Source organism: Somniosus microcephalus, unplaced genomic scaffold, assembly GCF_052327205.1.
Source record: "Somniosus microcephalus isolate GS21.2 unplaced genomic scaffold, FLI_Smic_1.0 scaffold7, whole genome shotgun sequence".
Classification (NCBI taxonomy): Eukaryota; Metazoa; Chordata; class Chondrichthyes; order Squaliformes; family Somniosidae; genus Somniosus; species Somniosus microcephalus.
In genome coordinates, this window is record NW_028225194.1 from 1,078,056 (window position 1) to 1,149,982 (window position 71,927).

Genomic DNA, 71,927 nt, shown 5'->3' on the forward strand with positions numbered 1-71,927 from the left:
CGCACGTGTCTCACCAGGTCAGGCGATCGGCTGAAACCGAGTCCACACAAGGAACACAATTGCGGTTTGTCCGCGCTGTGATCACTGCTCTCTCCTTCCATGTACAAAGGCCGATGATATTCAGGTCCCGATGAATCGAGCGATCTGTCAGATCTTAACGTCAATTCTGCACCTGCCCTGGGAGTGTTTGATGGGACAGTGTAGAGGGAGCTTTACTCTGTATCTAACCCATGCTGTACCTGCCCTGGGAGTATTTGATGGGACAGTTTAGAGGGAGCTTTACTCTGTATCTAACCCGTGCTGTACCTGCCCTGGGAGTGTTTGATGGGACAGTGTAGAGGGAGCTTTACTCTGTATCTAACCCGTGCTGTATCTACCCTGGGAGTGTTTGATGGGACAGTGTAGAGGGAGATTTACTCTGTATCTAACCTGTGCTGTACCTGTCCTGAGATTGTTTGATGGGACAGTGTAGAGGGGGCTTTACTCTGTATCTAACCCGTGCTGTACCTGCCCTGGAAGTGTTTAATGGGACAGTGTAGAGGGAGCTTTACTCGGTGTCTAACCTGTGCTGTACCTGCCCTGGGAGTGTGTAATGGGACAGTGTAGAGGGAGCTTTACTCTATCTAACCCGTGCTGTACCTGCCCTGGGAGTGTTTAATGGGACAGTGTAGAGGGAGCTTTACTCTGTATCTAACACGTGCTGTACCTGCCCTGGGAGTGTTTAATCGGACAGTGTAGAGGGAGCTTTACTCTGTATCTAACCCGTGCTGTACCTGCCCTGGGAGAGTTTAATGGGACAGTGTAGAGGGAGCTTTACTCTGTATCTAACCCGTGCTGTACCTGCCCTCAGAGTGTTTGATGTTGACACCAGGTGCTGAGAATGTTAAAATGTTCCTTTCCCCATAAGGACATCCAGAACCTCGATGAGCACAAAAATTCACCCCACAAAAGTAGCAGAAGCCCCTCAGCTTCTCTCCTGGACACAGTTATTGAGGACAGGGAATGTCTGTAACAAGTCATCAATTGGCTCTCGACTTATCTTAGAAACAAGGACTCAATCGACTGTGTTTCTAACGAAACTGATTTATTGATACAGAATATAAAAATCCAGTCCAGTTATTGGGGTTTTAACATTAAGAAGCCCCAGTTGCCTAAATTAACATGGTTCACTCCTGGATGTGATTAAAGGCATCGGAAACAGTGGAATCGACCCACCGCAGTCACACTGTGGACACTCTGGTGTGTCAGCGGGTGGGATACACCAGGGAATCCCTTTCCACACACTGAGGTTGACTCTAATGATCGGGAGTCCCAGGGTTTCGGATACCAGATAATCAAGCTCACAAGAACACAAATTGTCTCTCCAGGCTTTATTAAGAGCGCTGCATAACACAGACCGGGTGATAATTCCCTCAATCTGGAGAATAGAAGTACAGTGGATTCACGTGCGACCTTCTCGAGTCTGTTCCAACTGACAACGGCTTAAGTGGCCTGTTCTTATACACAAGCTTGGTTACCGCTCAGGAAATGGGATTGTTTGGACCCGTCTGTTGACCGCCTCCTGAACTCCTGCTAATTCAGGGAATTTAGTCCATCTGTGACCAGACTATAACCACAAGCCTGTCTGGTTATCACACCTACACGGTCCGTGAGGTTATTATTAGATTCACACCCAGAGGTTGTGCCTTCACTTGTCTGGCACTTCATCCCATAACACGGGTACAGGGGCTCAGTAATGTTTCATTCATCAGAAAAAGACAAAGTACAACAACATTCTGGTCAGCTTAACAGGATCTCATCATAGTTATGGGGCCATAAATATAAAACTGTTACTATTTAATCCAGTAGTGAATTCAGGAGAAACTTCTTTACCCAGAGAGTGGTAGAATGGGGAACTCACTACCACAGGGAGTAGTTGAGGTGAACAGCACAGATGCATTTAAGGGGAAGCCATATGAGGGATAAGGGAATGGGAGGATGTGTTGATCAGGTTAATTGAAGTAGGGTGGGTGTGGGGCATAAACACTGGCATGGACCAGTTGGGCCGAATGGCCTTTTTCTGTGCTGTACATTCTATGTAACACCATGAACAGTCAATCGAAGAGAATCATCAGCACAACAGTCTTAAAGATTAAACAGCAGTACAAGATTTATAAAACATTCATCCATTCCATGTTCATGTCACCCCAGCTTTCTACAGGGCCCTGAGCTACAGAACAGTGTGAACTCGCTGGTGTCTCAGCAGATTCGAGGACAGAGTGAATCCCTTCCCACACACAGAGCAGGTGAATGACCTCTCCCCAGTGTGAACTCGCTGGTGTCCCTTCAGATTCCCGGAGCTTTTAAAGCTCTTCCCACAGTCAGAACATGTAAATGGTCTCTGATCGGAGTGAACTCGCTGGTGTCCCTTCAGATCTGCAGAGGTTTTAAAGCTCTTCCCACAGTCAGAACAGTTAAATGGTCTCTGATCGGAGTGAACTCGCTGGTGTCCCTTCAGATCCCCAGAGGTTTTAAAGCTCTTCCCACAGACAGAACAGTTAAATGGTCTCTCATCAGTGTGAACTTGCTGGTGTTTCACCAGGTGGGCTGACTGAGTGAATCCCTTCCCACACACGGAGCAGGTGAACGGTCTCTCATCAGTGTGAACTTGCTGGTGTTTCAACAGGTTGGATGACTGAGTGAATCCCTTCCCACACACTGAGCAGGTGAATGGCCTCTTCCCAGTGTGAACTCGCTGGTGTCCGTTCAGATTCCTGGAGCTTTTAAAGCTCTTCCCACAGACAGAACATGTAAATGGTCTCTGATCGGAGTGAACTCGCTGGTGTTGCTTCAGATCCCCAGAGGTTTTAAAGCTCTTCCCACAGTCCGAACATTTAAATGGTCTCTCATCAGTGTGAACTCGCTGGTGTAACTTCAGTTCCGCGGAGCTTTTAAAGCTCTTCCCACAGACAGGACATGTAAATGGTCTCTCATCAGTGTGAACTTGCTGGTGTGTCAGTAGGTTGGATGACTGAGTGAATCCCTTCCCACACACGGAGCAGGTTAATGGCTTCTTTCCTGCTCTCTCCAGCTGGTGTCCCTTCAGCTCCTGGGACCTTTTAAAGCTTTTCCCACAGTCGGAATGTTTCACTGGTTTCTCCCCAGTGTGAACTCGCTGGTGTGCCAGCAGATTCGAGGACCAAGTGAATGTCTTCCCACACACGGAGCAGGTGAACAGAATCTCTCCTGCTCTCTCCAGCTGGTGTCTCTTCAGATCCTGGGACCTTTTAAATCTCTTCCCACAGTCAGAACATTTAATCGGTCTCTCATCACTGTGAACAAGCTGGTGTCTCAGGAGGGTGGCAGAATGAGAGAATCGCTTCAAAAACACGGAGCAGGTCAAAGGTCTCACATCGGTGTGGACAAGCTGGTGTCTCAGCAGCACGGAGGGTGCAATTAATCCCTTCCCACACACGGAGTGGGTTAAAGGTCTCTCCCTCATGTGATCTTGCTGGTGTATCATCGGAGCCGATGACTGAGTGAATCCCTTCTGGAACACGGGGCCGGTGAACGGGCTCTCCTCAATGTGTAGCCACTGGTGTCGCTTCAGGTGCTTGTAGATCTTGAAGCTCTTCCCACACTCAGAACATTTCAAAGGTCTCTCATCAGTGTGAACTCTCTGGTTCACTGGTGTGCCAGCAGATTGGAGGACCGATTGCATCAGGTCCTGAGGAATCCTGTAACTCTGTCAGATCTTGAGTTGGTGTTCGGTCTGAGCTTCCTGTCCGTAAAGGCTCCACTTCTAAAACCCTGTGAAAGGAGTGTAGAAAGGGGTAAGAGGGAGAATGTGGTCTCAATTTTTTTTATATAATCATTCATAGAAACATAAAAGATAGGAGCAGGAGTCGGCCATTCTGCCCCTCGAGCCTGCTCCGCCATTCAATTGATCCCATTAGCCTTCACGGAATGTGGGCATCGCTGGCAACACCAGCATTTATTGCCCATCTCTAGTTGCCCTTGAGAAGGTGGTGGCGAGCCGCCGCCTTGAACCGCTGCAGTCCGTGTGGTGAAGGTGCTCCCACAGTGCGGTTACACTTCTTTGCAGTGGTTTGGTACAACTGAGGGGCTTGCTGGGCCACTTCAGAGGGCAGTGAAGAGACAACCACATTGCTGTGAGTCTGAAGTCACATCTAAGCCAGTCAGATTAGTGAACCAGATGGGTTTTTAACGACGGTTTCATGGTCACCATTACGAGCCTTTTAATTCCAGATTTATTTAATTAACTGAATTTAAGTTCTGCAGCTGCCGTGCTGGGATTACATAGAAACATAGAAGATAGGAGCTGGAGTAGGCCATTCGGCCCCTCGAGCCTGCTCCACCATTCAATGAGATCATGGCTGATCATCCAAATTCAGTACCCTGTCCCTGCTTTCTCCCCATATCCCTTGATCCCTTTAGCCTTAAAAAATATATCTAAGTCCTTGAATATATTTAATGAATTGTTAAATATATTCAAGAAGGAGTTAGATATAGTTCTCACTTGAACTCACTTCTCCAGATCACTAGTCCAGGCCTCTGAGATAACATAACCACTATGGTACGGTACCTGTACTCATGTCCCCCTTTTCCCAGCCCAGTGGCAGTGAAGCTGATTTTCAGGCCCCAGCTGCTGCACAGGTTGGTTGAAAGGATCAACAGTAATGGCAGCTGCAATCCCCACAAGCCCCCGCGCTCCAGAAAGCGCTCCGGCCGCCGCACTGAGTTGTGGCTGACCCCACGCATGCGCCCCATGGCCCCGCCCTCTCCTGCTCCACAGGCGCCCGGCCCGCACCGCGCATACTCAGCACACACCCTGGGCCCCTGTCAATCATCCTCCCCATGCCTGCGTGCTGGGCCCCTGAGCTCCAGGCTGCCGCGCGGGGCTTTCTTTGTAAAGTCGGTGTTGGTGAAGAGCCGCAATCAGTGAGGGAAAGTGAGTTTTCCCCCAGATCCGATTGAGATCAGAGGAGGGGAGAGAATAAAGGGGAATCCAAACCTGAGAGTCCGCGGATCCGGGCCCCGAGCGGAGCTTCTTCAATTTGGCGGAGGGCACTCGTAAGACAAAGGTCCTCTACCAACCTGCCCCCGCCGCGCAGTGCTGCCCCCCGATTATCAAAATCCACAACAAGGCCTTGGACAACGTGGACCACTTTCCATACCTCGGGAGCCTACTGTCAACAAGGGCAGACATAGACGACAAAGTCCAACACCGCCTTCAGTGTGCCAGTGCAGCCTTCGGTCGCCTGAGGAAGAGAGTGTTTGAAGACCAGGACCTCAAACCCGGCACCAAGCTCATGGTCTACAGAGCAGTAGTGATACCCGCCCTCCTGTATGCCTCAGAGACATGGAACATGTACAGCAGGCACCTCAAAGCAAAAAATAAACCCTTTTCAATTTAATTTAAAGTAAGACAATACTTTAGAAAATATGATTAAATATAAAATAAATATTCACAACCTCCGCCTTTTTACTTCAGACACACCCCTCCTCCAGCATTCATCTGTGTGAAAGGCTCAGAGGGTGCAGAATTCTTAAAGTGCATCCAGGAGAGCTTTTTGAGCCAGCATGTAGAAAGTCCTACAAGAGAGGGGGCGGTACTGGACCTAATCCTGGGGAATGTAGCTGGGCAAGTGGTAGAAGTGTCAGTAGGAGAGCATTTTGGTGACAGTGACCATAATTCGGTGAGATTTAAGGTAGTCATGGAAAAGGACAAAGATGGACCAGAAATAAAGGTTCTAAATGGGGGAAGGCCGATTTTAATATGATAAGGCAGGATCTGGCCAAAGTGGACTGGGATCAGCTACTTGTAGGAAAATCCACATCGGAGCAATGGGAATCTTTCAGAAAGAAAATAGAGAGAGTACAATGGCAAAATGTTCCCGTAAAGGTCAAGGGTGGGACCAACAAGCCCAGGGAACCCTGGATGTCAAGGGACATACAAGAATGGATTAGGAAAAAAAGGGAGGCTTTTGGCAGATACAAAGGACTAAAAACAGTGGAAGCCCTAGAGGAGTATAGAAAGTGCAGGGGGGTACTTAAAAAAGCAATTAGGAGAGCGAAGAGGGGGCATGAAAAATCACTGGCGGGCAAAATAAAGTATAAGTATATTAAGGGCAAGAGGATAACCAGGGAAAGAGTCGGGCCCATTAGGGACCAAAGTGGCAATCTGTGTGTAGAGCCAGAAGATGTGGGTGAGGTTTTAAATGAATATTTTGCATCTGTGTTCACTATGGAGAAGGATGATGTAGGCATAGAAATCAGGCAGGGGGATTGTGATATACTTAAACAAATTAGTATTGCGAGGGAGGAGGTACTAGTGGTTTTAGTGGCCTTAAAAGTGGATAAATCCCCAGGCCCAGACAAGATGTATCCCAGGCTGCTGTGTGAGGCAAGGGAGGAGATTGCAGAGGCTCTGACACAAATTTTCAGAACCTCTCTGGCCACAGGGGAGGTGCCGGAGGACTGGAGGAGAGCTAGCGTAGTACCATTATTCAACAAGGGTAGTAGGGATAAACCAGGAAATTACAGGCCAGTGAGCCTAACATCAGTGGTAGGGAAATTATTGGAAAAATTTCTGAGGGACAGAATTAGTCTCCACTTGGAGAGGCAAGGATTAATCAAGGATAGTCAGCATGGCTTTGTCAGGGGGAGATCATGTCTAACCAATTTGATTGAATTTTTCAAGGGGGTGACTAGGTGTGTGGATGAGGGTAGTGCAGTTGATGTGGTCTACATGGACTTCAGTAAGGCTTTTGACAAAGTCCCACATGGGAGATTGGTCAAGAAGGTAAGAACCCATGGGATCCAGGGCAATTTGGTACATTGGATCCAAAATTGGCTTAGTGGCAGGAGGCAGAGGGTGATGGTCAAAGGTTGTTTTTGTGACTGGAAGCCTGTGTCCAGTGGTGTACCGTAGTGATCAGTGCTGGGTCCTTTGCTGTTTGTAGTGTACATTAATGATTTAGATATGAATGTAGGAGGTATGATCAGTAAGTTCGCAGATGACATGAAAACTGGTGGAGTGAAGCCTCAGGCTACAGGACGATATAGACGGATTGGTCAGATGGGCAGAAAATTGGCAAATGGAATTTAACCCTGAAAAGTGTGAGGTGATGCATTTTGGGAAGACTAACAAGGCAAGGGAATACACAATGAATGGTAGGACCCCAGGAAGGACAGAGGATCAGAGGGACCTTGGTGTGCATGTACATAGATCCCTGAAGGCAGCAGGACAGGTAGATAAGGTGGTTAAAAAGACATATGGGATACTTGGTTTCAATAGCCGAGGCATAGAATATAAGAGCAGGGAGGTTATGATAGGGCTGTACAAAATGCTAGTTAGGCCACAGCTGGAATACTGTGTGCAGTTCTGGTAGCCACAATATAGGAAGGATGTGATTGCATTGGAGAGGGTGCAGAGGAGATTCACCAGGATGTTACCTGGGCTGGAGTACTTCAGCTATGAAGAGAGACTGGACAGGCTGGGGTTGTTTTCCTTGGAGCAGAGAAGGCTGAGGGGGGACCTGATTCAGGTGTACAAAATTATGAGGGGCATAGATAGGGTAGATAGAAAGGAACTTTTCCCCTTAGTAGAGGGGTCAATAACCAGGGGGCATAGATTCAAGGTAAGGGGCAGGAGGCTTAGAGGGGATTTGAGGAAAATCTTTTTCACCCAGAGGGTGGTTGGAATCTGGAACTCACTGCCTGAAAGGGTGGTAGAGGCAGGAACCCTCTCAACATTCAAGAAGCATTTAGATGAGCATTTGAAATGCCATAGCATACAAGGCTACGGACCAAGTGCTGGAAAATGGGATTAGAATAGACAGGGCTTGATGGCCGGCGCGGACACGATGGGCCGAAGGGCCTCTTTCTGTGCTGTATAACTCTATGACTCTAACTCTGAGCCGAAGTTCCTCGAGCCGCAGACACTTCTGGTCGCCACACTTTAGGAAGGATGTGAAGGCCCTTGAGAGGGTGCAGAGGAGATTTACCAGAATGGTTCCGGGGATGGGGGATCTTAGCTCCAAGGACAGGTTGGAGAAGCTGGATTTGTTTTCATTAGGGCAAAGGAGGTTGAGGGGTGATTTGACAGAGGTGTACAAGATTATGACGGGTTTGGATAGGCTTGGCGGGGAAAGGCTGTTCCCACTAGTTGATGGTACAAGGACCGGGGGACACAGATTTAAGGTTTTGGGCAAGAGATACAGGGGGGATGTGAGGGAAAACTTTTTTACGCAGCCACTGGTGAGGACCTGGAACTCGCTGCCGACGGAAGTGGTGGAAGTGGAGACACTCAATGTTTTCAAGGGGAGACTGGATAGGCACTTGGGGGAAATAAACTTGCAGGGCTACGGGGATAGAGCGGGGGAATGGGACTGACTGGATTGCTCTACAGAGAGCCGGCTCAGACTCGATGGGCCGAATGGCCTCCTTCTGTGCCTCTATGACTCTATGTGGTTGCTGTGGATCACACTGGGGTCCACCAGCTCCCACATGCTACAGCTGCAACACATCACCTGCCCGGCCATCTCTATTGTATTTTATTTAACTAATTAGGTTTTCAAGTTTTGAAATACCCAATTGTCTATTAATAGTTTTTAATCTAGGTAATAACCTTGTTTAATTTATTACATTTAGCTATATGCTTTAGGTCTTTACTGTAACTTAGCCCACAGTCCTAATTAAACCCTAGTTGTTTATATTTTTTCACATATCAAGCAGCCCCTCTTACCCCCACCTCATCGAATTCCCTCACTCACCCAATTCCCGAGTTAAGCACTCTGTAGAAGCCGTACTCCGTAGAACTGGACTCCGTGCTACTTACCTCCCAAACATTTCTCCTTCCACACTCAAAAGGCCGATGAATTTCAGGTCCTGATGAATGGAGTGACTCTCTGAGATCTTGATGTGAAGTTTGGTTTGAGTTTCCCCGTCTGTCAATCCTGCCCTTCTCACAGCCGGTGAAAGGAGTTTCCAAAAGCCATCACCGAGAGTCCAGGACAGAAATTGACAACATTCTCCCCCAGCAACAATTCTCCTGTCCTCACCCAATCACGTTCCCTTAGCAACAAGGTATTGAAACTTCTTTTATACATTCTCGCAAAATATTACACACAGGTGTCTTCAACCAATCTCGCTCCCCCAGCAACAACTCCCCGGTCCTCACAGGATACTAGTTTGGCAACATAAAATGATATGGAACCTTCCAGAACTTTGGGCACTTTTTAACGGTTAATTACAAAATGGGCAGTTTTGCAGCTACCAATTACTGTAACTCATCAATACTCACAATTCTGATTCATCGACTTTGCATCATAGAATAGTAGAATTACATTAATACATCCAAAGGGCTTCCAGCAAATAGTTTGCAGAAGGCTGCACCACTGAATAAATGTGAAATATTTAGTGTTTCCCACATTCAATAACTGTTATTTTTATTTTGCCTCATTTGAACACATTAATCTGACTGGCTGAAGGGCACTGATGTAATTTGATTGGAGGCCTTCTATCAATTATCTTGCCTACCCTCAATCTGGCAAGAAACTACTTAAAAATGTCGACTATTCCTCAATTCAATTAATGTCAAGCACAATGGTTTTAATGGGAGCAGACACAAACAGTTAATTCCTGCCCCTTGCCCACCACAACAGCACTTAGACACACTATGGGGAATCCTCATGGGACAAAGATGGAAGCTTTGTGAATTTAACACAAAATGAGGGCAGCTAATGTTGTAAAGCCGAAGGGGGAATTACAGGTTGTGTCCCGAGCTGAGCCGCCCCGTCTTAAGCTGAGTTTGTTTTGTCTTGTTTCTTATTTACAAGTTCACTTCTTACAAAACATTCTTTAATTCTTTATGTTGCTGCTTTAAGCTATATAATTTTCACCCTAACAGATATGTACTTGAAGTGCCGTAACCTACAAGGCTACGGACCAAGTGCTGGAAAGTGGGATTAGGGAGGATAGCTTTTTGTTGGCCGGCACGGACAAGATGGGCCGAATGGCCTCCTTCTGTGCTGTAAATTTCTATCATTCTATGATTCATTGATCATCCCATTCCCAAGCTGACTCTGTGTTAACACCTCAGACGAGCCGTCCCACGTAGGGTGACTCCCTCAACCTGTTCTCCCGGTTACAGAACCAGTTTGTCTCTCTCAGGAATGCCCAAGGCTCTGTTGTCTGGGCACCAACTCACTCGTGACCTCACATGTTGCAACAAGTCTGCTGCCTGAGCAGTTTGCAGTGTTATTAGGTCTGTGGGTCTCTTAGCAACCACCTCCCTTATCTAGGCAAAGGGCTCATCTCCTGACTTTGGGTGTTATCATTCCAAACTTCAGCATTCTCTGTCTTTTAGCTTCAATCTGTCTGTGTCCACCCAGTGACAACACTGAGCTCCTCCCTCCAACCACTGACACTCGCCCTCTTGCTGAGAAAGAAAGACTTGCATTTATATAGCACCTTTCACAACCTCAGGATGTCCCAGAGCGCTTTACAGCCAATGAAGTACTTCTGAAGTGTAGTCACTGTTGTAATGTAGGAAACGCGGCAGCCAATTGGTGCACAGCAAGCTCCCACAAACAGCAATGTGACAATGACCAGATAATCTATTTCAGTGATGTTGATTGAGGGATAAATATTGGCCCCAGGACACCGGGGAGAACTCTCCTGCTCTTCTTCAATGTAGTGCCACGGGATCTTTTACATCCACCTGAAAGAGCAGACGGGGGCCTCGATTTAACATCTCATCCGAAAGACGGCACCTCTGACAGCGCAGCACTCTCTCAGTACTGGAGTGTCAGCCTAGATTTTTATGCTCAAGTCTCTGGACTGGGACTTGAACCCACGACCTTCTGACTCAGAGGTGAGAGTGCTGCCCACTGAGCTAAAGTGCCTGGAGCTAAGCCAGCTGGGATACTTGACATAGGATTACATCGGATATACGGCACAGAAACAGGCCATTCGGCCCAACCAGTCCATGCCGGTGTTTATGCTCCACTCGAGCCGCCTCCCGTCTTTCCTCATCTAAATCTATCAGCATAACCCTCTATTCCCTTCTCCCTCATATGCTTGTCTAGCCTCCCCTTAAATGCATCGATACTATTCGCTTCAACCACTCCCTGTGGCAGCGAGTTCCACATTCTCACCACTCTCTGGGTAAAGAAGTTTCTTCTGAATTCCCTATTGGATTTCTTGGTGACTATCTTATATTGAGGCCTCTAGTTATGCTCTTCCCCACAAGTGGAAACATTCTCTCTGTATCCACTCTATCAACATTTTCCATAATTTTAAAGACCTCTATTAGGTCACCCCTCAGCCTTCTGTTTTCAAGAGAAAAGAGACCCAGCCTGTTCATCCTTTCCTGATATGTATACCCTCGCATTTCTGGTATCATCCTTGTAAATCTTCTCTGCACCCTCTCCAGTGCCTCTATATCCTTTTTATAATATGGCGACCAGAACTGTACGCAGTACTCCAAGTGTGGTCTAACCAAGGTTCGATACAGGTTTAGCATAACTTCACTACTTTTCAATTCTATCCCTCTAGAAATAAACCCTAGTGCTTGGTTTGCTTTTTTTATGGCCTTGCTAACCTGTGTCGCAACTTTTAGTGATTTGTGTATTTGTACTCCGAGATCCCTTTGTTCCTCTACCCCACCTAGACTCGCACCCTCCCAGTGATAAGTGACCTCCCCATTCTTCCGACCAAAATGTAATACCTCACATTTATCTGTTCAGCCTTGGTCACTCTGCAAAAACTCTGAAATGTTTCATAATGAAATCAGGGAGTCAAAAAGCTCAGGTGAGGCAGTTTAAAAAGACAGTCCCTGACCAGAGATTGCTGGATGCTGACACTCGGAGCTCACGAGGATAGAATGTCCCATTCCCCAGGCACGGACATCCAGCACCTCGATCACAGCAACAATTCACAAAATAACGGCAATATAACTTGGAACAGAGACGGTTAAGTGGAGCTATGGTCGAGGTGCTCAAAATTATGAGGGGTTTTGATCGAGCAAACAGGGAGAAGCTGTTGTCACTGGCAGGAGGGTCGGTAACGAGAGGACACAGATTTCAGATCATTGGCAAAAGTATCTAGAGAGGAAATGAGGAGACTTTTTTTACACAGCGAATTGTGATGATCTGGAATGCACTGCCTGAATGGGAGGTGGAAGCAGATTCAATAGTAACTTTCAAAAGGGAATTGGATATATACTAAAAGCAGAAATTTGCAGAGGTGTGGGGAAATAGCAGGGCAGTGGGACTAATTGCATCGCTCTTTCAGAGAGCTGGCACCAGCATGATGGGCCGAAAGGCATCCTACTGTGCTCTATGATTCTATAACATCAGCTTCTCTCTGCTCACTGGTACTGAGAGAACAGGGAATAATCTTTAAATCCAGCCCAGTTATTGGGGGCTCTTAACATTAACAAGCCCCAGTTGCCTGAATTAACATGGTTCAGTCCTGGATGTGATTAAAGGCATCGGAAACAGTGGAATCGACCCACCGCAGTCACAATGTGGACACGCTGGTGTGTCAGCGGGTGGGATACACCAGGGAATCCCTTTCCACACACTGAGGTTGACAAATGAGCGGGAGTCCCAGGGTTTCGGACACCAGATAATCAAGCTCACAAGAACACAAATTGTCTCTCCAGGCTTTATTAAGAGCGCTGCATAACACAGATCAGGTGATAATGCCCTCAATCTGGAGAATAGAAGTACAGTGGATTCACGCGCGATCTTAAGAACATAAGAAATAGGAGCAGGAGTAGGCCAATCGGCCCCTCGAGCCTGCTCCGCCATTCAATAAGATCATGGCTGATCTGATCCTAACCGCCAATCTACTATCACAGAACCATCTCCTGAATCTAACAGAATTAGGAGCAGGATCAGGCTACATGGCCCCTGGGCCCGCTCCGCTACCCACAGGGCCATGACCGATCCGAACCTAGACTCATGTCCAAATTCCTGCCCGCTCCCCATAACCCTTAATTCCCTTTACTTCTAGGAAACTGTCTATTTCTGTTTTAAATTTATGTAATGATGTAGCTTCTACAGCTTTTTGGGGCAGCATATTCCATGGACCTACCACCCTCTGAGTGAAGTAGTTCCTCCTCATCTCAGTTTTGAAAGAGCAGCCCCTTATTCTAAGACTATGCCCCCTAGTTCTAGTTTCACCCATCATCGGGAACATCCTCCCCGCATCCACCCGATCCAACCCCTTCACAATCTTATATGTTTCAATAAGATCGCCTCTCATCCTTCTGAACTCCAATGAGTAGAGTCCCAATCGACTCAACCTCTCCTCATATGTCCATCCCCTCATCCCCGGGATTAACCGAGTGAACCTTCTTTGTACTGACTTGCGAGCAAGTATGTCTTTTCTTAAGTATGGACACCAAAACTGTATGCAGTATTCCAGGTGCGGTCTCACCAATACCTTGTACAACTGAAGCAATACCTCCCTATTTTTATATTCTATCCCCCTAGCAATGAAAGCCAACATTCCATTGGCCTTCTTAATCACTTGCTGCACCTGCATACTAACCTTTTGAGTTTCGTGCACCAGGACCCCCAGATCCCTTTGTACTTCAGTACTTTCCAGTTTCTTGCCATTAAGATAATAACTTGCTCTACGATTTTTCCTGCCAAAGTGCATAACCTCACACTTTCCAGTATTGTATTCCATCTGCCAAATCTCTGCCCACTTACTTAGCCTGTCTATGTCCCCTTGCAGGTTTTTTATGTCCTCCTCACTCACTACTTTCCCTCCCATCTTAGTATCATCTGCAAACTTTGATATGTTACACTCAGTCCCCTCCTCCAATTCGTTAATATAGATTGTAAAGAGTTGGGGACCCAGCACTGAACCCTGTGGAACACCACTAGTTACTGATTGCCAGTCCGAGAATGAACCATTTATCCCAACTCTCTGCCTTCTGTTAGATAGCCAATCCTCTATCCATGCCAGAATATTACCCCCAATCCCGTGATTTTTTATCTTAAGCAATAATCTTTTGTGTGGCACCTTGTCAAATGCCTTTTGGAAGTCTAAATACACTACGTCCACTGGTTCCCCTTTATCCACCCTATATGTTACTTCCTCAAAGAACTCCAGCAAATTTGTCAAACATGACTTCCACTTCATAAAACCATGCTGACTTTGTCCTATTAAATTATGATTATCCAAATGTCCTGTTACTGTCTCCTTAATAATGGACTCCAATATTTTACCTACCACAGATGTTAGGCTATAGTTTCCAGTCTTCCGTCTACTGCCCTTTTTAAATAAGGGCGTTACATTAGCAGTTTTCCAGTCTGCCGGGACCTTTGCGGAGTCCAGGGAGTTTTGGAAAATTATTACCAATGCATCCACAATCCCTACCGCCACTTCCCTCAAGACCCTAGGATGTAAGCCATCAGGTCCAGGTGATTTATCCGCCTTGAGTCCCATTATTTTACCGAGTACCACTTCCTTAGTGATTTTGATCGTGTTTAGCTCCTCCCCCCCATAGCCCCCTGTTTGTCCAGTGTTGGGATATTCTTAGTGTCTTCTACTGTAAAGACTGATACAAAATATTCATTCAGTGTTTTTGCCATCTCCATATTTCCCACCATTAATTCCCCGGTCTCATCCTCTAAGGGGCCAACATTTACTTTAGCCACCCTTTTTCTTTTTATATAACTATAAAAACTCTTACTATCTGTTTTTATATTTTTTGCTAATTTACTTTCATAATCTATCTTCCCTTTCTTAATCAATGTTTGTTATTTTTTGCTGTCTTTTAAAGTTTTCTCAATCCTCGATCCTCCCACTAGATTTGGCTACCTTATATGCCCTTGTTTTTAGTCGAATGCTATCCTTAATTTCCTTACTTATCCATGGATGGCTGTCTTTTCTTTTACACCCTTTTCTTCTCAGTGGAATATATATTTTTTGGAAGTTGTAAAATAACTCCTTAAATGTACACCACTGATCATGTATCGTCTTACCCTTTAATCTATTTTCCCAATCCACTCTACTCAATTCCGCTCTCATACCTTCATAGTCTCCTTTATTCAAGCTTAGCACGCTTATTTGAGATCCAACCTTCTCACCCTCTAATTGAATATGGAATTCAACCATGTTATGGTCACTCATTCCAAGGGGATCCTTTACTAGGACATTTTCTAGGTCCTTTACTAGGACCTTCTCGAGTCTGTTCCAACTGACAATGGCTTAAGTGGCCTGTTCTTATACACAAGCTTGGTTACCGCTCAGGAAATGAGATTGTTTGGACCCGTCTGTTGACCGCCTCCTGAACTCCTGCTAATTCAGGGAATTTAGTCCATCTGTGACCAGACTATAACCACAAGACCGTCTGGTTATCACACCTATACGGTCCGTGAGGTTATTATTAGATTCAAACCCAGACGTTGTGCCTTCACTTGTCTGGCACTTCATCCCATAACACGGGTACAGGGGCTCAGTAATGTTTCATCCATCAGAAAAAGACAAAGTACAACAACATACTGGTCAGCTTAACAGAATCTCATCATATTTAAGGGGCCATCAATATAAAATAGTCTCTGACAGATCAAGTAGGGAATTCAGGAGAAATGTCTTTACCTAGAGAGTGGTGAGAATGGGGAACTCGCTACCACAGGGAGTAGTTGAGGTGAACAGCACAGATGGATTTATGGGGAAGCCCCACAAGGGAGAAAGGAATGGGAGGATGTGTTGATCGGGTTAATTGAAGTAGGGTGGGTGTGGGGCATAAACACTGGCATGGACCAGTTGGGCCGAATGGCCTGTTTCTGTGCTGTACATTCTATGTAACACCACGAACAGTCAAACAAAGGGAATCATCAGCACAACAGTCTTAAAGATTAAACAGCAGTCCAAGAATTTCTAAAACATTCATCCGTTCCATGTTCATGTCGCCCCAGCTACAGAACAGTGTGAACTCGTTGGTGTCTCAGCAGGTGGGATGACTGAGTGAATCCCTTCCCACACACAGAGCAGGTGAAAGGCCTTTCATTAGTGTGAACTCGCTGGTGTGTCAGCAGGTGGGACGAATGAGTGAATCCCTTCCCACACACAGAGCAGGTGAAAGGCCTCTCCCCAGTGTGAACTCGCTGGTGTGTCAGCAGGTGGGATGACTGAGTGAATCCCTTCCCACACACAGAGCAGGTGAAAGGCCTCTCCCCAGTGTGAACTCGCTGGTGTGTCAGCAGGTGGGATAACTGAGTGAATCCCTTCCCACACACAGAGCAGGTGAACGACCTCTCCCCAGTGTGAACTCGCTGGTGTGTCAGCAGGTGGGATGACTGAGTGAATCCCTTCCCACATACAGAGCAGGTGAAAGGCCTTTCATTAGTGTGACCTCGCTGGTGTCTCAGCAGGTGGGATGACTGAGTGAATCCCTTCCCACACACAGAGCAGGTGAACGGTCTCTCCCCAGTGTGAACTCGCTGGTGTGGCAGCAGGTGGGATGACTGAGTGAATCCCTTCCCACACACAGAGCAGGTGAAAGGCCGCTCCCCGGTGTGAACTTGTTGGTGTTCTAGCAGTGTTGAGGACCGAGTGAATCCCTGCCCACACACGGAGCAGGTGAACAGTCGCTCCCCAGTGTGAACTCGCTGGTGTGCCGTCAAATGTCCAGAGCGTTTAAAGCTCTTCCCACAGTCAGAACATTTAAATAGTCTCTCATCAGTGTGAGCTCGCTGGTGTTCTTTCAGATCCCCAGAGCTTTTAAAGCTCTTCCCACAGTCAGAACACTTAAATGGTCTCTCATCAGTGTGAACTTGCTGGTGTCTCAGCAGATTGAATGACCGAGTGAATCCCATCCCACACACGCAGCAGGTGAATGGCCTCTTTCCTGCTCTCTCCAGCTGGTGTCCCTTCAGCTTCTGGGAGATTTTAAAGCTTTTCCCACAGTCAGAATGTTTCTCCAGCCTCTCCCCAGTGTGAACTCGCTGGTGTGCCAGCAGATTCGAGGACCGAGTGAATTCCTTCCCACACACTGAGCAGGTGAACATAATCTCTCCTGCTCTCTCCAGCTGGTGCCTGTTCAGGTCCTGGGACCTTTTAAATCTCTTCCCACACTCAGAACATTTAAAAGGTCTCTCATTAGTGTGAACAAGCTGGTGTGCCAGCAGATTGGAGGAGCGACTGAATCAGGTCCTGATGAATCGAGCGACTCTGTCTGTTCTTGACGTGATGTTTGGTCTGAGCTTCCTGTCTGTAAATGCTCCACTTCTAAAACCCTGTAAAAGAAGTGTAGAAAGGGGTAAGAGGGAGAATGTTGCCTCATGTCCCCCTTTCCCAGCCCAGGGGCAGTGAAGCTGATTTTCAGGCCCCAGCTGCTGCACAGGTTACATACGAACATACGAATTAGGAGCAGGAGTAGGCCACTCGGCCCCTCGAGCCTGCTCCACCATTCAATAAGATCATGGCTGATCTGATTACTCCACATTCCCACCTACCCCCGATAACCTTTCACCCCCTTGCTTATCAAGAATCTATCTACCTCTGCCTTAAAAATATTCAAAGACTCTGCTTCCACCGCCCTCTGAGGAAGAGAGTTTCAAAGTCTCACGACCGTCTGTAAGAAAAGATTTCTCCTCATCTCTGTCTTAAATGGGCGACCCCTTATTTTTAAACAGTGACCCCTAGTTCTAGATTCTCCCACAAGAGGAAACATCCTCTCCACATCCACCCTGTCCAAACCCCTCAGGATCTTATATGTTTCAATCAAGTCACCTCTTACTCTTCTAAACTCCAGCGGATACAAGCCTAGCCTGTCCAACCTTTCCTCATAAGACAACCCGCCCATTCCAGGTATTAGTCTAGTAAACCTTCTCTGAACTGCTTCCAACGCATTTACATCCTTCCTTAAATAAGGAGACCAATACTGTACACAGTGCTCCAGATGTGGTCTCGCCAATGCCCTGTATAACTGAAGCATAACCTCCCTACTTTTGTATTCAGTTTCCCTCGCAATAAACAATAACATTCTATTAGCTTTCCTGATTACTTCTTGTACCTGAATACTAACCTTTTGCGATTCATGCATTAGGACACCCAGATCCCTCTGCATCTCAGAGCTCTACAATCTCTCACCATTTAGATAATAGGCTTCTTTTTTATACATCCTGCCAAAATGGACAACTTCACATTTTCCCACATTATACTCCATTTGCCAGATCTTTACCCACTCACTTAACTGATCTATATCCCTTTGTAGCCTCATTATGTCCTCTTCACAATTTACTTTCCTGCCTATCTTTGTGTCATCAGCAAATTTAGCAACCATGCCTTCGGTCCCTTCATCCAAGTTATTTATATAAATTGTAAAAAGTTGAGGTCCCAGCACTGATCCCTGTGGCACACCACTCGTTACATCTTGCCAACCAGAAAATGACCCATTTATGCCTACTCTCTGTTTCCTATTAGCTAGCTAATCTTCTAGCCATGCCAACATGTTACCCCATACAACATGAGCTTTTATTTTCCACAATAGTCTTTGATGTGGCACCTTATCAAATGCCTTCTGGAAATCTAAGTACAGTACATCCACCAGTTCCCCTTTATCTACAGCACATGTTACTTCCTCAAAGAACTCCAATAAATTGGTTAAACATGATTTCCCTTTCACAAAACCATGTTGACTCTGCCTGATTACCTTGAACTTTTCCAAGTGCCCTGCTATAACGTTTTTAATAATAGCTTCTAACATCTTCCCAATGACAGATGTTAAGCTAACTGGCCTGTAGTTTCCTGCTTTCTGTCTCCCTCCCTTTGAGTAAAGGAGTTACATTCGCTATTTTCCAACCTAATGGAACCTTCCCCAAATCTGGGGAATTTTGGAAAATTTAAACCAACGCATCAACGATCTCACTAGCCACTTCTTTTAAGACCCTAGGATGAAGTCCATCAGGACCCGGGGACTTGTCAGCCCACAGCTCCAACAATTTGCTCAGTACCACTTCCCTGGTGATTGTAATTTTCTTGAGTTCCTCCCTCCCTTCCATTTCCTGATTTACAGCTATTTCTGGGATGTTACTTGAATCCTCTATAGTGAAGACCGATGCAAAATACCTGTTCAATTCAACTGCCATCTCCTTATTTTCCATTATTAATTCCCCAGACTCACTTTCTATAGGACCAACGCTCACTTTGTTAACTCTTTTCTTTTTTAAATATCTATAGAAACTCTTACTATCTGTGTTTATATTTCTAGCTAGCTTTCTCTGGTACTCTCATTTTTCTCTCCTTATTAATCTTTTAGTCATTCTTTGCTGTTTTTTATATTCTGTCCAATCTTCTGACCTGCCAGCCATCTTTGGACAATTATATGCTTTTTCTTTAAGTTTGATACTATCTTTAACTTTTTTAGTTAACCACGGATGGTGGGTCCTCCCCTTGGAATTTTTCTTTCTCGTTGGAATGTATCTATTCTGTGTATTCTGAAATATCCCCTAAAATGTCTGCCACTGCAACGCTATTGACCTCTCCCTTAACCTAATTTGCCAGTTCACTTTAGCTAGCTCTGCTTTCATGCCCTCATAATTGCCCTTATTTAAGTTTAAAATACTAGTCTTGGACCCATTCTTCTCTCCCTCAAACTGAATGTAAAATTCAATCATATTATGATCGCTGCTACCTAGGGGTGCCTTCACTATGAGGTCATTCATTAATCCTATCTCACTGCACAATACCAGGTCTAGTATAGCCTGCTCTCTGGTTGGTTCCAGAACGTGCTGTTCTAAGAAACATTCTATGAACTCCTCATCTAGGTTACCTTTGCCCATCTGATTTTTCCCGTTTATATGTAGATTAAAATCCCCCATGATTATAGCCATACCTTTCTGACAAGCTCCCATTATTTCTTCCTTTATACTCCATCCTACCGTGTGATTACTGTTAGGGGGCCTGTACACCACTCCCACAAGTGACTTCTTGCCTTTATCATTTCTCATCTTAACACGCGGGTGCAGCAAGCAATTAGGAAAGCAAATGGTACGTTAGTCTTTATTACAAAAGGATTGTAGGGACTTAAGGCGGATAAATCCCCCGAACCTGATGGCCTACATCCTCGGGTCTTGAGAGAAGTGGCGGTAGGGATTGTGGATGCATTGGTGATTATTTTCCAGAACTCCCTGGACTCAGGAAAGGTCCCGGCAGATTGGAAAACTGCTGATGTAACACCCTTATTTAAGAAGGGAAGTAGACAAAAAGCTGGAAACTATAGACCAGTTCGCCTAACATCTGTGGTTGGCAAAATGTTGGAGTCCATTATTAAGGAAACAGTAACAGAGCATTTGGATAAACATAATTTAATAGGACAGAGTCAGCATGGTTTTATGAAGGGGAAGTCATGTTTGACAAATTTGCTCGAATTCTTTGAGGATGTAACATACAGGGTGGATAAAGGGGAACCAGTGGATGTGGTGTATTTGGACTTCCAAAAGGCATTTGACAAGGTTCCACACAAAAGATTACTGATCAAGATAAGAAATCACGGGATTGGGGTAATATACTGGCATGGGTGGAAGATTGGCTATCTAACAGAAAACAAAGAATTGGGATAAATGGTTCATTCTCAGGCTGGCAATCAGTAACTAGTGGTGTTCCGCAGGGGTCAGTGCTGGGACCCCAACTCTTTACAATCTATATTAACGATTTGGAGGAAGGGACCAAGTGCAACATATCCAAGTTTGCCGACAATACAAAGATGGGAGGGAAAGCAATGAGGATGAGATAAAAAACCTGCAAAAGGGCATAGACAGGCTAAGTGAGTGGGCAGAGATTTGGCAGATGCAATATAATGTTGGAAAGTGTGAGGTTATGCACTTTGGCAGAAAAAAATCAAAGAGCAAGTTATTATCTAAATGGAGAGAAACTGCAAAGTGCTACAGTACAAAGGGATCTGGGGGTCCTGGTGCATGAAACACAAAAAGTTAGTATGCAGGTGCAGCAGGTGATCAGGAAAGCCAATGGAATCTTGGCTTTTATTGCAAGGGGGATGGAGTATAAAAACAGGGAAGTCTTGCTGCAGTTATACAGGGTATTGGTGAGGCCACACCTGGAATACTGCGTGCAGTTTTGGTTTCCATATTTAAGAAAAGATATACTTGCTCTCGAGGTGGTTCAGAGAAGGTTCACTCGGTCGATTCCGGAGATGAGGGGGTTGACGTATGAGGAAAGTTTGAGTAGGTTGGGACTCTACTCATTGGAGTTCAGAAGAATGAGAGGCGATCTTATCGAAACATATAAGATTGTGAGGGGGCTTGATCGGGTGGATGCGGGGAGGATGTTTCCACTGATGGGTGAGAGTAGAACTAGGGGGCATAATCTTAGAATAAGGGGCTGCCCTTTCAAAACTGAGATGAGGAGAAACTTCTTCACTCAGAGGGTGGTAAATCTATGGAATTTGCCACCTCAGATAGCTGTGGAAGCTGCAACATTAAATAAATTTAAAATGGAGATAGACAGTTTCCTAACTGATAAGGGAATTAGGGGTTACGGGGAGAGGGCAGGAAACTGGACGTGAGTCTAAATTCGGATCAGCCATGATCCTATTGAATGGCGGAGCAGGCCCGAGGGGCCGTATGGCCTACTCCTGCTCCTACTTCTTATGTTCTTATGATTGGCGTATAAGAGTAAAGAAGTCTTACTGCAAATATACAGAGCCTTGGTGAGACCACACCTAATAATAATAATAATCATAATCAACTTTATTGTCATTGTTAATGCACAAGTGCAGTACAACGAAATGTAGGCTTGCGGCTCCCGAGAGTGTACATTTAGATTAAGACATTTAAACATTCAACATACATTTGGCTTGTAATACATTAACATAAACATAACCATAATAAAGTGCATTGGCAGATGTGCAGGCTTTAGAGTTTATTTGTGGAGTTCAGTAGGATGACAGCCCTGGGAAAGAAGCTGTTCCTAAATCTGGTGATACGGGTGCGAATGCATCTGTAGCGTCTCCGAGATGGCAGGAGGGCGAACAGACTGTGGCTGGGGTGGGTAGGGTCTTTGATGATGGTCTGTGACCTCCGTAGACAGCGTTTCTGGTATATGTGCTCTATGGTCGGTAGCCGGGTGCCGGTAATGCGTTGGGCAGTTTTGACTACCCGCTGCAGGGCTTTCCGGTCATAGTAGCTACAGCTGCCATACCATACTGTGATACAGTTCGTCAGGATGCTCTCAATTGTGCAGCGGTAAAAGTTAGAGAGGATCAGGGGTGACAGGTTACATCCCTTCAGCCTCCTTAGGAAATATAGGCGCTGCTGGGCCTTCTTCACCAGAGAGGAGGTATTGAGGGACCAGGAGAGGTCTTCCGTGATGTGGACTCTGAGGAACTTAAAGCTGTCCACCCTTTCCACCACAGCCCCATGGATGTGGATGGGGGTGTGACTTCCGCCTTTAGACTTCCTGAAGTCCACAATGATTTCTTTGGTTTTCTTGATGTTAAGGGCCAGGTTGTTATCGGCGCACCACTTCACGAGATGCTGGACCTCCTCCCTGTAGGCTGACTCATCGTTGTTGGTGATCTGGCCTACTACCATGGTATCATCCGCAAACTTGATGATGGTGTTGGAACCATGAACAGCCACACAGTCGTGGGTGAAGAGGGAGTAGAGGAGGGGGCTCAGCACACACCCTTGTGGGGTATTGTGTACAGTTTTGGTCTCCTTACCTAAGGACGGATATACTTGCCTCAGAGGGAGTGCAACGAAGGTTCACCAGACTGATTCCTGGGATGGGGGGATTGTCCTATGAGGAGAGATTGAGGAGACTGGGCCTATATTCCCAGGAATTTTGAAGAATGAGAGGTGATCTCATTGAAACATCCACAATTCTTACAGGGCTTGACAGGGTAGATGCTGGGAGACTGTTTCCCCTGGCTGGGGAGTCTAGAACCAGGGGTCACAGTCTCAGAATAAGGGGTCGGCCATTTAGGACTGAGATGAGGAGAAATTTCTTCACTCAGAGGGTGGTGAATCTTTGGAATTCTCTGCCCCAGAGGGCTGTGGAGGTTCAGTCATTGAGTATAATCAAGGCTGAGATCGATAGATTTTTGGACTCATGGGGAATCAAGGGATATGGGGATCGGGCGGGAAGGTGGAGATGAGGTAGAAGATCAGCCATGATCTTATTGAATGGCGGAGCAGGCTCGAAGGGCCGAATGGCCTGCTCCTGCTCCTATTTCTTATGTTCTTAAGAAAGCTATTTACTATAGCCTGCTGCCCCACGACAAATACACAGAGGATTTCAGTTACGTGGAGAGACTGGAGAAGCTGGGATTGTTCTCCTTGGAGCAGAGAAGGTGCAGCGGAGATTTAATAGAGGTGTTCAAAACAGGAAGGGTTTGGATAGAGTAAATAGGAGCATGGGAACAGGAGGAGGCCATTCAGCCCCTCCAGCCTGTTCCGCCATTCAATGAGATCATGGCCGATCTGTGTCTTAACTCCACCCACCTGCCTTGGCTCCATATCCCTTTGCTCCCTTGTCTAGCAAAAATCTATCGCTCTGGGATTTTAAATGATTAATTGAGCTGGCATCGACTGCTTCCTGTGGGAGAGGGTTCCACACTTCTACCACCCTTTGTGTGAAGAAGTGTTTCCCAACTTCTCTCCTGAATGGCCTGGCTCTGATTTTAAGGTGATGTCCCCTTGTCCTCGACTTCCCCACTGGCGGAAAAAGTTTCTCTCTATCTACTCTACCAATTCCTTTCAAAATCCTAAAATCCTCAATCACTCCTTAACCTTCTAGATTCCAGGGAACACAAGCCTAGTTTATGTAATCTCTCCTCATAATCTAACCCTTGGAGCCCGGGTAACATTCTGGTCAATCTGTGCTGCACTCCTTCCAAGGTCAGTATATCCTTTCTGAGGTGCGGTGCCCAGAACTGTACACAGTGCTCCAGGGAGTTCCAGGGAGTTACTGTGTGTAGGTCCCTGAAGGTGGCGGGACATATTGAGAGAGTGGTTAACAAAGCATATGGGATCTTGGGCTTCATAAATAGAGGTATTGAGTACAAAAGTAGAGAAGTTATGCTGAACCTTTATAAAGCGCTGGTTAGGCCACAACTGGAGTATTGGGTCCAGTTCTGGTCACCACACTTTAGGAAGGATGTGAAGGCCCTCGAGAGGGTGCAGAGGAGATTTACCAGAATGGTTCCGGGGATGGGGGATCTTAGCTACAAGGACAGGTTGGAGAAGCTGGATTTGTTTTCATTAGAGCAAAGGAGGTTGAGGGCTGATTTGATAGAGGTGTACAAGATTATGGCGGGTGTGGATAGGCTAGACGGGGAAAGGCTGTTCCCACGAGTTGATGGTACAAGGACTAGGGGACACAGATTTAAGGTTTTGGGCAAGAGATACAGGTTGGATGTGAGGAAAAACTTTTTTACGCAGCGAGTGGTGAGGACCTGGAACTCGCTGCCGACGGAAGTGGTGGAAGCGGAGACACACAATGTTTTCAAGGGGAGACTAGATAGGCACTTGAGGGAAATAAACTTGCAGGGCTACGGGGATAGAGCGGGGGAATGGGACTGACTGGATTGTATACAGAGAGCCGGCACGGACTCGATGGGCCGAATGGCCTCCTGTTGTGCCGTTATGACTCTCTGGGGTCTAACCAGGGCTTTGTATAGCTGTAGCTTATAAGGAGAAACTGTTTCCAGTGGCAGGAGGGTCGGTAACCAGAGGACACAGATATAAGGTCATTGACAAAAGAACCAGAGGCGAGGTGAGGAGAATTTTATTGACGCAGCGAGTTGTTGTGATCTGGAATGCGCTGCCTGAAAGGGCGGTGGAAGCAGAGTCAATAATAACGTTCACTGGGGAATTGGATAAATACTTGAAGGGGAAAAATTTTCAGGGCTATGGGGACAGAGCAGGGGAGTGGGACTAAATGGAGAGCTCTTTCAAAGAGCCGGCACAGGCACGATGGGCTGAATGGCCTCCTTCTGTGCTGTATGATTCTAGGAGCCACTCCTAGAGTGGAGTGGTGCCCGCAGGGATCGCTTGGCAGGAAATTGGGAGGAGGTGGTTCACACGCAGACAGCACCTGATTTCGAGACGCTGTCCTTTTAAAATTGGTTCTCCACAGGCAAGGAGTGACTCGGTCCCTTTAATGAAAATCACATTGAAAAGGAGAGTCCCTGGCCCTTTAAGAGCCCTCCGCCCACCAGTCCCACCTTTTTCGTAAAGTCTTTGAAATTAATAATAAAAGTTCATGCAGAAAAAATGTGAGTGTGTGTCTGACTGTATTTTAGTGAGTCTGTGTCTGTGTGTCTGTCTGACTGTATGTGTGTGTGTCTGTGTAGAATAGCATCATAGAATGATACAGCACAGAAGGAGGCCATTCAGCCCATCATGCCTGTGCCGGCTCTTAGAAAGAGCGATCCAATTAATCCCACTCCCCCTGCTCTTTCCCCAAAGCCCTGTAAATGTTTTACCTTCAAGTATTTACCTCAATCTCTTTTGAATTATAATATTGAATCTGCTTCCACCGCCCTTTCAGGCAGCGCATTCCAGATCACAACAACTTGGTGTAAAAATCTGTTTCCTCATGTCACCTCTGGTTCTTTTGCCAATCGCCTTAAATCTGGTTTCTGTCCCTTCAGCCATTGGAAACGGTTTCTCCTTATTTACACTCTCAAAATCCATCCTGATTTTGAACAACTCTATCAAATCTCCTCTTAATCTTCTTTGCTTAAGGAGAACAACCCCAGCTTCTCCCGTCTCTCCACGTAACTCAAGTCCCTCATCCTTGGTCCCATTCTCGTAAATTTCTTCTGCACCCTCTCTTAGGCCTTGACATCCTTCCTAAAGTGTGGTGCCCAGCGGAAGCCTAGCCAGTGCTTAGCATAACCTGCTTGCTTTTGTACTCTATTCCTCTATTAATAAAGTCAAGGATCCTGTATGCCTTTTTTAAACAGGCTTCTCAACTTGTCCTGCCACCTTCTAAGATTTGTGTACATACCCCCCGAGGCCTCTCTGTTCCTGCACCCTCTTTAAAACTGGACCATTTAGTTTATATTGCCTCTCCTCATTCTTCCTACCAAAATGAATCACTTCACGCTTCTCTACATTAAATTTAATCTGCCACGTTTCTGCCCATTTCACCAGTCTGGCTACATCCTCCTGAATTCTGTTACTATCCTCATTGTTTGCTACATTTCTGAGTTTCGTGTCGTCTGTAAATTTTGAAATTTTGCCCTGGATCCCCAAGTCCAGGTCATTGATATATATCAAAAAATGCAGTGGTCCGAATCAATGTTCACGTTAAGTTGCGCGGCCACGCAGCGGTCTGGAGGTCCCGCGCAGCCGGCTCACCGCCCTATAAATGGAATAAACGCGCATGCGCGGAAATTTGAATGGGCCGTGCAGCCCGTTAAAGGGGCCACGCACCTCAAAATAAAGAGGGAACATTGGTCCTAATACCGACCCCTGGGGAACATCACTGTTTACCTCCCTCCAGTCTGAAAAGCAACCGTTCACCACTACTCTCTGCTTTCTGTCAATTCAATTCAATTCGCTTTATTGGCATGTGGCATGACAAGGTACTTCTTATGTTGCCAAAGCATCGAAAAACATTCATGGTTGTACACAAAAATACAGATCTATCCATACAGTGTATAAACAGATATATCCCTGAGTGTATAAATATACATTCATATAATTTGTATATTCTCTTTTCTTATATTTAGTGGTTGTCCCTCTGTTTATGGCAAGCTGTAACATAGTGTGCCGCTAAGGTTACACAATTTCTCTCTTCCCCTAGTAGGTATGGGAGTTTTTGGTCGTCATTCAAATTTCTGAATTCCGGGCATATTTTTGTGAATTTTGGGTAGAAATTCTCCCTTATGTCCTGATATTTTCTACAAGCTGTGAGGAAGTGCATCTCTGTCTCCACCACTCCCTGACTGCAGTGAGAGCATATCCTGTCCTCTCTTGGTAGCCGGGTCTGCCTGTGTCTACCTTTTTCGATCGCCAGGCTATGTTCACTAAGTCTGTACATTGTCAAGGTTTTTCTCAGTTTGCTATCCTTTACCATGGTCAGGTAATCAGCCATGTTGTATTGTCTGTTTAGGGCCAAGTAGCAATTGAGTTTGCTTTGGGTTTTTGTTGTATCTGCCCAATATGACAGATATTTTTCCTTTTGCTTAGCGACGATTCCCTTGGCAGAGAATTGGGAGGGGGCAAGTGCAAACAGCACCTGATTTCTCGCCAAGCACTCACGGGAGCAGGGGATTTGCTCTCATTTAAATGTCAGTCTCTTAAATATACATTATTATAAAAAGGGAGATGCTGTCCCTTTAAAATCAGTCATCCACGGGGACGCGGTCCCTTTAATGAAAATCTCATAGAAAAAGAGAGTGCCTGTCCCTTTAAGAGAACCCCCACCACTCCCATATTTCTCTTAATAAAGTGCTTGAAATTAATAATTAAAACGCAGAAAATTAATATTAAAAAAATTAATTCAGGGAGAAAAAATATTTTTACTCACATTTGCTCCACAGCGTTTCTTGTTTCTGTTTCATCAATTTAAAAACTTACTGCTTTTTTTACGATCAGCCATGATCGCATTGAATGGAGGAGCAGGCTCGAAGGGCCGAATGGCCTACTCCTGCTCCTATCTTTTATGTTTAAAACAAGTATCTTCTGTAAAATAAAATTAGTTTGAGCTGTAAAAGGAACATAAACAATAAACTATCCCAGGATCACAGATTCTGACCAGGCCGCTTTACAAAATGGCGGCGGGCCAACCCCAGGTCCCGCATCACAGAAATCACAGAAACCACACAGTGCAGATAGAGGCCATTTCGGCCCATCGAGCCTGCACCAACACATATCCCACCCTATCCCCGTAACCCCACGTATTTAATCCCCCTAACACTAAGGGTCAATTTATCATAGCCAATCAACCTAACCCGCACATCTTTGGACTGTGGGAGGAAACCGGAGCACCCGGAGGAAACCCACGCAAACACAGGGAGAATGTGCAAACTCCACACAGTCGCCCGAGGCTGGATTCGAACCCGGGTCCCTGGCGCTGTGAGGCAACAGTGCTAACCACTATGCCACCGTGCATCCTCCTTCGCCGCGATTGGTTGGAGGACCAAAGCCACGCGGTCAGTCATCCAGGCTCCGCCTCCCCTCGCTCATTGGTGGAGAGCTCAGGGTCAGTCAGTGCACGCCGGCGACGTCGTGACGTTGCAGGGTGGGCGGTTGGAGCAGGCGGGAAATTAAATTAATTTAAATTAAATCTCCCGTCAGGCTCCTCTGTCCCAATCAGCCGGCGCAAGTCCCGCCCCTCGGGCTCCCCGATTGGTTGGAGGACCCGCCGCCGGCTCGCTCCTCCAGCCCCGCTCCGCTCGCTCCCTATTGGTCGGAAGCTCCCGTCAATCAGGCCCTGGGCCCGGGTCCTATCTTCTATGTACTTTCAGTCATGACTTTGATAAACTGGTTTTACCGGAAATTAGAAGAGGAGGGGAGAGATTTGAAGACACTCGGTCCCTTTGTGACTCTAAAGTTGCAGCTGGCCCCGCGCATGCGCCCCATGGCCCCGCCCTCTCCTGCTCCACAGGCGCCCGGCCAGCACCGCGCATGCTCAGCACACACCCTGGGCCCCTGTCAATCATCCTCCCCCTCTGAACAGGCACCGCCCCCTCCCCCTGCTCCGCATGCGCCGCCGGGCCCCGCTCCCAAATGTTGAGCCGCTACCGCGCCTGCGCAGGGCCTCGCATTCTGCGGAAGGCCCGGGCAACCACGAGAGTCCGGATCACCGGCGGAAAGTGAGTTTTATCAGGGTTTTTTATATATAGCGGAGAGAAGCGCGGGCGGGGAGATAAATAAAAGAAAATACAAACCGCAACGTCCCAGCGCCCGCCGGCACCGAGCGGAGTGGATTCAGCGGCCGCAGCCCCTTGTCTTCTGCAGGGAGCCGGACTGAGCCACGTCATCAACTTCACGGCGGTGACTGACGGGAGCTCCGACCATTAGGGAGAGAGCGGGCGGAGCTTGGAGGACTGAGGTGGCGGCGGGTCCTCCAATCAATCGGGGTGTCCGAGGGGCGGGACTTCCGCCGCCCGCTTCTCCCGCTGCTGATACAAGTGGAATGCAGCAGAGGGCGCTCTTCTGAGTTTGGGGCTTAGACCTGTTAGTGGAGCAGTGCAGAGGGAACTTTACTCTGCATTGGGCTTTACTCCCTCAGCACTGCACTGGAGGGGCAGCACAGAGTTTTAGACTCCAGTCTCTGGAGTGGGACTTCAACCCACAACCTTCTGACTCAGAGGAGAGAGTGCTGCCGCCTGAGGCACGGCTGACACTCTGTATCTAACCCGTGCTGTACCTGCCCTGGGAGTGTTTGATGGGACAGTGTAGAGGGAGCTGTACTCTGTATCTAACTCATGCTGTGCCTGCCCTGGGAGTGTTTGATGGGACAGTGTAGAGGGAGCTTTACTCTGTATCTAACCCGTGCTGTACCTGCCCTGGGAGTGTTTGATGGGACAGTGTAGAGGGAGCTTTAGTCTGTATCTAACCCGTGCTGTTCCTGCCCTGGGAGTATTTGATGGGACAGTGTAGAGGGAGCTTTACTCTGTATCTAACCCATGCTGTACCTGCCCTGGGAGTGTTTGATGGGACAGTGTAGAGGGAGCTTTACTCTGTATCTAACCCATGCTGTACCTGCCCTGGGAGTGTTTGGTGGGACAGTGTAGAGCGAGCTTTACTCTGTATCTAACCCATGCTGTACCTGCCCTGGGAGTGTTTGATGGGACAGTGTAGAGGGAGCTTTACTCTGTATCTAACCCCTGCTGTACCTGCCCTGGGAGTGTTTGATGGGACAGTGTAGAGGGAGCTTTAGTCTGTATCTAACCTGTGCTGTTCCTGCCCTGGGAGTATTTGATGGGACAGTGTAGAGGGAGCTTTACTCTGTATCTAACCCATGCTGTACCTGCCCTGGGAGTGTTTGATGGGACAGTGTAGAGGGAGCTTTACTCTGTATCTAACCCGTGCTGTACCTGCCCTGGGAGTGTTTGATGGGACAGTGTAGAGCGAGCTTTACTCTGTATCTAACCCATGCTGTACCTGCCCTGGGAGTGTTTGTTGGGACAGTGTAGAGCGAGCTTTACTCTGTATCTAACCCATGCTGTACCTGCCCTGGGAGTGTTTGTTGGGACAGTGTAGAGCGAGCTTTACTCTGTATCTAACCCATGCTGTACCTGCCCTGGGAGTGTTTGGTGGGACAGTGTAGAGGGAGCTTTACTCTGTATCTAACCCGTGCTGTACCTGCCCTGGGAGTGTTTGATGGGACAGTGTAGAGGGAGCATTACTCTGTATCTAACCCGTGCTGTACCTGCCCTGGGAGTGTTTGATGAGACAGTGTAGAGGGAGCTTTACTCTGTATCTAACCCGTGCTGTACCTGCCCTGGGAGTCTTTGATGGGACAGTGTAGAGGGAGCTTTACTCTGTATCTAACCCGTGCTGTACCTGCCCTGGGAGTGTTTGATGGGACAGTGTAGAGGGAGCTTTACTCTGTATCTAACCCGTGCTGTACCTGCCCTGGGAGTGTTTGATGGGACAGTGTAGAGGGAGTTTTACTCTGTATCTAACCCGTGCTGTACCTGCCCTGGGAGTGTTTGATGGGACAGTGTAGAGGGAGTTTTACTCTGTATCTAACCCGTGCTGTACCAGCCCTGGGAGTGTTTGATGGGAGTGTAGAGGGAGATTTACTCTGTATCTAATCCGTGCTGTACCTACCCTGGGAGTGTTTGATGGGACAGTGTAGAGGGAGCTTTACTCTGTATCTAACCCGTGCTGTACCTGCCCTGGGAGTGTTTGATGGGACAGTGTAGAGGGAGCTTTACTCTGTATCTAACCCGTGCTGTACCTGCCCTGGGAGTGTTTGATGGGACAGTGTAGAGGGAGCTTTACTCTGTATCTAACCCGTGCTGTACCTGCCCTGGGAGTGTTTGATGGGACGGTGTAGGGGGAGCTTTACTCTGTATCTAACCCGTGCTGTACCTGCCCTGGGAGTGTTAGATGGGACAGTGTGGAGGGAGCTTTACTCTGTATCTAACCCGTGCTGTACCTGCCCTGGGAGTGTTTGGTGGGACAATGCAGAGGGAGCTTTACTCTGTATCTAACCCGTGCTGTACCTGCCCTGGGAGTGTTTGATGGGACAGTGTAGAGGCAGCTTTACTCTGTATCTAACCTGTGCTGTACCTGCCCTGGGAGTGTTTGATGGGACAGTGCAGAGGGAGCTTTACTCTGTATCTAACCCATGCTGTACCTGCCCTGCGAGTGTTTGATGGGACAGTGTAGAGGGAGCTTTACTCTGTATCTAACCTGTGCTGTACCTGCCCTGGGAGTGTTTGATGGGACAGTGTAGAGGGAGCTTTACTCTGTATCTAACCCGTGCTGCACCTGCCCTGGGAGTGTTAGGTGGGACAGTGTAGAGGGAGCTTTACTCTGTATCTAACCCGTGCTGTACCTGCCCTGGGAGTGTTTGATGGGACAGTGTAGAGGGAGCTTTACTCTGTATCTAACCTGTGCTGTACCTGCCCTGGGAGTGTTTGATGGGACAGTGTAGAGGGAGCTTTACTCTGTATCTAACCCATGCTGTACCTGCCCTGCGAGTGTTTGATGGGACAGTGTAGAGGGAGCTTTACTCTGTATCTAACCTGTGCTGTACCTGCCCTGGGAGTGTTTGATGGGATAGTGTAGAGGGAGCTTTACTCTGTATCTAACCCGTGCTGTACCTGCCCTGGGAGTGTTTGATGGGACAGTGTAGAGGGAGCTTTACTCTGTATCTAACCCGTGCTGTACCTGCCCTGGGAGTGTTTGATGGGACAGTGTAGAGGGAACTTTACTCTGTATCTAACCCATGCTGTACCTGCCCTGGGAGTGTTTGATGGGACAGTGTAGAGGGTGCTTTACTCTGTATCTAACCCATGCTGTACCTGCCCTGGGAGTGTTTGATGGGACAGTGTAGAGGGAGCTTTACTCTGTATCTAACCCGTGCTGTACCTGCCCTGGGAGTGTTTGATGGGACAGTGTAGAGGGAGCTTTACTCTGTATCTAACCCGTGCTGTACCTGCCCTGGGAGTGTTTGATGGGACAGTGTAGAGGGAGCTTTACTCTGTATCTAACCCGTGCTGTACCTGCCCTGGGAGTGTTTGATGGGACAGTGTAGAGGGAGCTTTACTCTGTATCTAACCTGTGCTGTACCTGCCCTGGGAGTGTTTGATGGGACAGTGTCGAGGGAGCTTTACTCTGTATCTAACCCGTGCTGTTCCTGCCCTGGGAGTGTTTGATGGGACAGTGTAGAGGGAGCTTTACTCTGTATCTAACCCGTGCTGTACCTGCCTTGGGAGTGTTTGATGGGACAGTGTAGAGGGAGCTTTACTCTGTATCTAACCCGTGCTGTACCTGCCCAGGGAGTGTTTGATGGGACAGTGTAGAGGGAGCTTCACTCTGTATCTAACCCGTGCTGTACCTGCCCTGGGAGTGTTTGATGGGACAGTGTAGAGGGAGCTTTACTCTGTATCTAACCCGTGCTGTACCTGCCCTGGGAGTGTTTGATGAGACAGTGTAGAGGGAGCTTTACTCTGTATCTAACCCGTGCTGTACCTGCCCTGGGAGTCTTTGATGGGACAGTGTAGAGGGAGCTTTACTCTGTATCTAACCCGTGCTGTACCTGCCCTGGGAGTGTTTGATGGGACAGTGTAGAGGGAGCTTTACTCTGTATCTAACCCGTGCTGTACCTGCCCTGGGAGTGTTTGATGGGACAGTGTAGAGGGAGTTTTACTCTGTATCTAACCCGTGCTGTACCTGCCCTGGGAGTGTTTGATGGGACAGTGTAGAGGGAGTTTTACTCTGTATCTAACCCGTGCTGTACCTGCCCTGGGAGTGTTTGATGGGAGTGTAGAGGGAGATTTACTCTGTATCTAATCCGTGCTGTACCTACCCTGGGAGTGTTTGATGGGACAGTGTAGAGGGAGCTTTACTCTGTATCTAACCCGTGCTGTACCTGCCCTGGGAGTGTTAGATGGGACAGTGTGGAGGGAGCTTTACTCTGTATCTAACCCGTGCTGTATCTGCCCTGGGAGTGTTTGATGGGACAGTGTAGAGGGAGCTTTACTCTGTATCTAACCCGTGCTGTACCTGCCCTGGGAGTGTTTGATGGGACAGTGTAGAGGGAGCTTTACTCTGTATCTAACCCCGTGCTGTACCTGCCCTGGGAGTGTTTGATGGGACAGTGTAGAGGGAACTTTACTCTGTATCTAACCCATGCTGTACCTGCCCTGGGAGTGTTTGATGGGACAGTGTAGAGGGTGCTTTACTCTGTATCTAACCCATGCTGTACCTGCCCTGGGAGTGTTTGATGGGACAGTGTAGAGGGAGCTTTACTCTGTATCTAACCCGTGCTGTACCTGCCCTGGGAGTGTTTGATGGGACAGTGTAGAGGGAGCTTTACTCTGTATCTAACCCGTGCTGTACCTGCCCTGGGAGTGTTTGATGGGACAGTGTAGAGGGAGCTTTACTCTGTATCTAACCCGTGCTGTACCTGCCCTGGGAGTGTTTGATGGGACAGTGTAGAGGGAGCTTTACTCTGTATCTAACCTGTGCTGTACCTGCCCTGGGAGTGTTTGATGGGACAGTGTCGAGGGAGCTTTACTCTGTATCTAACCCGTGCTGTTCCTGCCCTGGGAGTGTTTGATGGGACAGTGTAGAGGGAGCTTTACTCTGTATCTAACCCATGCTGTACCTGCCCTGCGAGTGTTTGATGGGACAGTGTAGAGGGAGCTTTACTCTGTATCTAACCTGTGCTGTACCTGCCCTGGGAGTGTTTGATGGGATAGTGTAGAGGGAGCTTTACTCTGTATCTAACCCGTGCTGTACCTGCCCTGGGAGTGTTTGATGGGACAGTGTAGAGGGAGCTTTACTCTGTATCTAACCCGTGCTGTACCTGCCCTGGGAGTGTTTGATGGGACAGTGTAGAGGGAACTTTACTCTGTATCTAACCCATGCTGTACCTGCCCTGGGAGTGTTTGATGGGACAGTGTAGAGGGTGCTTTACTCTGTATCTAACCCATGCTGTACCTGCCCTGGGAGTGTTTGATGGGACAGTGTAGAGGGAGCTTTACTCTGTATCTAACCCGTGCTGTACCTGCCCTGGGAGTGTTTGATGGGACAGTGTAGAGGGAGCTTTACTCTGTATCTAACCCGTGCTGTACCTGCCCTGGGAGTGTTTGATGGGACAGTGTAGAGGGAGCTTTACTCTGTATCTAACCCGTGCTGTACCTGCCCTGGGAGTGTTTGATGGGACAGTGTAGAGGGAGCTTTACTCTGTATCTAACCTGTGCTGTACCTGCCCTGGGAGTGTTTGATGGGACAGTGTCGAGGGAGCTTTACTCTGTATCTAACCCGTGCTGTTCCTGCCCTGGGAGTGTTTGATGGGACAGTGTAGAGGGAGCTTTACTCTGTATCTAACCCGTGCTGTACCTGCCTTGGGAGTGTTTGATGGGACAGTGTAGAGGGAGCTTTACTCTGTATCTAACCCGTGCTGTACCTGCCCAGGGAGTGTTTGATGGGACAGTGTAGAGGGAGCTTCACTCTGTATCTAACCCGTGCTGTACCTGCCCTGGGAGTGTTTGATGGGACAGTGTAGAGGGAGCTTTACTCTGTATCTAACCCGTGCTGTACCTGCCCTGGGAGTGTTTGATGAGACAGTGTAGAGGGAGCTTTACTCTGTATCTAACCCGTGCTGTACCTGCCCTGGGAGTCTTTGATGGGACAGTGTAGAGGGAGCTTTACTCTGTATCTAACCCGTGCTGTACCTGCCCTGGGAGTGTTTGATGGGACAGTGTAGAGGGAGCTTTACTCTGTATCTAACCCGTGCTGTACCTGCCCTGGGAGTGTTTGATGGGACAGTGTAGAGGGAGTTTTACTCTGTATCTAACCCGTGCTGTACCTGCCCTGGGAGTGTTTGATGGGACAGTGTAGAGGGAGTTTTACTCTGTATCTAACCCGTGCTGTACCTGCCCTGGGAGTGTTTGATGGGAGTGTAGAGGGAGATTTACTCTGTATCTAATCCGTGCTGTACCTACCCTGGGAGTGTTTGATGGGACAGTGTAGAGGGAGCTTTACTCTGTATCTAACCCGTGCTGTACCTGCCCTGGGAGTGTTAGATGGGACAGTGTGGAGGGAGCTTTACTCTGTATCTAACCCGTGCTGTATCTGCCCTGGGAGTGTTTGATGGGACAGTGTAGAGGGAGCTTTACTCTGTATCTAACCCGTGCTGTACCTGCCCTGGGAGTGTTTGATGGGACAGTGTAGAGGGAGCTTTACTCTGTATCTAACCCCGTGCTGTACCTGCCCTGGGAGTGTTTGATGGGACAGTGTAGAGGGAACTTTACTCTGTATCTAACCCATGCTGTACCTGCCCTGGGAGTGTTTGATGGGACAGTGTAGAGGGTGCTTTACTCTGTATCTAACCCATGCTGTACCTGCCCTGGGAGTGTTTGATGGGACAGTGTAGAGGGAGCTTTACTCTGTATCTAACCCGTGCTGTACCTGCCCTGGGAGTGTTTGATGGGACAGTGTAGAGGGAGCTTTACTCTGTATCTAACCCGTGCTGTACCTGCCCTGGGAGTGTTTGATGGGACAGTGTAGAGGGAGCTTTACTCTGTATCTAACCCGTGCTGTACCTGCCCTGGGAGTGTTTGATGGGACAGTGTAGAGGGAGCTTTACTCTGTATCTAACCTGTGCTGTACCTGCCCTGGGAGTGTTTGATGGGACAGTGTCGAGGGAGCTTTACTCTGTATCTAACCCGTGCTGTTCCTGCCCTGGGAGTGTTTGATGGGACAGTGTAGAGGGAGCTTTACTCTGTATCTAACCCGTGCTGTACCTGCCCTGGGAGTGTTTGATGGGACAGTGTAGAGGGAGCTTTACTCTGTATCTAACCCCGTGCTGTACCTGCCCTGGGAGTGTTTGATGGGACAGTGTAGAGGGAGCTTTACTCTGTATCTAACCCGTGCTGTACCTGCCCTGGGAGTGTTTGATGGGACAGTGTAGAGGGAGTTTTACTCTGTATCTAACCCGTGCTGTACCTGCCCTGGGAGTGTTTGATGGGACAGTGTAGAGGGAGTTTTACTCTGTATCTAACCCGTGCTGTACCTGCCCTGGGAGTGTTTGATGGGAGTGTAGAGGGAGATTTACTCTGTATCTAATCCGTGCTGTACCTACCCTGGGAGTGTTTGATGGGACAGTGTAGAGGGAGCTTTACTCTGTATCTAACCCGTGCTGTACCTGCCCTGGGAGTGTTAGATGGGACAGTGTGGAGGGAGCTTTACTCTGTATCTAACCCGTGCTGTACCTGCCCTGGGAGTGTTTGATGGGACAGTGTAGAGGGAGCTTTACTCTGTATCTAACCCATGCTGTACCTGCCCTGTGAGTGTTTGATGGGACAGTGTAGAGGGAGCTTTACTCTGTATCTAACCCGTGCTGTACCTGCCCTGGGAGTGTTTGATGGGACAGTGTCGAGGGAGCTTTACTCTGTATCTAACCCGTGCTGTTCCTGCCCTGGGAGTGTTTGATGGGACAGTGTAGAGGGAGCTTTACTCTGTATCTAACCCGTGCTGTACCTGCCTTGGGAGTGTTTGATGGGACAGTGTAGAGGGAGCTTTACTCTGTATCTAACCCGTGCTGTACCTGCCCAGGGAGTGTTTGATGGGACAGTGTAGAGGGAGCTTCACTCTGTATCTAACCCGTGCTGTACCTGCCCTGGGAGTGTTTGATGGGACAGTGTAGAGGGAGCTTTACTTTGTATCTAACCCGTGCTGTACCTGCCCTGGGAGTGTTTGATGAGACAGTGTAGAGGGAGCTTTACTCTGTATCTAACCCGTGCTGTACCTGCCCTGGGAGTCTTTGATGGGACAGTGTAGAGGGAGCTTTACTCTGTATCTAACCCGTGCTGTACCTGCCCTGGGAGTGTTTGATGGGACAGTGTAGAGGGAGCTTTACTCTGTATCTAACCCGTGCTGTACCTGCCCTGGGAGTGTTTGATGGGACAGTGTAGAGGGAGTTTTACTCTGTATCTAACCCGTGCTGTACCTGCCCTGGGAGTGTTTGATGGGACAGTGTAGAGGGAGTTTTACTCTGTATCTAACCCGTGCTGTACCTGCCCTGGGAGTGTTTGATGGGAGTGTAGAGGGAGATTTACTCTGTATCTAATCCGTGCTGTACCTACCCTGGGAGTGTTTGATGGGACAGTGTAGAGGGAGCTTTACTCTGTATCTAACCCGTGCTGTACCTGCCCTGGGAGTGTTAGATGGGACAGTGTGGAGGGAGCTTTACTCTGTATCTAACCCGTGCTGTATCTGCCCTGGGAGTGTTTGATGGGACAGTGTAGAGGGAGCTTTACTCTGTATCTAACCCGTGCTGTACCTGCCCTGGGAGTGTTTGATGGGACAGTGTAGAGGGAGCTTTACTCTGTATCTAACCCCGTGCTGTACCTGCCCTGGGAGTGTTTGATGGGACACTGTAGAGGGAGCTTTACTCTGTATCTAACCCGTGCTGTACCTGCCCTGGGAGTGTTTAATGGGACAGTGTAGAGGGAGCTTTACTCTGTATCTAACCCGTGCTGTACCTGCCCTGGGAGTGTTTAATGGGACAGTGTAGAGGGAGCTTTACTCTGTATCTAACCCGTGCTGTACCTGCCCTGGGAGTGTTTAATGGGACAGTGTAGAGGGAGCTTTACTCTGTATCTAACCCGTGCTGTACCTGCCCTGGGAGTGTTTGATGGGACAGTGTAGAGGGAGCTTTACTCTGTATCTAACCCATGCTGTACCTGCCCTGTGAGTGTTTGATGGGACAGTGTAGAGGGAGCTTTACTCTGTATCTAACCCGTGCTGTACCTGCCCTGGGAGTGTTTGATGGGACAGTGTAGAGGGAGCTTTACTCTGTATCTAACCCGTGCTGTACCTGCCCTGGGAGTGTTTGATGGGACAGTGTAGAGGGAGATTTACTCTGTATCTAACCCGTGCTGTACCTGCCCTGGGAGTGTTTGATGGGACGGTGTAGGGGGAGCTTTACTCTGTATCTAACCCGTGCTGTACCTGCCCTGGGAGTGTTAGATGGGACAGTGTGGAGGGAGCTTTACTCTGTATCTAACCCGTGCTGTACCTGCCCTGGGAGTGTTTGGTGGGACAGTGTAGAGGGAGCTTTACTCTGTATCTAACCCGTGCTGTACCTGCCCTGGGAGTGTTTGATGGGACAGTGTAGAGGGAGCTTTACTCTGTATCTAACCTGTGCTGTACCTGCCCTGGGAGTGTTTGATGGGACAGTGTAGAGGGAGCTTTACTCTGTATCTAACCCATGCTGTACCTGCCCTGCGAGTGTTTGATGGGACAGTGTAGAGGGAGCTTTACTCTGTATCTAACCTGTGCTGTACCTGCCCTGGGAGTGTTTGATGGGATAGTGTAGAGGGAGCTTTACTCTGTATCTAACCCGTGCTGTACCTGCCCTGGGAGTGTTTGATGGGACAGTGTAGAGGGAGCTTTACTCTGTATCTAACCCGTGCTGTACCTGCCCTGGGAGTGTTTGATGGGACAGTGTAGAGGGAACTTTACTCTGTATCTAACCCATGCTGTACCTGCCCTGGGAGTGTTTGATGGGACAGTGTAGAGGGAGCTTTACTCTGTATCTAACCCATGCTGTACCTGCCCTGGGAGTGTTTGATGGGACAGTGTAGAGGGAGCTTTACTCTGTATCTAACCCGTGCTGTACCTGCCCTGGGAGTGTTTGATGGGACAGTGTAGAGGGAGCTTTACTCTGTATCTAACCCCGTGCTGTACCTGCCCTGGGAGTGTTTGATGGGACAGTGTAGAGGGAGCTTTACTCTGTATCTAACCTGTGCTGTTCCTGCCCTGGGAGTGTTTGATGGGACAGTGTAGAGGGAGCTTTACTCTGTATCTAACCGGTGCTGTACCTGCCTTGGGAGTGTTTGATGGGACAGTGTAGAGGGAGCTTTACTCTGTATCTAACCGGTGCTGTACCTGCCTTGGGAGTGTTTGATGGGACAGTGTTGAGGGAGCTTTACTCTGTATCTAACCCGTGCTGTACCTGCCCTGGGAGTGTTTGATGGGACAGTGTAGAGGGAGCTTCACTCTGTATCTAACCCGTGCTGTACCTGCCCTGGGAGTGTTTGATGGGACAGTGTAGAGGGAGCTTTACTCTATATCTAACCCGTGCTGTACCTGCCCTGGGAGTGTTTGATGGGACAGTGTAGAGGGAGCTTTACTCTGTATCTAACCCCGTGCTGTACCTGCCCTGGGAGTGTTTGATGGGACAGTGTAGAGGGAGCTTTACTCTGTATCTAACCCGTGCTGTACCTGCCCTGGGAGTGTTTGATGGGACAGTGTAGATGGAGCTATACTCTGTATCTAACCCATGCTGTACCTGCCCTGGGAGTGTTTGATGGGACAGTGTAGAGGGAGCTTTACTCTGTATCTAACCCATGCTGTACCTGCCCTGCGAGTGTTTGATGGGACAGTGTAGAGGGAGCTTTACTCTGTATCTAACCTGTGCTGTACCTGCCCTGGGAGTGTTTGATGGGACAGTGTAGAGGGAGCTTTACTCTGTATCTAACCCCTGCTGTACCTGCCCTGGGAGTGTTTGATGGGACAGTGTAGAGGGAGCTTTAGTCTGTATCTAACCCGTGCTGTTCCTGCCCTGGGAGTATTTGATGGGACAGTGTAGAGGGAGCGTTACTCTGTATCTAACCCATGCTGTACCTGCCCTGGGAGTGTTTGATGGGACAGTGTAGAGGGAGCTTTACTCTGTATCTAACCCGTGCTGTACCTGCCCTGGGAGTGTTTGATGGGACAGTGTAGAGCGAGCTTTACTCTGTATCTAACCCATGCTGTACCTGCCCTGGGAGTGTTTGTTGGGACAGTGTAGAGCGAGCTTTACTCTGTATCTAACCCATGCTGTACCTGCCCTGGGAGTGTTTGTTGGGACAGTGTAGAGCGAGCTTTACTCTGTATCTAACCCATGCTGTACCTGCCCTGGGAGTGTTTGGTGGGACAGTGTAGAGGGAGCTTTACTCTGTATCTAACCCGTGCTGTACCTGCCCTGGGAGTGTTTGATGGGACAGTGTAGAGGGAGCATTACTCTGTATCTAACCCGTGCTGTACCTGCCCTGGGAGTGTTTGGTGGGACAGTGTAGAGGGAGCTTTACTCTGTATCTAACCCGTGCTGTACCTGCCCTGGGAGTGTTTGATGGGACAGTGTAGAGGGAGCTTTACTCTGTATCTAACCTGTGCTGTACCTGCCCTGGGAGTGTTTGATGGGACAGTGTAGAGGGAGCTTTACTCTGTATCTAACCCATGCTGTACCTGCCCTGCGAGTGTTTGATGGGACAGTGTAGAGGGAGCTTTACTCTGTATCTAACCTGTGCTGTACCTGCCCTGGGAGTGTTTGATGGGATAGTGTAGAGGGAGCTTTACTCTGTATCTAACCCGTGCTGTACCTGCCCTGGGAGTGTTTGATGGGACAGTGTAGAGGGAGCTTTACTCTGTATCTAACCCGTGCTGTACCTGCCCTGGGAGTGTTTGATGGGACAGTGTAGAGGGAACTTTACTCTGTATCTAACCCATGCTGTACCTGCCCTGGGAGTGTTTGATGGGACAGTGTAGAGGGAGCTTTACTCTGTATCTAACCCATGCTGTACCTGCCCTGGGAGTGTTTGATGGGACAGTGTAGAGGGAGCTTTACTCTGTATCTAACCCGTGCTGTACCTGCCCTGGGAGTGTTTGATGGGACAGTGTAGAGGGAGCTTTACTCTGTATCTAACCCGTGCTGTACCTGCCCTGGGAGTGTTTGATGGGACAGTGTAGAGGGAGCTTTACTCTGTATCTAACCCGTGCTGTACCTGCCCTGGGAGTGTTTGATGGGACAGTGTAGAGGGAGCTTTACTCTGTATCTAACCTGTGCTGTACCTGCCCTGGGAGTGTTTGATGGGACAGTGTAGAGGGAGCTTTACTCTGTATCTAACCCGTGCTGTACCTGCCCTGGGAGTGTTTGATGGGACAGTGTAGAGGGAGCTTTACTCTGTATCTAACCCCGTGCTGTACCTGCCCTGGGAGTGTTTGATGGGACAGTGTAGAGGGAGCTTTACTCTGTATCTAACCTGTGCTGTTCCTGCCCTGGGAGTGTTTGATGGGACAGTGTAGAGGGAGCTTTACTCTGTATCTAACCGGTGCTGTACCTGCCTTGGGAGTGTTTGATGGGACAGTGTTGAGGGAGCTTTACTCTGTATCTAACCCGTGCTGTACCTGCCCTGGGAGTGTTTGATGGGACAGTGTAGAGGGAGCTTCACTCTGTATCTAACCCGTGCTGTACCTGCCCTGGGAGTGTTTGATGGGACAGTGTAGAGGGAGCTTTACTCTATATCTAACCCGTGCTGTACCTGCCCTGGGAGTGTTTGATGGGACAGTGTAGAGGGAGCTTTACTCTGTATCTAACCCCGTGCTGTACCTGCCCTGGGAGTGTTTGATGGGACAGTGTAGAGGGAGCTTTACTCTGTATCTAACCCGTGCTGTACCTGCCCTGGGAGTGTTTGATGGGACAGTGTAGATGGAGCTATACTCTGTATCTAACCCATGCTGTACCTGCCCTGGGAGTGTTTGATGGGACAGTGTAGAGGGAGCTTTACTCTGTATCTAACCCATGCTGTACCTGCCCTGCGAGTGTTTGATGGGACAGTGTAGAGGGAGCTTTAGTCTGTATCTAACCCGTGCTGTTCCTGCCCTGGGAGTATTTGATGGGACAGTGTAGAGGGAGCTTTACTCTGTATCTAACCCATGCTGTACCTGCCCTGGGAGTGTTTGATGGGACAGTGTAGAGGGAGCTTTACTCTGTATCTAACCCGTGCTGTACCTGCCCTGGGAGTGTTTGATGGGACAGTGTAGAGCGAGCTTTACTCTGTATCTAACCCATGCTGTACCTGCCCTGGGAGTGTTTGGTGGGACAGTGTAGAGGGAGCTTTACTCTGTATCTAACCCGTGCTGTACCTGCCCTGGGAGTGTTTGATGGGACAGTGTAGAGGGAGCATTACTCTGTATCTAACCCGTGCTGTACCTGCCCTGGGAGTGTTTGATGAGACAGTGTAGAGGGAGCTTTACTCTGTATCTAACCCGTGCTGTACCTGCCCTGGGAGTCTTTGATGGGACAGTGTAGAGGGAGCTTTACTCTGTATCTAACCCGTGCTGTACCTGCCCTGGGAGTGTTTGATGGGACAGTGTAGAGGGAGCTTTACTCTGTATCTAACCCGTGCTGTACCTGCCCTGGGAGTGTTTGATGGGACAGTGTAGAGGGAGATTTACTCTGTATCTAACCCGTGCTGTACCTGCCCTGGGAGTGTTTGATGGGACAGTGTAGAGGGAGCTTTACTCTGTATCTAACCCGTGCTGTACCTGCCCTGGGAGTGTTTGATGGGACAGTGTAGATGGAGCTATACTCTGTATCTAACCCATGCTGTACCTGCCCTGGGAGTGTTTGATGGGACAGTGTAGAGGGAGCTTTACTCTGTATCTAACCCATGCTGTACCTGCCCTGCGAGTGTTTGATGGGACAGTGTAGAGGGAGCTTTACTCTGTATCTAACCTGTGCTGTACCTGCCCTGGGAGTGTTTGATGGGACAGTGTAGAGGGAGCTTTACTCTGTATCTAACCCGTGCTGTACCTGCCCTGGGAGTGTTTGGTGGGACAGTGTAGACGGAGCTTTACTCTGTATCTAACCCGTGCTGTACCTGCCCTGGGAGTGTTTGATGGGACAGTGTAGAGGGAGCTTTACTCTGTATCTAACCTGTGCTGTACCTGCCCTGGGAGTGTTTGATGGGACAGTGTAGAGGGAGCTTTACTCTGTATCTAACCCGTGCTGTACCTGCCCTGGGAGTGTTTGATGGGACAGTGTAGAGGGAGCTTTACTCTGTATCTAACCCGTGCTGTACCTGCCCTGGGAGTGTTTGATGGGACAGTGTAGAGGGAACTTTACTCTGTATCTAACCCATGCTGTACCTGCCCTGGGAGTGTTTGATGGGACAGTGTAGAGGGAGCTTTACTCTGTATCTAACCCCGTACTGTACCTGCCCTGGGAGTGTTTGATGGGACAGTGTAGAGGGAGCTTTACTCTGTATCTAACCTGTGCTGTTCCTGCCCTGGGAGTGTTTGATGGGACAGTATAGAGGGAGATTTACTCTGTATCTAACCCGTGCTGTACCTGCCTTGGGAGTGTTTGATGGGACAGTGTAGAGGGAGCTTTACTCTGTATCTAACCCGTGCTGTACCTGCCCTGGGAGTGTTTGATGGGACAGTGTAGAGGGAGCTTTACTCTGTATCTAACCCATGCTGTACCTGCCCTGGGAGTGTTTGATGGGACAGTGTAGAGGGAGCTTTACTCTGTATCTAACCCGTGTTGTACCTGCCCTGGGAGTGTTTGATGGGACACTGTACAGGGAGCTTTACTCTGTATCTAACCAGTGCTGTACCTGCCCTGGGAGTGTTTGCTGGGACAGTGTAGAGGGAGCTTTACTCTGTATCAAACCAGTGCTGTACCTGCCCTGGGAGTGTTTGATGGGACAGTGTAGAGGGAGCTTTACTCTGTATCTAACCAGTGCTGTACCTGCCCTGGGAGTGTTTGATGGGACAGTGTAGAGGGAGCTTTACTCTGTATCTAACCCGTGCTGTACCTGCCCTGGGAGTGTTTGATGGGACAGTGTAGAGGGAGCTTTACTCTGTATCTAACCCGTGCTGTATCTGCCCTGGGAGTGTTTGATGGGACAGTGTAGAGGGAGCTTTACTCTGTATCTAACCCGTGCTGTACCTGCCCTGGGAGTGTTTGATGGGACAGTGTAGAGGGAGCTTTACTCTGTATCTAACCCGTGCTGTACCTGCCCTGGGAGTGTTTAATGGGACAGTGTAGAGGGAGCTTTACTCTGTATCTAACCCGTGCTGTACCTGCCCTGGGAGTGTTTAATGGGACAGTGTAGAGGGAGCTTTACTCTGTATCTAACCCGTGCTGTACCTGCCCTGGGAGTGTTTAATGGGACAGTGTAGAGGGAGCTTTACTCTGTATCTAACCCGTGCTGTACCTGCCCTGGGAGTGTTTGATGGGACAGTGTAGAGGGAGCTTTACTCTGTATCTAACTCATGCTGTACCTGCCCTGGGAGTGTTTGATGGGACAGTGTCGAGGGAGCTTTACTCTGTATCTAACCAGTGCTGTACCTGCCCTGGGAGTGTTTGATGGGACAGTGTAGAGGGAGCTTTACTCTGTATCTAACCCATGCTGTACCTGCCCTGGGAGTGTTTGATGGGACAGTGTAGAGGGAGCTTTACTCTGTATCTAACCAGTGCTGTACCTGCCCTGGGAGTGTTTGATGGGACAGTGTAGTGGGAGCTTTACTCTGTATCTAACCCGTGCTGTACCTGCCCTGGGTGTGTTTGATGGGACAGTGTAGAGGGAGCTTTACTCTGTATCTAACCCGTGCTGTACCTGCCCTGGGAGTGTTTGATGGGACAGTGTAGAGGGAGCTTTACTCTGTATCTAACCCGTGCTGTACCTGCCCTGGGAGTGTTTGATGGGACGGTGTAGAGGGAGCTTTACTCTGTATCTAACCCGTGCTGTACCTGCCCTGGGAGTGTTTGATGGGACAGTGTAGAGGGAGCTTTACTTTGTATCTAACCCGTGCTGTACCTGTCCCGGGAGTGTTTGATGGGACAGTGTCGAGGGAGCTTTACTCTGTATCTAACCCGTGCTGTACCTGCCCTGGGAGTGTTTGATGGGACAGTGTAGAGGGAGCATTACTCTGTATCTCACCCGTGCTGTACAGGGGGCAATGGTGGGGGACTGAGGAAAGGTCCCGGCAGATTGGAAAACTGCTAATGTAACACCCTTATTTAAGAAGGGAAGTAGACAAAAAGCTGGAAACTATAGACCAGTTAGCCTAACATCTGTGGTTGGCAAAATGTTGGAGTCCATTATTAAGCAAACAGTAACAGAGCATTTGGATAAACATAATTTAATAGGACAGAGTCAGCATGGTTTTATGAAGGGGAAGTCATGTTTGAGAAATTTGCTCGAATTCTTTGAGGATGTAACATACAGGGTGGATAAAGGGGAACCAGTGGATGTAGTGTATTTGGACTTCCAAAAGGCATTTGACAAGGTTCCACACAAAAGATTACTGATCAAGATAAGAAATCACGGGATTGGGGGTCATATACTGGCATGGGTGGAAGATTGGCTATCTAACAGAAAACAAAGAGTTGGGATAAATGGTTCGTTCTCGGGCTGGCAATCAGTAACTAGTGGTGTTCCGCAGGGGTCAGTGCTGGGACCCCAACTCTTTACAATCTATATTAACGATTTGGAGGAGGGGACCGAGTGCAACATATCCAAGTTTGCCGACGATACAAAGATGGGAGGGAAAGCAGTGAGTGAGGAGGACATAAAAAACCTGCAAAAGGACATAGACAGGCTAAGTGAGTGGGCAGAGATTTGGCAGATGGAATATAATGTTGGAAAGTCTGAGGTTATGCACTTTGGCAGAAAAAAATCAAAGAGCAAGTTATTATCTAAATGGAGAGAAACTGCAAAGTTTTACAGTACAAAGGGATCTGGGGGTCCTGGTGCATGAAACACAGAAGGTTAGTATGCAGGTGCAGCAGGTGATCAGGAAGGCCAATGGAATCTTGGCTTTTATTTCAAGGGGGATGGAGTATAAAATCAGGGAAGTCTTGCTGCAGTTATACAGGGTATTGGTGAGGCCACACCTGGAATACTGTGTACAGTTTTGGTTTCCATATTTAAGAAAAGATATACTTGCTCTCGAGGCGGTTCAGAGAAGGTTCACTCGGTTGATTCTGGAGATGAGGGGGTTGACGTATGAGGAAAGGTTGAGTAGGTTGGGCCTCTACTCATTGGAGTTCAGAAGAATGAGAGGCGATCTTATCGAAACATATAAGGTTGTGAGGGGGCTTGATCGGGTGGATGCGGTGAGGATGTTTCCACTGATGGGTGAGACTAGAACTAGGGGGCATAATCTAAGAATAAGGGGCTGCCCTTTCCAAACTGAGATGAGGAGAAACTTCTTCACTCAGAGGGTAGTAAATCTATGGAATTTGCTACCCCAGAGAGCTGCGGAAGCTGCAACATTAAATAAATTTAAAATGGAGATAGACAGTTTCCTAGCAGATAAGGGAATTAGGGGTTACGGGGAGCGGGCAGGGAAGTGGACGTGAGTCTAGATTCGGATCAGCCATCATCCTATTGAATGGTGGAGCAGGCCCAAGGGGCCGTATGGCCTACTCCTGCTCCTACTTCTTATGTTCTTATGTACCTGCCCTCAGGAGCAAATTTGGCTAGGGTAAATAAAATCAGAGAGTTAAATGCGTGGCTCAAAGACTGGTGTGTGAGAAATGGGTTTTGCTTCTTGGGACACTGGCACCAGTACTGGGACAGGAGAGAGCTGTTCCATTGGGATGGACTTCACTTCGCCAGTGCTGGGACTAGAATCCTGGCGAATCGAATAACTAGGGCTGTAGAGAGGGCTTTAAACTAATTAGTGGGGGGGAGGTTTCAAGAGAGCGAAAAATAAAAATGTCAGCGGAGAAGGCAATAGAGCAAGGTAGTGGGGGAATTAAAAACCAGGGCGTATCAGGAAGGGACAGAATATATAAAGATAAAGGTAAAGTAGTAAAGAGGGTAAAAGCAGGAATAAATTGCCACAAAACATATTTAAAAGTTCTTTATCTGAATGCACGCAGCATTCGTAACAAAATAGACGAGTTGATGGTACAAATAACTACGCATGGGTATGATCTGGTGGCCATTGCGGAGACATGGCTGAAGGGTGACATGACTGGGAACTAAACATCCAGGGGTATTTGACTATTAGGAAGGACAGACAGGAAGGAAAAGGAGGTGGGGTGGCTGTGTTAATAAAGGATGGAATCACTGCAATAGTGAGAAATGATATTGGGTCAAAGGATCAGGATAGTGAAACGGTTTGGGTGGAAATAAGGAATAATAAGGGGAAAAAGTCACGAGTGGGCGTAGTCTATCGGCCTCCTAACAGTTGCAACTCTATTGGTCGGAGTATAAATCAGGAAATAGTTGGGGCTTGTAATAAGGGAACAACTATAATCATGGGAGATTTTAACTTTCATATTGACTGGACAAATCAAATTGGGCAGGGCAGCCTTGAGGAAGAGTTCATAGAGTGCATTAGGGACGGGTTCCTTGAGCAGTATGTTACTGAACCAACCAGGGGGCAGGCAATCTTAGATCTGGTCCTGTGTAATGAGACAGGATTAATAAAAAAATGTCCTAGTAAAGGATTGTAAGAAGTCACACAACACCAGGTTATAGTCCAACAGTTTTATTTGAAATCTCAAGCTTTCGGAGCGCTGCTCCTTCGTCAGGTGAAGTGGAGAGATGCATAAAGAGACAGCTTATATAGTCAGAGAATAATGCCAGATGATTACAGGTAATCTTTCTAACTGCCAGTTATTTCTGGTGGGCTGGGGCTCGATTGTGACGTCATCAGAGGAAGAGGCCCAATCGGGTGGATGGAGGCCGGCCCGGCCTGTGACTGACGGGAGCTCTGACCAATAGGACGAGGGCTGAGGTGGGAGGACTGAACTGGGCGGCCTGGTCCTCCAACCAATGGCGGCGCGGCAAGGGGGCGGGGCCTCCTCTCCAGCTCAGGTGCGCTGGGGCCGATTGTGACGCGCTGTCCCCAGGTGAGAGCAGCTCAGTCAGCACAGAGCTGGGGCTGGAATCTGGGAGAGGGGCCGCAGGCAGCGGGCCTGGCAAAGGGGCACAAGCTTCACAATACAAGCTGCTTTCAAATGCACAATTGTTTCCTGCACACAGCCTTGGTCACTCTGCAAAAAAAACTGTTTAACAATTCATCATAACTCCCCTGCTTTAGGAGAGGCGTAGAGTGCAAAAGCAAGGAAGTTATGATGAAACTGTGTAAAAGACTGGAGTCAGCTGTGACTCCGTGAATAGCAGAGTCAGAAGGTTGTGGGTTCAAATCCCGCTCCAGGGACATGAGCATATAAAGCAAGGCTGACACTCCAGTGCGGTGCTGAGGGAGCGCCACACTGTCGGAGGGGCAGTACTGAGGGAGCTCCGCACTGTTGGAGGGGCAGTACTGAGGGAGCGCCGCACTGTCGGAGGGGCAGTACTGAGGGAACGCTGCTCCATTGGAGGGACAGTACTGAGGAAGTGCCGCACTGTCGGAGGGGCAGTGCTGCGGGAGAGCCACATTGTCGGAGGGGCAGTAATGAAGGAGCGCTGCAGTGTCGGAGTTGCCATCCTACAGATGAGATGTTAAACCGAGGCCCCTGTCTGCTCCTTCAGGTGGATGTAAAACATCCCGTGGTGCTATTTTGAAGAAGTTATCCTCGGTGTTTTCAGCCCAATATTTATCCCTCAATCAACATGACGAAAAAACAGATTATCTGGTCATTATCACATTGCTGTTTGTGGGAGCTTGCTGTGCGCAAATTGGCTGCCACGTTTCCCACATTACAACAGTGACTGCATTTCAAAAGTACTTCATTGGCTGTAAAGCGCTTTGGGACGTCTGGTGGTCGTGAAAGGCAGTTAAGAAGGCAAATGGTATGCTGGCCTTCATTACAAGAGGATTTGAGTACAGGAGTAAAGAAGTCTTACTCCAATTATATCTGCTTCTTTCTTCTTAGGCAGTCCCTCGGAACCGAGGATGACTTGCTTCCACATTAAGAATGAGTTCTCGGGTGTAAGGGTAAACCGGGAGAGCTTCTTCTCCCCGAAACGGATCCTCTGATATAAAGGGTCGACTGGATCCATGTTTATCTGTAATTTAAACAGAGGTCTGGTCGTCTTCCGAGCTCTTTCCCCTAGAGGAGAGGGTAGAATGGGGGTCTTTGGTGTTAAATGGTTTCACCTGGGTCCATTGCTTCCATCACATACCCATCGGTCCCTGTAGACAAACACACGTATCACTTGTCATTAATACAGTACATGGCCCCATCCAACGGGCCCCATTCCCTTTCTTCCAATAACTTGCGTCATTACTTGTTGACCTATTCTGGGCAACTCGTCTGGTTTAAGTCCAGCATTCTGCCTTTCTAGATCTTTAATCTGTTGTTGGTTCCTTACTTCTTTATTTAGTGCTTGTACCTCCTGATTTAGTTGTACTAAGTATTGCCTTAATCTATCTTGTACTAGTTCTCCCACCCCTCCAGCCAAATCCTCTGGTAGTCTCATAGCTCGTCCTGTCATTAATTCATAGGGGCTCAGTCCGGTCGTTCGTCCTGGGGTGGCTCGCAGCCTCATTAGTATGCTGGGTAATAATTCCGACCATCCCTTCCCTGTTTCTTGGATGGCTTTTGTCAGCGTGTTTTTCAGTGTCCTATTCATTCTTTCTACCATCCCCGAGCTCTGGGGGTGATATGGTATGTGATATTTTTGTGTCACATGTAGCAGCTTACAGATTTATTTCATTATTTTGCTGGTGAAATGAGTGCCGTTGTCTGAGTCAATTTGCAGAGGCACTCCCCAACGGGGTATAACCTCGGTAGCCAATATTAGTGCAACTTTTTTTGCAGAGCAGTCTCGGGTGGCAAAGGCTTCCACCGACCTGGTAAATTGGTCAATTATTACCAGGCAATATTTCTTCCCCCGGTCCTGCACTAAGGGGCCGGTAAAGTCAATTTGTAAGTTTTCCTTGGGGCCTGGGTTGGTTTGCTACTCTAACTCGACATCTCTGTCCTACATTATCCTTACGCATATTATACAGCGGTGGCAATATTTCGCTACTTCCCGACCTATCTTTGGCCACCACCAGTACTGTGTCAGTAGGTGCAACATGTTACTTCTGCCAGTATGTGTTACACCATGGTATAGCGCCATCAGTTGTTGTCTACAACATTCCGGTGCCACCACCTGGTTACGTGGGCCCCATTTCCAAATTCCATCTTGTAATTGCACGTCAGCTTGTCTCCATTTCTCCTTTTGCTCTTTACCAGTATTTTCTTGTAGCTCCATTATATTCACTTCCTGTACCCCACTGATGATCATGACCATATTCATTTCGTTTTTTAACGCGTCCCCTGGTTGCATTTCTTCTGCAGCTAGTTTTGCGGCTAGATCTGCATACCTATTCCCCACAGGGGCCTGGTCCTGGGGTTCATAGAAACATAGAAGATAGGAGCAGGAGTAGGCCATTCGGCCCCTCGAGCCTGCTCCGCCATTCAATGAGATCATGGCTGATCATCCAATTTCAGTACCCGGTCCCTGCTTTCTCCCCATATCCCTTGATCCCTTTAGCCTTAAGAAATATATCCAACTCCTTCTTGAATATATTTAATGAATTGGCCTCCACTGCCTTCTGTGGTAGAGAATTCCACAGGTTCACCACTCTCTGGGTGAAGAAATTCCTCCTCATCTCTGTCCTAAATGGCTTACTCCTTTTCCTTAGACTGTGACCCCTGGTTCTGGACTCCCCGACCATCGAGAACATCCTTCCTGCATCTAGTCTGTCCAGTCCTGTTAGAATTTTAGAAGTTTCAATGAGACCCCCTCTCATTCTTCTAAACTCCAGCGAATATAAGCCCAATCGACCCAATCTCTCCTCATACGTCATTCCTGCTGTCCCAGGTATCAGTCTGGTGAATATTCGCTGCACTCCCTCCATGGCAAGAACATCCTTCCTCAGATAAGGTGACCAAAACTGCACACAATACTCAAGATGTGGTCTCACCAAGGCCCTGTACAACTGCAGCAAGACATCCTTGTTCTTGTACTCGAACCCTCTCGTTACGAAGGCCAACATACCATTTGCCTTCTTAACCGCCTGCTGCACCTGCATGCTTACCTTCAGCGACTGGTGCACAAGGACACCCAGGTCTCTTTGCACTTCCCCTTCTCCCAATCTATTGCCATTCAGATAATAATCTGCCTTCCTGTTTTTGACACCAAAGTGGATAACCTCGCATTTATCCACGTTATATTGCATCTGCCATGCTTTTGCCCAATCACCTAACCTCTCCAAATCATCCTGGAGTTTCTCGGCATCCTCCTCACAGCACACACGCCCACCCAGCTTTGTGTCATCTGCAAATTTGGAGATACTGCATCTCGTTCCCTCGTCCAGATCATTAATATATATTGTGAATAGCTGGGGTCCAAGGACCGATCCCTGCGGTACCCCACTAGTCACTGCCTGCCACTCGGAAAAAGACCCGTTTATTCCAACTCTTTGCTTCCTGTCTGCCAACCAGTTCTCTATCCAAGTCAATACCTTGCCCCCAATCCCGTGTGCTTTAACTTTACACGCTAATCTCTTATGCGGGACCTTATCAAAAGCCTTTTGAAAGTCCAAATACACCACATCCACTGGTTCTCCATTATCTATTTTACCAGTTACATCCTCAAAAAATTCCAGTAGATTAGTCAAGCACGATTTACCTTTTGTAAATCCATGTTGACTTTGTCCGATTGTAAATCCATGTTGACTTTGTCCGATCCGGTCACTGCTTTCCAAGTGCTCTGCTATTACATCCTTTATAATGGACTCTAGCATTTTCCCCACTACCGATGTCAGGCTTACCGGTCTGTAATTCCCCGTTTTCTCTCTACCACCTTTTTTGAACAGTGGGGTAACATTAGCAACCCGCCAATCCATGGGTACTGTTCCAGAGTCTATCGAATTTTGGAAGATGACCAGCAATGCATCTACTATTTCTAGGGCCACTTCCTTAAGTGCCCTAGGATGTAGATTATCAGGCCCTGGGGATTTATCGGCCTTCAATCCCATCAATTTCCCGAACACCATTTCCCTACAAATACTGATTTCTATCAGTTCCTCCCTTTCATTTAGACCCTATGTTCCCCGACATCTCTGGGAGGTTATTTGTGCCCTCCTTTGTGAAGATAGAACCAAAGTATGTATTTATGACCAGGACCAGTGTAAGATAGATTAAGGCGATACTTAGTACAACTAAATCAGGAGGTACAAGCACTAAATAAAGTAGTAAGGAACCAACAACAGATTAAAGATCTAGAAAGGCAGAATGCTGGACTTAAACCAGACGAGTTGCCCAGAATAGGTCAACAAGTAATGACGCAAGTTATCGGAAGAAAGGGAATGGGGCCCATTGGATGGGGCCATGTACTGTATTAATGACAAGTGATACGTGTGTTTGTCTACAGGAACCGATGGGTATGCGATGGAAGCAATGGACCCAGGTGAAACCATTTAACACTAAAGACCCCCATTCTACCCTCTCCTCTAGGGGAAAGAGCTCGGAAGACGACCAGACCTCTGTTTAAATTACAGATAAACATGGATCCAGTTGACCCTTTATATCAGAGGGTCCGTCTCGGGGAGAAGAAGCTCTCCCGGTTTACCCTTACACCCGAGAACTAATTTTTAATGTGGAAGCAAGTCATCCTCGATTCCAAGGGACTGCCTGAGAAGAAAGAAGAAGATATAATTGGAGTAAGACTTCTTTACTCCTGTACTCAAATCCTCTTGTAATGAAGGCCAGCATACCATTTGCCTTCTTAACTGCCTTTCACGACCACCGGACGTCCCAAAGCGCTTTACAGCCAATGAAGTACTTTTGAAGTGTAGTCACTGTTGTAATGTGGGAAACGCAGCAGTCAATTTGCACACAGCAAGCTCCCACAAACAGCAATGTGATAATGGCCATATAATGTTTTTTCGTCATGTTGATTGAGGGATAAATATTGGGCTCAAAACACCGGGGATAACTTCTTCGAAATAGCACCACGGGATCTTTTATGTCCACCTGAGGGGGCAGACGGGGGCCTCGGTTTAACATCTCATCCGTAGGACGGCACATCCGACACTGCAGCGTTCCTTCATTACTGTCCCTCCAACAGTGCGGCTCTCCCGCAGCACTGCCCCTCCGACAGTGCGGCGCTCCCTCAGTACTGCCCATCCGACAGTGCACATCTCCCTCAGTACTGCCCCTCCAACAGTGCAGCGCTCCCTCATTAATGCCCCTCCGATGGAGCAGCGCTCCCTCAGCACCGCCCCTCCGACAGTGCAGCGCTCCCTCAGTACTGCCCCTCCGACAGTGCGGCGCTCCCTCAGTACTGCCTCTCCGACAGTGCGGCGCTCCCTCAGTACTGCCTCGCCGACAGTGCAGTGCTCCCTCAGTACTGCCCCTCCGACAGTGCACATCTCCCTCAGTACTGCCTCTCCGACAGTGCAGCGCTCCCTCAGCACTGCCCCTCCGACAGTGCGGCACTCCCTCAGCACTGCCCCTCCGACAGTGCGGCACTCCCTCAGCACTGCCCCTCCGACAGTGCAGCGCTCCCTCAGTACTGCCTCTCCCGACAGTGCGGCGCTCCCTCAGTACTGACCCTCCGAAAGTGCGGCGCTCCCTCAGTACTCCCCCTCCAACAGTGCGGCACTCCCTCAGTACTGCCCCGCCGACAGTGCGGCGCTCCCTCAGTACTGCCCCGCCGACAGTGCGGCGCTCCCTCAGTACTGCCCCTCCAACAGTGCGGCGCTCCCTCAGTACTGCTCGTCCGACAGTGCGGCGCTCCCTCAGTACTGCCCCGCCGACAGTGCAGCGCTCCCTCAGTACTGCCCCGCCGACAGTGCAGCGCTCCCTCAGTACTGCCCCTCCAACAGTGCGGCGCTCCCTCAGTACTGCCCCTCCGACAGTGCGGCGCTCCCTCAGTATTCACCCTCCGTCAGTGCAGCGCTCCCTTAGTACTGCCCCTCCGACAGTGTGGCGCTCCCACTGCCCCTCCGACACTGCGGCGCTCCCTCAGTACTGCCCCTCCGACAGTGCGGCACTCCCTCAGTACTGCCCCTCTGACAGTGTGCTGCTCCCTCAGTACTCCCCCTTCGACAGGGCGGCGCTCCCTCAGTACTGCCCCTCCGACGGTGCGGCGCTCCCTCAGTACTGCCCCTCCGACAGTGCGGCGCTCCCTCAGTACTGCCCCTCCGACAGTGCGGCGCTCCCTCAGTATTCACCCTCCGACAGTGCAGCGCTCCCTTAGTACTGCCCCTCCGACAGTGTGCTGCTCCCTCAGTACTCCCCCTCCGACAGTGCGGCACTCCCTCAGTACTGCTCCGCCGACAGTGCAGCGCTCCCTCAGCACTGCCCCTCCGACAGTGCAGCGCTCCCTCGGTACTGCCGCCCCGACAGTGCGGTGCTCCCTCAGCACTGCCCCTCCGACAGTGCGGCGCTCCCTCTGTACTGACCCTCCGGCAGTGCAGCGCTCCCTCAGTACTGACCCTCTGACAGTGCAGCGCTCCCTCAGCACTGCCCCTCCGACAGTGCGGCGCTCCCTCAGCACTGCCCCTCCGACAGTGCGGCGCTCCCTCAGTACTGCCCCTCCGACAGTGCGGCGCCCCCTCAGTACCGCCCCTCCTACAGTGCGGCGCTCCCTCAGTACTGCCCCTCCGACAGTGCTGCGCTCCCTCAGCACTGCCCCTCCGACAGTGCGGCGCTCCCTCAGTACTGCCCCTCCGACAGTGCGGCGCTCCCTCAGTACTGCCCCTCCGACAGTGCGGCGCCCCCTCAGTACCGCCCCTCCTACAGTGCGGCGCTCCCTCAGTACTGCCCCTCCGACAGTGCTGCGCTCCCTCAGCACTGCCCCTCCGACAGTGCGGCGCTCCCTCAGTACTGCCCCTCCGACAGTGCGGCGCTCCCTCAGTACTGCCCCTCCGACAGTGCGGCGCTCCCTCAGCACCGCACTGGAGTGTCAGCCTCGCTTTATGTGCTCAAGTCCCTGGAGCGGGACTTGAACCCACAACCTTCTGACTCTGCTGTCCACTGAGCCACAGCTGACTCCAGCCTTTTACACAGTTTCATCATAACTTCCTTGCTTTTTGCACTCTACGCCTCTCCTAAAGCAGGGGAGTTATGATGAATTGTTAAACAGTTTTTTTTGCAGAGTGACCCAGGCTGTGTGTAGGAAACAATTGTGCATTTGAAAGCAGCTTGTATTGTGAAGCTTGTGCCCCTTTGCCAGGCCCGCTGCCTGCGGCCCCTCTCCCAGATTCCAGCCCCAGCTCTGTGCTGACTGAGCTGCTCTCACCTGGGGACAGCGCGTCACAATCGGCCCCAGCGCACCTGAGCTGAGAGAGGACGCCCCGCCCCGCCCCCTTGCCGCGCCGCCATTGGTCGGAGGACCAGGCCGCCCAGTTCAGTCCTCCCAGTTCAGCCCTCTTCCTATTGGTCAGAGCTCCCGTCAGTCACAGGCCCGGGCCGGCCTCCATCCACCTGACAGGCCTCTTCCTATGAAGACGTCACAATCGGGCCTCAGCCTCAGCGCCGGGGGAGGAAGGTCCCGCCCCCTTGCCGCGCCGCCATTGGTTGGCGGACCAGGCCGCCCAGTTCAGTCCTTCCATCTGAACCCTCTTCCTATTGGTCAGCGCTCCCGTCAGTCAGAATCACATTGCTCCGGCTCACCCCGCGCAACTCAATCCGCTCCGTTCGGTGTCCGCGGAGGTCCCGCCCGCCCGACTCTCAGGTTTGGTTTTTCTCGTATTTTACTTTATAATCTCGCTCTCCGCTACCCCCTCATCTCGATTTAAATCGATTCCCCAACACTTTACTTTACCCCGGCCGCTGATTCCGCCTCTTCCCCGGGCCCGGCCTTCCGTCTGCTGCTAGGAGGCCCTTCCTGCACGTCATTGGCTGACACCGCTGTCAATCGACACCACGAGGGGGAAGGGAGGGTGATTGACAGGTGGCGATTGATAGAAGCGCCTGCCCGCGCTGTGATTGGTGCAGGGGAAGGCAAGTGGGCGTGTCCGGCCCCCGGGCCCACGTGGGGAGTCAAAGGCTGGCTGGAGCGCATGCGCAGCCCGCCTCGCACCGTTGGGAAGCTTTTCAAATATTTTTTTTTGCGAAACAAATTGAAAACACTCATTAATTCCCCCAACCTCCTCCCCTCTAAAGTGCGATTATTATTATTCTTGCTTTTCCTCATTTGTGTGAGGTGTCTTTTTTTTACCTTGCGGTGGCGTGCGCCGATCCAACCGACCTCTGGGCGTTGCGTGCTGGCGTCACCGCGTAATCGGAGGGAGGGGTGATTGACGCGAGCCGCCCGCCAATCAGGAGCGCGGAAAACGCTGGGAGGACCGGGCGGGCTGACGGTCCTCCAACCAATGGCGGCGCGGGACCTCGGTGGGCTGCAGACCGCTTTCCTGCTTTCATTGTCTGCAGGAGCTGTTAAAGGGAAGAGGAGGGGGTGAAAAAAACCCAGCTTGTGAGTGTTTATTCCTTTGCATTACCTTTATTGCAAGGCTATTCATCAACTGCATTCATTGAAAAATAAGTGAACCTTTTCTCTTTTCGACTTTTATCCAGAACAAAGAGCCCTGGTGCTGTGAACATTTTGGTGGGCAGCCACTTTTAAAGGGACAAAGACCAGCATTCTTCCTCCTCTCTCTCTCTCTTGTGAGTATTTGTGGTGGGTGAGAGGGTGGGTGGGGGGGGTGGTGAGTCAAAGGGGACTGCGGCCCCTTTTCAACAAAAAAAAATGCTTGGCCATTTAAAGGGGAATGGGTGCCCCCCAGGTATTTAAAGGGGCAGTGCCTCTCTCTGTATCATGTCAGAGCAGGGAGGTTCTGCTTCAACTGTACAAAACACCAGTTGGGCCACCGGCTAGTCCAAATCATCCTGTAGTTTCTCGGCATCCTCCTCACAGCACACACGCCCACCCAGCTTTGTGTCGTCTGCAAATTTGGAGATATTACATCTAGTTCCCTTGTCTAGATCATTAATATATATTGTGAATAGCTGGGGTCCAAGGACCGATCCCTGCGGTACCCCACTAGTCACTGCCCGCCACTTGGAAAAAGACCCGTTTATTCCAACTCTTTGCTTCCTGTCTGCCAACCAGTTCTCTGTCCAAGTCAATACCTTGCCCCCCAATCCCATGTGCCTTAACTTTACACGCTAATCTCTTATGCGAGACCTTATCGAAAGCCTTCTAAAAGTCCAAATACACCACATCCACTGGTTCGCCCTTATCTATTTTACTCGTTACATCCTCAAAAAATTCCAGCAGATTAGTCAAGCACGATTTACCTTTTGTAAATCCATGTTGACTTTGTCCGATCCTGTCACTGTTTTCCAAGTGCTCTGCTATTACATCTTTTATAATGGACTCTAGCAGTTTCCCCACTACCGATGTCAGGCTTACTGGTCTGTAATTCCCCGTTTTCTCTCTACCACCTTTTTTGAATAGTGGGGTAACATTAGCAACCCTCCAATTCATGGGTACTGTTCCAGATTCCATCGAAAACCCAGCAGCTTCTCCTCCATCTCCATTCCAGCTCAAACTGCTGCAACAAAAAGACCTACACAGGTGGCCAGGGACCGACTTCCGTCACCTGCAATAAAACTCTTACCGACAGCCGCTGACTAATGGCGGCCGCAGCACCCACAATTCCCCGCGCCCCAGAAACTGCTCTATCCAACGCGCTGATTTACCTGCTGAGAGTGCGCATGCTCCCCGGGGCCGTGGGCCATTCTGGGAGCCTGGCTCCTGTCCTTTGTCCTGAGTCTGACTCAGTGGAACCGGCTGAAGAAACCGGGAAGCGACGGCTCGGTTGGGGGAGGCGCTGCACCCTGGGTTTCCTGGTGCCGGGGCTCTGGCCGCACGTCCGCCGGGCCCGGCCGCTCTGATTCTGATTGAGGTTTTTGATGAGGTAACAGAGAGGGTTGATGAGGGCAATGCAGTTAACGTGGTGTAGATGGATTTCCAAAAGGCGTTCGACAGCGTGTAAAGTTAAGACACATGGGATTGGGGGCAAGGTACTGACTTGGATAGAGAACTGGTTGGCAGACAGAAAGCCAAGAGTTGGAATAAATGGGTCTTTTTCCGAGTGGCAGGCAGTGACTAGTGGGGTACCGCAGGGATCGGTCCTTGGACCCCAGCTATTCACAATATATATTAATGATCTGGATGAGGGAACTAGATGTAATATCTCCAAGTTTGCAGACGACACAAAGCTGGGTGGGCGTGTGTGCTGTGAGGAGGATGCCGAGAAACTCCAGTATGATTTGGACAGGTTGGGTGATTGGGCAGAAGCATGGCAGATGCAATATAACATGGGTAAATGCGAGGTTATCCACTTTGGTGTCAAAAACAGGAAGGCAGATTATTATCTGAATGGCAATAGATTGGGAGATGGGGAAGTGCAACGAAACCTGGGTGTCCTTGTGCACCAGTCGCTGAAGGTAAGCATGCAGGTGCAGCAGACGGTTCAGAAGGCAAATGGTATATTGGCCTTCGTAGCGAGAGGTTTTGAGTACAGGAACAAGGATGTCTTGCTGCAGTTGTACAGGGCCTTGGTGAGACCACATCTTGAGTAGTGTGTGCAATTTTGGTCGCCTTATCTGAGGAAGGATGTTCTTGCCATGGAAGGAGTGCAGCGAAGATTCACCAGGCTGATACCTGGGATGGCAGGAATGATGTATGAGGAGAGATTGGGTCGATTGGGCTTGTACTTGCTGGAGTTTAGAAGAATGAGAGGGGATCTCATTGAAACTTATAAAATTCTAACAGGACTACACAGACTAGATGCAGGAAGGATGTTCCCGATGGCCGGGGAGTCCAGAACCAGGGGTCACAGTCTAAGGATAAGGGGTAAGCCATTTAGGACAGAGATGAGGAGGAATTTCTTCACCCAGAGAGTGGTGAACCTGTGGAATTCTCTACCACAGAAGGCAGTAGAGGCCAATTCATTCAATATATTCAAGAAGGAGTTAGATATATTTCTTAAGGCTAAAGGGATCAAGGGATATGGGGAGAAGGCAGGGACAGAGTACTGAATTTGGATGATCAGCGATGATCGCATTAAATGGCGGAGCAGGCTCGAGGGGCCGAATGCTCCTATCTTCTATGTTTCTATGTTCAGCCTCAGACAAATGTTAGGGAGAGGGATGGAGTCAGTGGCTAGGGAACAGAGTTTGTGGGGTGTCTGTCCCTTTAACTACAATTCATAGAATTATAGAAATTTACAGCACAGAAGGAGGCCATTCTGCCCATCTTGTCCGTGCCGGCTGACCAAGAGCTCTCCACCCTAATCCCACTTTCCAGCACTTGGTCCGTAACCTTGTAGGTTACGGCACTTCAAGTACTTTTTAAATGTGATGAGAGTTTCTGCCTCTACCACCCATTATGGCAGTGAGTTCCAGACCCCCACCACCCTCTGGGTGAAGAAAGTTCCCCTCAACGCCCCTCTAAACCTCCGACCAATTACTTTAAATCTATGCCCCCTGGTTATTGATCTGTCTGCTAAGGGAAATACGTCCTTTGTATCCACTCTCTCTCTGCCCCTCATAATGTTATACACCTCAATCAGGTCTCCCCTCAGCCTCCTCTGTTCCAAAGAAAACAACCCCAGCCTCTCCAATCTTTCCTGGTAGCTAAAATTCTCTAGTCCTGGCAACATCCTCGTAAATCTCCCCTCTCGAGCAGTCACATCTTTCCTGCAATGGGGCGACCAGAACTGCATGCAGCACTCTAGCCGGTGGCCTAACTGGTGTTTTGTACAGTTCAAGCAGAACCTCCCTGCTCTTACATGAAAGAGAAAGAGAGAGGCACTGACATATGAGGAGAGATTGGGTCGATTGGGCTTATACTCGCTGGAGTTTAGAAGAATGAGAGGGGATCTCATTGAAACTTATAAAATTCTAACAGGACTAGACAGACTAGATGCAGGAAGGATGTTCCCGATGGCGGGGAGTCCAGAACCAGGGGTCACAGTCTAAAGATAAGGGGTAAGCCATTTAGGACAGAAATGAGGAGGAATTTCTTCACCCAGAGAGTGGTGAACCTGTGGAATTCTCTACCACAGAAGGCAGTAGAGGCCAATTCATTAAATATATTCAAGAAGGAGTTGGATATATTTCTTAAGGCTAAAGGGATATGGGGAGAAAGCAGGGACAGGGTACTGAATTTGGATGATCAGCCATGATCGCATTGAATGGCGGAGCAGGCTCGAGGGGCCGAATGACCTACTCCTGCTCCTATCTTCTATGTTTCCCTCACTGATCGTGGCTCTTCACCAACACCGACTTTACAAATAAAGCCCCGTGCGGCAGCCTGGAGCTCGGGCCCAGCGCGCAGGCGCGGGGGAGGATGATTGACAGGGGTCCAGGGTGTGTGCTGAGCATGCGCAGAGCGGGCCGGGCGCCTGTGGAGCAGGAGAGGGCGGGGCCATGGGGGCGCTGCGTGGTGTCAGCCACAACTCAGTGCGGCGGCTGGAGCACTTTCTGGAGCGCGGGGGCTTGTGGGAATTGCAGCCGCCATTACTGTTGATCCTTTCAACCAACCTGTGCAGCAGCTGGGGCCTGAAAATCAGCTTCACTGCCCCTGGGCTGGGAAAGGGGGACATGAGACAACATTTTCCCTCTTACCCCTTTCTACACTCCTTTTACAGGGTTTTAGAAATGGAGCATTTACAGACAGGAAGCTCAGACCAAACATCACGTCAGGATCTGACAGAGTCGCTCAATTCATCAGGACCTGAATATCATCGGCCTTTGCACATGGAAGGAGAGAGCAGCGATCGCAGCGCAGACAAACCGCACACGTGTTCCATGTGTGGACTCGGATTCAGCCGATCGCCTGACCTGGCGAGACACGTGCTCCGTCACACCGGGGAGAAACCGGGTAAAGGTGGGGACAGCGGGAAGGGATTCAGTTCCCCGTCTACATCAGAAATTCATCCGCACAGTCACCCTGGGGACAGTCCGTTCACCTGCTCCGTGTGTGGGAAGGGATTCACTTGCACATCCCACCTGCTGAGACACCAGAGAGTTCACACTGATGAGAGACCGTTTCAATGTTCCGACTGTGGGAAGAGCTTCAAATTCTCCAGGGATCTGAAGGAACACCAGCTTGTCCACACTGATGAAAGACCGTTTACATGTTCCAACTGTGGGAAGAGTTTTAAAAGCTCCAGGGTTCTGACCAGTCACCAGCGAGTTCACACCGGGGAGAGGCCATTTCCTTGCTCTGTGTGTGGGAAGGGATTCACTGATTCATCTACCCTGCTGACACACCAGCTTGTTCACACTGATGAGAAACCATTTAAATGTTCTGACTGTGGGAAGAGCTTTAAATGCCCCAGGGATCTGAAGGATCACCAGCTTGTTCACACCGATGAGAGACCGTTTACATGTTCTGACTGTGGGAAGAGTTTTAAAAGCTCCGGGGCTCTGACCAAACACCAGCGAGTTCACACTGGGGAGAGGCCATTTCCCTGCTCTGTGTGTGGGAAGGGATTCACTGATTCATCTAACTTGCTGACACACCAGCTTGTTCACACTGATGAGAGACCCTTTAAATGTTCTGACTGTGGGAAGAGCTTTAAAAGATCCGGGGCTCTGACTACACACCAGCTTGTTCACACTGATGAGAGGCCGTTTACATGTTCTGACTGTGGGAAGAGCTTTAAATACTCCCGGGACCTGAAGCAACACCAGCTTGTTCACACAGATCAGAGACCGTTTACATGTTCTGACTGTGGTAAGAGTTTTAAACGCTCCAGGGCTCTGACCAGACACCAGCAAGTTCACACTGGGGAGAGGCCATTTCCCTGCTCTGTGTGTGGGAAGGGATTCTTGCAGTCCACCAACCTGCTGGCACACCAGCTTGTTCACACTGATGAGAGCGTTTACATGTTCTGACTGTGGGAAGAGCTTTAAAAGCTCCAATGACCTGCTGAGACACCAGCGAGTTCACACTGTTCTGTAGCGCAGGGCCCTGTAGACAGCTGGGGTGACATGAACGTGGAATGGATGAATGTTTTATAAATTCTTGTACTACTGTTTAATCTTTCAATCTGTTGTGCTGATGATTCCCTTGATTTGACTGTTAATGTTATTTTTGTTTTTCTCCTTATCACAGGCAATTGCCTATTAAAAGTCAACCATCACAACCAATAAAACCTGTAACATAACAAAAAAAGTTTAAAGGAAACTTAAATTAAATTAAAATTCTATTTTCGGTGGTGATGATGCACGCCAGTCCCTCCGGTACCCACCGGTCACGGAAGGCCTCGAGCACGCCGGTGGACTGTTCATGTTATTACATCGAATGTACAGCACAGAAACAGGCCATTCGGCCCAACTGGTCCATGCCGGGGTTTATGCTCCACGCGAGCCTCCTATGTTTATCTGGCTTCTCCTTAAATACATCTATGCCATTCACCTCAACCACTCCCTGTGGTAGCGAGTTCCCCATTCTCACCATTCTCTGGGTAAAAAAGTTTCTCCTGAATTCCCTCCTGGATTTATTGGTGACTTTTATATTTATGGCCCCATAAATATGATGAGATTCTGTTAATCTGACCAGTATGTTGTTGTACTTTGTCTTTTTCTGATGAATGAAACATTACTGAGCCCCTGTACCCGCGTTATGGGATGAAGTGCCAGACAAGTGAAGGCACAACGTCTGGGTGTGAATCAAATAATAACCTCACGGACCGTATAGGTGTGATAACTGGACGGGCTTGTGGTTATAGTCTGGTCACAGATGGACTATATTCACTGAATTAGCAGGAGTTCAGGAGGCGGTCAACAGACGGGTCCAAACAATCCCATTTCCTGAGCGGTAACCAAGCTTGTGTATAAGAACAGGCCACTTAAGCCGTTGTCAGTTGGAACAGACTCGAGAAGATCGCGCGTGAATCCACTGTACTTCTATTCTCCAGATTGAGGGAATTATCACCCGATCTGTGTTATGCAGTGCTCTTAATAAAGTCTGGAGAGACAATTTGTGTTCTTCTGAGCTTGATTATCTGGTATCCGAAACCCTAGGACTCCCGATCATTAGAGTCAACCTCAGTGTCTGGAAAGGGATTCCCTGGTATATCCCACCCGCTGACACACCAGAGTGTCCACAGTGTGACTGCGGTGGGTCGATTCCACTGTTTCCGATGCCTTTAATCACATCCAGGACTGAAACGTGTTAATTCAGGCAACTGGGGCATATTAATGTTAAAACCCCAATAACTGGGCTGGATTTAAAGATTATTCCCTGTTCTCTCAGTACCCGTGAGCAGAGAGAAGCTGATGTTATAGAATCATAGAGCACAGTAGGATGCCTTTCGGCCCATCGTGCTGGTGCCGGCTCTCTGAAAGAGCGATGCAATTAGTCCCACTGCCCTGCTCTTTCATAAGAACATAAGAAATAGGAGCAGGAGTAGGCCATACGGCCCCTCGGGCCTGCTCTGCCATTCAATAAGATCATGGCTGATCTGAATCTACACTCACGTCCACTTCCCTGCCCTCTCCCTGTAACCCCTAATTCCCTTATCTGCTAGGAAACTGTCTATCTCCATTTTAAACGTATTTAATGTTGCAGCTTCCACAGCTCTCTGAGGTAGCAAATTCCATAGATTTACCACCCTCTGAGTGAAGAAGTTTCTCCTCATCTCAGTTTTGAAAGGGCAGCCCCTTATTCTAAGATTATGCCCCCTAGTTCTAATCTCACCCATCAGTGGAAACATCCTCCCCGGCATCCACCCGATCAAGCCCCCTCACAATCTTATATGTTTTGATAAGATCGCCTCTCATTCTTCTGAACTCCAATCAGTAGAGTCCCAACCTACTCAGCCTTTCCTCATACGTCAACCCCCTCATCTCCGGAATCAACCGAGTGAACCTTCTCTGAACCACCTCGACAGCAAGTATATCTTTTCTTAAATACGGAAACCAAAACTGCACGCAGTATTCCAGGTGTGGCCTCACCAGTACCCTGTATAACTGCAGCAAGACTTCCCTGTTTTTATACTCCATCCCCCTTGCAATAAAAGCCAAGATTCCATTGGCCTTCCTGATCACCTGCTGCACCTGCATACTAACTTTTTGGCCTAGAAATTCAGTTAGGGGCGCCCAGCTCGCCTGGGCGCCGGAATTACCGCTGCGCGCGGAGCCACTTGCGCCAGCGGGATATTCAGTTTCAGCGCCCCAAGTGGAAGCCGGCCGCTAAACAAGGGTTTCGGCGCCCCGCTTGGGGGCGCTGAAACTGAATATCGGCGTGCAAAGTGCCGCAGCGCCACCCGCTGCGGCACGGCAGCCTGCGGTACTGCAGGCCTTCCTCTCAGCCTTAAGGGGGAGGTGGCTGCAACAGCGCGATCCCCGCTCGCGAGTGCGGGCAAATGAGCCCGGCACCAAGGAGAAGTGCCGGGCTCTCTGGAAACAGCCGGCAATGCCGCGGGGGGGGGGGTGTAGGAGGCCGGGGACGGAGGTGCGGGCAGGCGGCCGCCCCGCACCTCCACCTTAATTTGCGCCACTACTGCCACAGGTAGGCCCCTGTGTACCGGTCGCTGTTTGCGGCCGGCACGGAGGAGGCGGCCGCAACCAAATATGGCCAGCGGGGCGCTGCGCACACCAATGATGTCATCGGTGGCGGCGCAGCGCTACAGTGTAACGCCGCCATTAGCGCCCCGCTAAATTTCGCTGGAGGTTCGGACACTGGCGCAAAAGCCCTCTTTGGGCGCAAACTTGTGGCGCAGGCCACTGATTTTCTAGGCCTTTGTGTTTCATGCACCAGGAGCCCCAGATCCCTTTGTACTGTAACACTTTGCAGTTTCTCTACATTTAGGTAATAACTTGCTCTTTGATTTTTTCTGCCAAAGTGCATAACCTCACACTTTCCAACATTATATTGCATCTGCAAAATCTCTGCCCACTCACTTAGCCTGTCTATGTCCTTTTGCAGGTTTTTTATGTCCTCCTCACTCACTGCTTTCCCTCCCATCTTTGTATCATTGGCAACCTTGGATATGTTGCACTCGGTCCCCTCCTCCAAATCGTTAATATAGATTGTAAAGAGTTGGGGTCCCAGCACTGACCCCTGCGGAACACCACTAGTTACTGATTGCCAGCCCGAGAACGAACCATTTATCCCAACAGCCCTGCAAATTTCTGCCTTTAATATATATCCGATTCCCTTTTGACAGTTACTATTGAATCTGCTTCTACCTCCCATTCAGGCAGTGCATTCCAGATCATCACAATTCGCTGTGTAAAAAAAGTCTCCTCATTTCCTCTCGAGATGCTTTTGCCAATGATCTGAAATCTGTGTCCTCTCGTTACCGACCCTCCTGCCAGTGACAACAGCTTCTCCTTGTTTGCTTGATCAAAACCCCTCATAATTTTGAGCACCTCGATCACAGCTCCACTTAACCGTCTCTGCTCCAAGTTATATTGCCATTGTTTTGTGAATTGTTGCTGTGATCGAGGTGCTGGATGTCCGTGCCTGGGGAATGGGACATTCTATCCTCGTGAGCACTGAGTGTCAGCATCCAGCAATCTCTGGTCAGGGGCTGTCTTTTTAAACTGCCTCACCTGAGCTTTTTGACTCCCTGATTACATTATTAAACATTTCAGTGTTTTTGCAGAGTGACCAAGGCTGAACAGATAAATGTGAGGTATTACATTTTGGGAGGAAGAATGGGGAGGTCACATCACTGGGAGGGTGCGAGTCTAGGTGAGGTAGAGTAACAAAGGGATCTCGGAGTACAAATACACAAATCACTAAAAGTTGCGACACAGGTTAGCAAGGCCATAAAAAAAGCAAACCAAGCACTAGGGTTTATTTCTAGAGGGATAGAATTGAAAAGTAGTGAAGTTATGCCAAACATAAGAACATAAGAAATAGGAGCAGGAGTAGGCCAATCGGCCCCTCGAGCCTGCTCCGCCATTCAATAAGATCATGGCTGATCTGATCCTAGCCGCCATTCTACTATCACAGAACCATCTCCTGAATCTAACAGAATTAGACACATGGAATAGGAGCAGGATCAGGCTACAAGGCCCCTGGGCCCGCTCCGCTACCCACAGGGCCATGTCCGATCCGAACCTAGACTCATGTCCAAATTCCTGCCCACTCCCCATAACCCTTAATTCCCTTTACTTCTAGGAAACTGTCTATTTCTGTTTTAAATTTATGTAATGATGTAGCTTCTACAGGTTTTTGGGGCAGCATATTCCATGGACCTACCACCCTCTGAGTGAAGTAGTTCCTCCTCATCTCAGTTTTGAAAGAGAAGCCCCTTATTCTAAGACTATGCCCACTAGTTCTAGTTTCACCCATCATCGGGAACATCCTCCCCGCATCCACCCGATCCAACCCCGTCACAATCTTATATGTTTCAATAAGATCGCCTCTCATTCTTCTGAACTCCAATGAGTAGAGTCCCAATCTACTCAACCTCTCCTCATATGTCCATCCCCTCATCCCCGGGATTAACCGAGTGAACCTTCTTTGTACTGACTCGAGAGCAAGTATATCTTTTCTTAAGTATGGACACCAAAACTGTAGTGTATGTACCCTTAAGAGGAACTATGTTTTTGAAGCCCCTGTATTCTGTAGTACCAGTAGTGACCACTCGGATATATAAGCCTGTGTAGCATCTTGTGTTGTTAGTTCACCTCCAGACTTTGTTCAGTAAACACTTGTTAAATCAACTTCTGCATTCCGTGTCTCCATTAACACACGGATCTAACAGTGGCGATGAGTTAGAAACGAACTTACCTGCAATTCGGCAGCACCTCAAGGGGATCGATTCCTCAGACGAAGGTCGAAGCCAGAAGCAAGAAAAAAAAACCAAAAAACTGTGGTTTCCCCAGCTAAACGGGCTGGTGGCAGGTAGTGCACTGATCCTTCCTGGGCTGCGGCGGGCTAGAGCTCGATCGGGTGGCTCTGTAACAGGGCCGGGCAGCGAGTCGGGAAGCTGAAGCAAAGAGAGAGAGAGGGTGGAGCACTCAGGGCGCGGCCAGTGCTGCAAAGCAGGTCGGCGTTCGGACCGAGCAGAGGGAGGGGAAAGTCCCAGAGGGTCCGCTCCATGATGGGAATGGTTCTCCAAGTAACGGAGAAACTATTGAAGCGATATATAAAAAAAAATAGAAATACTGCGAAAAGCTGCAGGTCGCAACGGGAACCGCGGAGAACAGCGTTGGCAACAGCGGCAGTGGCGGGAAAGCACGGGAGGCACCATCTTAACTCGGCGGGGAAGAAAGAAAAGTGTGGGAGGCGCCATTTTGATCCATCGGGGACGGAGGAAAAGCACGGGAAGCGCCATTTTAGATTTTCAAGATGCCGAAGACTGGCAATATTACTGCTTTCGATAGTGATATAGAAGATTGGACCACATATGTGGAAAGGGTGGAGGTATATTGCAAGGAGAATGAAGTAGCGGATGATAAAAAGGCATCGGTACTTCTAAATCCGATGGGCGCAAGGACATACGGGCTGTTACGAAACTTGATCACTCCAGCCACGAAACTTGATCACTCCAGCCAAACCGATGGACAAGAATTTTAATGAGATTGTTGATACCTTAAAGGAGCACTTAAACCCAACAGCGCTGCTGATAGCGGAACGATTCAAATTCTTCAGGAGGAATCAGCACAAGAATGAAAGTAACGCTGATTACCTCACCGAATTACGAAAGCTGTCAAAGCACTGCCAATTCGGGGCAGGCCTGGCAGATTCTCTACAAGACAAATTCGTCTGCGGTCTCCTAAGCGAAGGAACACAGAAAAGACTACTTTCTGAGAAAGATTTAACACTGGACAAGGCTTTCAGTGTGACTGTATCATACGAAGCAGCAGCAAGATGAGCTGCAGAGATACAGCAAAAGCCACAGGACTTCGGCACCCATGAAATGACACGGGGTTTTGAGAGATGTTACCGCTGCGGCAGATCCACCCATGACCAGAAGGACTGCTGGTTCAAGGACAAAGCATGCAGGCAATGCGGAAAGATGGGACACATTGCACGTGTGTGCAGATCCGGAAAGAATCCGCTGACAGTAAAAAGGTCAATAAGGAAAAGTACAGAAAGGTACAAATGATGACGGACAGTAGCTCCGAAGACCAGAAGAGCGATAGCGACTCCGGAAACAAGAGACTAAGCTGTCTCAAATTACATAATGTAATTGCGAAAGAAGATTACCAGACCATTTGGGTTACCCTCACGATAGCGGGGTCCCCAGTCAAAATGGAGCTAGATACAGGATCAGCTCTGACCGTCATGAGTCAACGTGATTACGAGCGGCTATTTCCACATATACCTTTGAAAGACACATCCATTGTCTTGAAGACATATACGGGGTAGAAAGTATACCCCAGAGGGAAAATAAGGGTGCCTGTTGTATACAACGGCAAGGAAATACAGAAGTTGTATTTATACGTTCTGCAAGATGGTGGTCCACCGTTGTTGGGACGTGAATGGATCAGAAAGATAAGTTTAGACTGGCACTCCATTCAGGCACCGACGGTGACCAGTAAGAAAAAAAACGATGATGACGTCATACCTGGACGATTAAAAGAAATTTGGCTAACACCAAAGAAGTGTTTCAACAGGAACTAGGAACCCTGAAAGGCGCCACCGCCTCAATAAAAGTGGAAGATGCGGCAATTCCCAAGTTTTTTAAGGCAAGGCCGGTGCCATACGCAATTCGTCCAGCCATCGAGGCAGAGCTGGAGAATTTGGAAAAAGCAGGCGTGTTATCCAAGGTAGATTGGAGCGAGTGGGCAACACCCATCGTCCCGGTCATGAAGAAAACGTTGAATAATGATAAATCTGAAGAACAGAGAAAAGTTCGCATCTGTGGGGACTTCAAGGTGACTGTAAACCCGGTTCTTCACATGGTACAGTATCCTCTTCCGAGGATAGAAGATATTTTCGCCTCACTATCCGGAGGGAAACGTTTCACCAAAATTGACTTAGCACAGGCATATCTACAGATGGAGGTTGAGGAGGCCTCTAAAAAGTATCTCACAATAAACACACACAAAGGCCTGTACCAGTACAATTGACTGGTTTTCGGAGTGGCATCAGCTCCGGCTATCTGGCAAAGAGCTATGGAGCAAGTCCTGCAAGGGATTCCGGGGACTCAATGCTACCTAGACAACATCCTTGTAACAGGAGAAAACGACAACGAGCACCTTGCCAACTTGGAGCAGGTGCTCACGAGGCTGAGAGAACGGGGCCTACGAGCAAATCGCCCCAAGTGCGAATTTTTCCAGAAACAAATATCATATTGTGGCCATGTCAATAACGAAGAAGGGTTGCATAAGTCACCTGAAAAAATCGAAGCAGTCGTAAAGGCCCCAGTGCCTGAAAATGTCTCACAATTAAGGTCGTTCCTGGGATTAGTAAATTACTATCATAAATTTTTACCAAACTTGTCGACGGTTCTGCACCCGCTTAACGCACTGCTACAAACGGGAGTAGTTTGGAAATGGAGCGAAGACTGTAAACGTGCCTTCCATAAATGCAAAGGCTTGATCACGTCCAGGGAAGTGTTGGCTCATTACAACCCATCACTGCCAATCAGACTGGCGTGCGATGCATCCCCTTACGGTGTGGGAGCGGTATTATCACATAGATTCCCTGATGGCTCAGAGCAGCCGATAGCTTTTGCGTCACGCTCATTGAACTCAGCTGAGCGTAACTATGCCCAGATCGACAGGGAGGCACTCAGCCTGGTGTGGGGGGGTGAAGAAATTCAACCATTACATACACGGACAAAAATTTACCTTGTTGACTGACCATCAACCCCTCGTCTCCATATTCAACCCTAAAAATGGTGTTCCCATTATGACAGCGCAAAGGCTGCAGAGGTGGTCCCTTTTCCTAGGGGCACACCAATATGACATAGAATACAAAGGAACAAAACAGCATGGGAATGCTGACGGATTATCGCGCCTACCATTGCCAACGGTGGAAGAGGCGCCTACAGTGGACCCAGTGGAGGTGTTCCACTCAACCATAGTGGAATGTCTACCGGTGACAAATTCTACCATTGAAAAGGAAACGCGAAATGACCCGACTCTCTCACGAGTCTACGATTTAACGGTGAATGGGTGGCCAGCACATGGCGAACCACTGTTGCCAGCATTCTCGCAAAGAAGAGAACAGCTGTCAGTGTGCCGAGGAACCTTGATGTGTGGATCCAGAGTGGTGATTCCACCCAAACTCAAGGATAGAGTGCTAAAAGAGCTTCACGAGGGGCATCTGGGTGGAGTGAAAATGAAGAACTTAGCCAGAGCGTGTGTGTGGTGGCCAGGTACCGATGGAGACATCGAAGAAATGACCAAGAGCTGTCTAGGATGCCAGAAGGTCCAAAACGCCCCACCACAAGCCCCTCTACATCCATGAGAGTGGCCCTCATCTCCATGGCAAAGGGTACATATCGACTTTGCTGGTCCATTTATGGACTTAATGTTCTTAATCGCGGTGGATGCATACTCCAAGTGGCCGGAGGTAATAAAGATGTCCTCCAGCACCACGGAAAAAACCATCACAGTATTAAGGACCATATTCACCAGGAATGGGCTGCCTGAACAGATCTGTTCTGATAATGGACTGCAATTTGTGTCCGAAGAATTCAGGAAGTTCTTAAAAAACAATGGGGTTAAGCACTACACATCCGCCCCATACCATCCCGCCACCAATGGATTGGCTGAAAGGTTTGTCCAGACCTTCAAGAAGGCCTTAAAGGCCATGGGTAATGAAGACATAAATCTACAACATAAGGTAGATAACTTCTTGTTTGCATACAGGAATGCAACACATGTGGTTACAAACCAAACACCCGCCATGATGTTTCTCAATAGAAGCCTAAGATGCCGGCTGGATTTGGTCAAGCCAAACATCAGAAGGGACGTAGAGAACTGGCAATTTCAAAGCATGAATGAAAGGCCAACTAGAACCTTCCAGATAGGTCAACCAGTTTTGGCCCGGGACTACCGTATCGAGAAATGGCAGCCTGGAACTATTTGCACACGACTAGGACCACTGATGTATACCGTGGACATTGGAGAAAGCATAATAAGGCGCCATGCTGACCAGATCATAGAGTCATCCGAAAAAGGACAACCTGCACCACAACTCTATATGCCTAGTGATGAAGCAGAGATACCCATAGTATGTACCTCCGATCCGGTGATACTGGAACCAGATGAACCCGACACTGGCATTGAAGCCGAATCGACCTTGCCAAAAGAACCTACTACACCACCGAGGCGTTATCCGGACCGAGTCAGGAAGCCTCCAGAGAGACTGAATTTGTAATTGATTAACTTCAGCAAATGTGTATATTATTGTTCTTGTAAAAATGTTATTTAATGATTACTTAAAATGTTATGAACTATTTATCTAAAAGGGGAGGAATTGTAGTGTATGTACCTTTAAGAGGAACTATGTTTTTGAAGCCACTGTATACTGTAGTACCAGTAGTGACCACTCGGGTATATAAGCCTGTGTAGCGTCTTGTGTTGTTAGTTCACCTCCAGACTTTGTTCAGTAAACACTTGTTAAATCAACTCCTGCATTCCGTGTCTCCATTAACACACGGATCTAACAAAAACTGTATGCAGTATTCCAGGTGAGGTCTCACCAATACCTTGTACAACTGAAGCAATACCTCCCTATTTTTATATTCTATCCCCCTAGCAATGAAAGCCAACATTCCATTGGCCTTCTTAATCACTTGCTGCACCTGCATACTAACCTTTTGAGTTTCGTGCACCAGGACCCCCAGATCCCTTTGTACTTCAGTACTTTCCAGTTTCTTGACATTAAGATAATAACTTGCTCTACGATTTTTCCTGCCAAAGTGCATAACCTCACACTTTCCAGTATTGTATTCCATCTGCCAAATCTCTGCCCACTTACTTAGCCTGTCTATGTCCCCTTGCAGGTTTTTTATGTCCTCCTCACTCACTACTTTCCCTCCCATCTTAGTATCATCTGCAAACTTTGGTATGTTACACTCGGTCCCCTCCTCCAAATCGTTAATATAGATTGT

At 48.8% G+C, this 71,927-nt stretch overlaps 1 protein-coding gene across 1 annotated transcript; it reads right to left on the minus strand.

Moving 5' to 3' along the window:
* Positions 1-2,102: 2,102 nt before the first annotated feature.
* On the minus strand, positions 2,103-50,179 carry LOC147084002 (uncharacterized). The gene is made up of 3 exons (XM_085979969.1): positions 50,153-50,179; positions 15,957-16,976; positions 2,103-3,064 (listed from the first exon to the last, which is right to left on the minus strand). Exons 1-3 carry the CDS (start codon positions 50,177-50,179, stop codon positions 2,210-2,212), a joined length of 1,902 nt encoding a protein of 633 aa, XP_085836095.1. The 3' UTR covers positions 2,103-2,209.
* Positions 50,180-71,927: the final 21,748 nt, after the last annotated feature.

Coding starts and splice junctions, on each gene's coding strand:
- LOC147084002 (XM_085979969.1), bottom strand. CDS start 50,179: ATGAATATGGTCATGATCATCAGTGGG. Junction 16,977..50,152: donor TGGTCATGATCATCAGTGGG/GTACAGGAAGTG, acceptor CTGGCACACCAG/CGAGTTCACACTGGGGAGAG. Junction 3,065..15,956: donor GACACCAACGAGTTCACACT/GTTCTGTAGCTG, acceptor CACCAGCTGGAG/AGAGCAGGAAAGAAGCCATT.